General features: G+C 34.9%; 1 pseudogene; it reads right to left on the bottom strand.

The window, feature by feature from the left end:
• Positions 1-38,648: 38,648 nt before the first annotated feature.
• LOC124898850 lies at positions 38,649-45,862 on the bottom strand (annotated as a pseudogene).
• Between the last annotated feature and the right edge of the window lie 26,227 nt (positions 45,863-72,089).

Here is a 72,089-nt window from a genome sequence, read left to right as displayed (position 1 = left end):
GTGTGTTGGTACAAGAGCTAAGTATCTAGTAGAGTCATATGGATCGATATGGAGATGTTTGTACCGTATCTTGGGGAGGCAATAGGTCATTCTTAGAAAATTCTATTCTTGACTCCTTATCATGTATCCATATTTCTTAAACCTCTAGTACTCTTTGACTCCATTCTTTCCCAGGTTGATGCCATGAGGTTATTAATAGATGTAGATAAAACTTTTACACGTGTTTTTAGAGTTTAAGCTCAGCATCAAGCTTTGGTGTTAGAGATTAATGTTAATGATCTTCAGTGTCATCCAAAGAATTTTGGGCTTGCCTAGGCTCCGATAGAGTTTGTGACCACCTCAGTTGTTCAGGATCAAACATTAGAGATTTTGAGTATTTTAGATACTTCACCACAAGAAATGATGCATAGCACATCAAGTAGTTATTAGATTAAAGTTGGGTTTTTAGGTGTTCAGTAAGGTTCTTTGTCTATTTTAGTGTTAGATTGGATTTATTGAGTGGCTTAGACATAGCCCTATACTATATACTTTAGAGCATGAGTTGGTGTTTGGATTTTCTAGAGAATTGACTTTACTACTCTGCTTGGCTTTAGAGCATTTGATAGTAGCTGGGTTATCTTTTCTTTAGGTTTTTTATCACGTGAGGACTGCAAAAAGGGTATATATTAAGACATATAGAAGTGGTGGTAAAAGGTCATAACATTAGTACAGTGTTATTATTATTCTATTCAGGAGTAGGGATCCTTCCAGTAGAGATCAGTATCACTTGCTACCTATTAGGCGCATACCTATAGCACCTTAACTTTTGGGTAGCTCTTAAGTAGATTATGGTGGTTGTAGTGGACTAGGAGATATGAGTTATTCAATCTAAGTATTCAGGCTGTGGAAACTATATTAGATCAGCAGGTATAATGTATCAGAGAGTCCCAGAGACATGTTTTGACTTTGGAGAGATTGTTCATTAGTGTAGGGAGTGCCTCAAGAGTGAGTTGGTTTTTCATACAGAGTCAACATATAGTCCTCACCTACGTATAGATCTAAAGGTATGGTATGATTACAGGGAGGATGATCACTTTAGTAAAGAGTGTCCCAGGCACCAGTTGGTTAGCTAGTTAGGGATGACTCTATTTTTCTCTAGGTTAGAGCTTCAGGGGTGTGGTACAACTATAGAGAGATCGGTCGTTAGTTTGGAGAGTGTCCACAATGTAGGATTATTAGTCATTTAGCTCATTCATAGCAGTCTCATAGATTTGTGGCACCTTCAGTTAGAGGTAGTGCACTAAGGGCCTCGATTTGTGATTTGGATGCTTAGTTTAGATTTGGACACACTCAGAGTCATACTTCTTACAGGAACATTAGGACTATCACTTCAAATTCCACGACATAGGCCCAATTCAACTTATTATCTTTTACTTCCAGTTTGAGTTGAGTTGGAGTTGCATACTCATCGGTGATTCTATGCCTTGATGTTATGATATTGGTTGTTTTAGCCTTGGTGTAGATTTTTATACTTATGTGGATACCCCCATAGATTATTTCTTTTAGTATGGATTGAGTGGATCAGTATTGTGATTCCTTGTGGGTAGCATTTGGGTTAAGGCCCCTTTTTTTGGCATTATTGCCTTATTATGACCTAGAGTGGTATGGGTTGTATTTTTCATTTTTGGTTCCTCTATTACCTTATAATATTGTTTCTATTATTATTATTTTGGTTTATATCGATCTTTACTTAGTAGATGGATGGACTAGCATTATTTTTAGAAACCCTTTCCTTGTGATTCTTATTTATTTGCCTCAATGGCTAACTCGTTTGGTTGGTTCTCTCTCTTTTAGTAAACTGAGGTTGGTCTTTTCCTTCTCTATTAGCAAAGTTAGATCATTTATTGTGAGGGAGTGATGGTAGGTTGGCCTTCTATGGTTTTGTTATGGTTCTAAAGTTGGTAATTCAGTTATATTTTACATTTTTGATGTTGAAAAGTCTAAGGATTGTTTTTGTGGTGTGTTGGGTTCATCTCTTGGTGATAGTATTGATATTAGTAATGGTGTTAAGTTTGGTACTCTATTCTTACTAAGATGTGGGTCTATGATTCAGTTGAATCGAGGTTTATTTTCATGGGCGAATTAAAAAATTCTTATTTCGATAGTTGTTTAGCCTAGTATAACTTCATGAGATGCTTCTACTTAGTAGTAAGTGCTTGTACATCAGTTGTTTGTTGCCAAAGTGGATATCTTTAGAAGTGAGTGTTAGTCTTTATGGATTGGGTATTGTAGACCATATTCCGGCAAAGGTTGTGTTTATTTTTTCTTTTTTAAATTGCTCAAGTTTTGGCTACCATTCCTATTCTTTATAGACTCAACGTGCTCTTGATTATGCCTTGATGCATTATTCCCTTCAACAGATATGGAGTTGATTGCATATGTCTTTAGCAGGTGGTTTCTCTTTGTTGTAATTATGTTCTTCGACAACTTTTTAGTTTTATCTCTTTTAAGGGTCATTGGGTAAATGTTAGAATGCTGATAGTGAGATTGGTTTATGTATTTGATGTCCATTTAGACTTTTGAGCTTCAGTTTTGGGTTTGGCACTTTTGAATGGTGGCTTGAAAATACGATCGATTTTGGGTTATCTAGGGAGTCTTTCTTGGAGTATACGGGCCTAGCACCTCATTTTTTCAATCTTTTGGGATCTTCCTATCCATTCACTTTTGTGGATGAAAGTTCTTTTAGTAGTGGATATTGTAATGAACCTCCTGGTCATTTTCTAAATTTTTACGCATTTTTGGCATTTTGAGCATTCCTATCATGGCAAGATGTCATTTTTGACTTACCAAAATTATCGATTTAGTTGCTGGACAATTCATTTAGATTCTAGGCTTATTCCCTAGTTTGGAGCTTTCATTGTTCAAGAATTGGTATTGGACAAAAACTTCTAGTAAACTATTTCAGATGGGAACTCCAATAGCTCCCATCAGCTCCGGAACATTGAGTTTAGGCTATAGGAACCCTTGGTTTAGGTCCTGACACTTCCAGACTCATTTTGCACTATTAGGTGAATTTAATGAATGGTGAACTAGATATGGGACCCACATTCAATCAAAAACATTTGGATGAAAATTTTGATGGTTTTCCTGAGTCTAGAATGTCAAATTTGGTATGTTGGCATAGTTCATTTGTTCGTACGGGGATTCAAATGAATCTCGAGCACCCGATCAGAGTCCTTTAAGACTTAGTAGTTTTAGTGGTTTCCTGCATCTGGTGTAGACTTCAGCGGTTCTTTCCAATCGTAGGGTTCAAGCTACATTTGTGGAGGGCCAACCTTTAGACAGTCACAATTGTGAGCCTTTTTTGTTGTGTTCGCGTAGATAGGATAAAATGACCCGATTCCTCTACCTCTTCCCATTCATGACATTTCCCATGGTGTTCGCGATAGTCTATCTTTCTAAACCTTTGTGTTCGCAACATGTTCTTTAAGTATATGATGAATATTTATTTTGGATATAGTTATCACAACAAGGGTCCTTGTGATTGCGATGAGTAAACCTGGGCCTATTTGTTGTTGTCTTCCTAATTTTCCCTTATTGTTTGACCCTAAATTTGCCATAAATTCTCTTTTGAGCTTAAAAACTTGCGAAAAATCATTGATTAGAGCTAGAGATGTGTAGAGAATGATGAAGTAACCATTACCCACTAATATCTTTTTGAGTTTTTGGAATAAATTCTTTGTTTAATTCTTATTTTTCCCTCTTTTTCTATTATCTATTGGGGTTGATTTGAGCCCCAATTTGTACTCCATTTTTACTCAACTTTTGAGCACACGTTCCTTGTCCTTCGAGGGACCTTGTGATGGATTAAATTTTGTGATTCCATTAGCAGTCCCTATGAGCCTGTTTGACTCGATTTTAGGCTTGGAGTTTTAAATTTCAATATGAGTATCATTTTATTTGTATTAATGTTTAGATGATGATTTTGATAGTTCGGCGTTATTTTGAGTTGTGGCTCAGGGATGAGCAATTTGTGGGTGATTCAAGATTGAGGTTCTTCATCGAGGTAGGATTCGGTCTACTTTTCTCTACAAGATTTTGTATTGTATAGATCACATTCTAGGTAGGGATTTTAGGATGGAATTATGACTAGTGCACCATGATTTAACCTATTTAGGGAATTAATGATAGAAATGTGATCTGAACATTAGCCTTGAATACTTGATATGACCTTAGAATCATATTATCCTAGTTTATGGACTTGTTTAGGAATGGATTGACATTACCAATCCTTTAATATTAGACTTACCATACAACTTAGTGATTTGGATGGTATTTCCCCTATTAGAGTTTTATAGAAATTTTGTGCCCTTGTATACTATAGTTTCCCAATTTATGAGGCTTTATTATGTTAATTATATATCGTTGGGATTGAGGTTCTGGTTATGATGCAGTTGGACTCCAAGTGAATATTCTATCTCTAAATAATGTGGTTCTATTTTGTAAATGCTTAGGTACTTATGGTTGTATTGTTTGGATACTGGTTATCACATGCATACTTTTAGGTTCATTCATGCTCACTTAGGGGTACGATTCAAATCAATACCTTGGTTTTGTTACTACATTCTAAAAAAAAGAATTATTCCCACTTTTGACTTTTAAAAAGGATTCTTTTACAATGGGAATCACACCACCTTAATTAATGATTTCTGAGTGTTTGAACTAAATGTCCTAGTTTAAAAATATGACTGAGGATAATTCAGTCAATTATTAATCCACTACTTTACCACTACTATTTACTTTGATCGAAGAAAATTTTGATCCTTTCTATGCTATTATGCCGATTTAGTCGTGAACTTGATCATGGGCAACAGATTTATACATTTACTCTGTTTTAGTCTCAGTTCAAGTCCAATCATTTATTATATATTTATATATCTCTGGTACTACATGTTGTAGATTGGTTATGATTATTATTAAAGTGTTAGTTCAGAACAGATAGTGTATACGGATATACCGAGTCCCATATGGGCTCCATCATCAGCGAGCCATAGTGTTAAAGAAGGATGTTTGTAGTAGGTCCTTCCTTTGTGAGGTACTGATCTGGAGGATATGTATACACTAGATATATTATGGCACTTGGTTTCGACATGGTATTATCAGTTTATGCTGCATTTGTTCATTCATATGCACTGCCTATCACCAGTATATTGTTTGGTGCTTATTTATATCGACCTTATGGGGTTTGTATAGGTATAAGATATGATTTTTATTTGTTGAGTACTTGGATGAGCCTTTCGTGCTATAGGGGATCGGTTAGGTTACTGTTTGTCCGAACTAGCCAATTATATTATCGTTGGTTATTATGGTTAGTTTGTGGCAAGATAATTATGGATTGGTTTCTAAGGTTGTTAGTATGTTTATAAACCTTTACTAGGTAAAATTTATCATTGCTAGGTTACTTTATGATTATTCACTTTGGTTAGAGGCCTTAAGTATGCTAGTATTAGCTTTCTTAAGTTCCTCGAGATGCTAGGTTGGTTCCCTTAGGTTATTACCATTGAGTTTAGCTATATATTTATATACGGTAATATTGTATATCTCCTTTTTTTGCTTATTTTTTTGCATTGTATATGTATCCTTTGGACTTGTATTACTGCTATATATCCTTCTTCCACCCTTCATTTGTATATTGGCTAGTGATATACGGTGGTGCACTTTAGTTCATGAATGTTGTTAGAATTGGCTAGTTTATCCTTATTGTTTCATTAGTATTAATATGCTTAGTTTCTTGGATAGTTGTATGCAGTTTGTATTCCTGTTTTACTTGTTACTTTTATACTTGCATTATCATTGAGGCTCAGTCGTTCGATGCCTACTGAGTACCATGTGTTTGTACTCATACTACACTTCTATAGCCTATAGATCATATTATGAATTCTCACCATTGACTTGTTCATTGTGCGGAGCAGCTATGGATTAGAAACTTGGGGTGAGTTCCTGATGTTTGTAGTATTCCTGTTCTCACTCATATTAATTAGACTTATCTCTGTTTTGTATTTTGGAGATGGTTTGTACATTTATATTTATTCCGTCTTTCACTTTGTATCCAGATTATGTTAGAAGTTGTTGTACTGACTTCCCTAGCTTTTGGGAATTTCATTTTTATATTAGCTTATTATTAGACTCCTTTCTGTGGCATTCGTCATTTCTCCTGAAAGCCCATTACTAGTTGTTCCGGATCATGGGTTGTCTTATTTGCTAGTGGATTATAGTAGGTGCCATGATGATCTAATAAATTTGGTCATGATAGTCCTCTAGTTAGAGAATCTCCTTGTTCCCAACCTCTACCCCTAGCTCGGCCATGAATCCTACCCCGTCCCCCTACTGGGGCTCCAATAGTGAGTGCGGTCTCAACATCCTCGACATCTTTGGATCTACTTTCACCATCTGTGCATAAAATACTGGAATAAAAATTTTGGAATATTGGGTATGAAATACCCATATTTTAAGGAATAAATCAGAGATGTTTTTCCTAAATAAATCATATAACCTCTCAAAGATAGATACATATATCTATGTATCGATCTGCAATACTCTACTTGAAATTTTGGTCTTTCACTTATGAGATTGGTGAACCAAGAATTATGATACCAATTTATCACGACCCAAAAATTTAGGTCATGTGGCACCTACCCCAACCCCAGCCTTGGTAAGTAAGCCAAAAACCCACAACTGAAAAGAAATTTGAGGAAAGAATAAATGAAATGATTTTGAGACTTCTAGAACGAAGTCAGACCATTATGATCATAATCCAAAGTATGAATGAAAATACAACCAAATATCAAATCTTATATCATAAGTGCAAAGAACATCTTATACATAACAACATCTTTAATACATAAGCCATTGTCTAAATATAAGTGAGTAAAGACAAGATAGAATACAGAGAGAATCAAAAGCTGACCCAAACTCTAAAGCTTTCTCGTAGCTCAAATATCACTCTTATAATGCAAAATCAGTTGCTTCAACTCATACTTGAACTAGGATCTGCATCAAAAGGGGGCAGTAGGAGTGAGTCTGGTCCATTTGTACTCAGTAGGCATCATAAGATGACTAATCAAAGTAGAAAACAAGAACAAGAAAAAGATACCATGAGCACGTCATCTTTAAGCAAAAAGGTTCCTTAATGGTAACTCACACTATCTCCGCTAACAGTTCCAAAATATAAAGACAATAAAGGAAACTAAACATAGAATATATCTAAAGAAGCTAACTACACAAGAACAACACATAAAGGAGAATACAACAATGTAATGCAATGCAATGATGATATGATGATGATGAATGTAAGTCATTGCATGATTATTTGTATACATCTTCCAAGCCTCAATGCTTTAAGACAAGACCCATAGGGGGTTCACAACCTGCATACTTTCACATATCGCAATTAACTCTTCATCTAATGTTCATGAATTAAGGATCTTACAAGGTGTCTTGTTTTCTTTCAAAAATCAGTATTTATCAGTAGTACCAATATCTCATGAAGTGTATGTATGAAATAAGGATGAAATACTCACATTCAATCAGTATGAAGGTAATGATCAATTCAATATAGGAAAAGGTGAGCCCAAAATTAACTCAACATATCAATGATTCATTATATAACCCCTCCATAAGCACGACCAAGTTAAAAAGTCATGTATACATCAAAATAACATTTGAAAAAGACCTCTCTTGGGTATTAGTTTCATATATACAAATAATGTTCAAAATGGCCTATAATATCTCTCTAAGCCCCTGCACGGGCAATAAATTAATAATAACATCATTTAATGCAGAAATAAGGTCTACAAGTGTCAAACAAAGAACCCACTCGAGCATCACCATAAATATATTCTCTCAAGTCAACAACAATATGCAAATAACACCATACAACACATAATAATAATAATAATAACAAATCTGAAATTACTACTCCTATGACAAAATTGCTTAACTTATAGGATGCTTTACATGATTGTGAAGTACCTAGCCCAGTCAAAAATAAGTTGTCATAACCTATATCGAAATGCTAAAATCTAAGTCTAGATCTTTAATGTGTAGCCTTTCCTTCATGAAGGGTCTCAAAACAACCTAAAGCTACAAAAAAACATATCCTACTATCACAACCCAAACCAGGGCCTAGTCGTGACGGGTATCTCAAGTCCACTGAGGACCAGAGACCACCCCCTTGCACCTAACCAAACAAAATGATATCCCCAATGTTAGATGAATTATGAACATATAACAAGATAGCACAAGTTAAGATTAAAGAATAAAATATAAGTATAACCGATAACCAGTAACCGACAAAAAAACAAACCAACATCACCCAAGTCCCAGTAATCCGACAAAGCCTTTAAATAAGAGAAGCATAAACACCAATCTTGGTCAGGACATGTCCCCGACTCAAACAGATGACAATGATAATGATAATGAAAACTCTTAATTCTAATCTATGATAATAACAGAAGAAATATCTAAGTCTTTCGGAGAATGAAAGATCACTACTGCACCATAACGAACCGAGCTGATCTACCTAGCTCTGCGCATGAAAAGTAGAGGTATCTTCAGTACCTGCATTGCATGGGGATATAAAGTCCAGAGATAGTTAGCGGTTGGAGTACTAGAATGTAACTTAGGGATAGGGGATAAATTAATTCCATGAATATCAATTCAAAACTAGTCCAAAATACAATACACATAATCACATGCAAATACATGTATATACTTCACATGCAGGGGTAGGGAACAAGGCTTAGCATGCACTCTAAAACTTTAGCCTCAATTGTGTAACTCAACCATCATAACATATGAAGTCACCCACGGGCTATATGGTCCCATCTCTCCCCTAGCTGGTAAGGCCCCAATATGTATGGGCTGCATGAACCTGAGGGTATACATATGCACTATGGGGGACTTGAACCTCCCGGAATATCAAGGTAACACATGCACCAAATTATGTAAGATAATGTGGGTGACTTAAACCTCCTATCATTTGATAACAATAAGGGGGACTTAAACCACCTGGTCATATAGACCCTCGCGTCGGCAAGCGTGGTTTCCAGTATCAGTCCCTTGGGACCTCAACTTTCACGACTCAGCTACACAACTCTCATTAAAGCCCAATTAAAAAAAATGATAACAGATTCCCATTTATTGAACCGTGATAAACATTTAGGCATACATTGTTGGCATCATCATACCAACTAAACTTGCAAGGTAATATCAACATGCCAAAATAATTTCATAAATTTGGGAATTCATAGTCTCTTTGGTTCAATTATGCATATGCTTGGGGAAACACACAACCCCATAAGGTTCAATTTCAAAATCATTATGCTTCATTGACTTTTAACTTTATGCAATAGTTCAAGAGTAGTTCAATATGCATACTTTTCATATTTAAAAACCAATTTCACAATATGGGGCTGAGGTCATAACGACTTCAAAAATCACAAGTTCAGGGAAATCATAATCCCTTAATTTATTCACTACACACATGCATCAAATTGACTTTAAAACCATCATTTTAACATAACCCATGCAGGGACAAACATGAGACATCACATAAACAACATTTATTCAAGAACCTCAACCCATGTTTCAAAACCAACATCAATACCATACAAACAATGCTTTAAAAAATATGCTTTTAACAAATTAGCAATTAGGAAAGAGTAACCCCTTCTAAGTGCTTTACGAATGTGGAGTTATTATTGGGTAAGGAGGGAATTGACCAAAGTTCCCTCAATTTTAAAGATGAAATTTAGTCATCAGTGACTATGGGTCACTATACGACTCGTAAGGTCTCATTACGTCTCGCTATCACGAGTTGTATCGAAGATAGTTTCCAGGGCACCCACACATTGTTGACCGTACGACTAAATTTCTATGACTCATAATGGGACCCTACGACTCATAGGGTCCAATCGTAGTCAACAAAGAATAAGTTTAGGGTAAACTCTAGATATACTACGATTTGCATTCAATGACTCATAACGCGTCCTTACGACTCTTAGTGAGCCACTTATACTAATTGTAGAACTTAGTCACACACTTATTATTTAGGTTACAATTTGAGTCAGCATCTCATCAAGTCTCCCTATAACTCATAGGGTAAGTCATAGTCAAGGCAATGAAGATAAAATTTTAGAAATCTTCAAGGACCACAAACTTGAGGTGGTACATACTCCCCCTCTTAGGATCATTCATCCTCGAATAATAGGACAAAGCATTTATTAGCATAATTTGACTCCAAACACAACCACACTTACCTTTAACAATGACCAAAAACAAAGATGCCAAGGCAATTACAATTTCCTTTAACAAAGTCAGAAAACAAAATATTAAGGAATACACATACATCAAGCACAATTATTTAGAACGAGAAAGAAGAATGGATACTTGGACTTCATGTCATCCTCGGCTTCCCAAGTAGCTTCCACAACCTTTTGGTTCCTGCAAATAACCTTTATCAAAGCCACATCGTTGGTGCACAACGGACGGACTTACCGATCCAAAATCTCAATCGGGACTTCCCTACAGAACAAGGAATTTGAAATGCCCACTCTTTCCAAAGGAACAACCATCAAAAGATCATGCATGCACTTCCTCAACATCGAAACATGAAACACCAGATGAATGGAGCTCAAACTAGAAGGAAACTCCAATTCACATGAAACATTACTAACTCTTTTAAAAACTAAGTATGGACTAACATAACAAAGATTGAGCTTCCCCTTCTTACAAAACCGCATCACTCCCTTTATGGGAGATACCTTCAAAAACACCCAATCACCAACACTGAACTCCAACTTATTTCACCTCACATTCACGTAGGACTTTTTGCGACTTTGGGTAGCCGTAAGTCTATCTCAAATCACCTTCACCTTCTCCATGGATTGGTAAACCAAACCAAGGACAAATAGATTATTTTCACCAAACTCAAACAACTCAATAGAAGACCTACACCTCCTACCATATAAGGCCTCAAATGGGGCCATACTAATGCTAAAGTGATAACAATTGTTGTAAGAAATTCTAGAAGAGGAAATTGGTCAACCCAACTTCCACAAAAATTAAATACACAAGCCCAAAGCATATCTTCCAAGGCCTAAATTTCCCTTTCTTCTTGCCTATTAGTTTGTTGGTGGAAAGCGGTACTAAAGGTTACCTTAGTCCCTAAACCTCTCTAAAATGACCTCCAAAAATGAGATGAGATCTGAGTACCTCGATCAGATATGATGGAAAATATAGCACCATGTAACTTCATGATCTCCTCAATGAATAACTTGGGATACTCTTCAAAAGAGAAACTTGTCTGCACTGGCAAGAAGTGAGAAACCTTAGTCATCCTATCCATGATGACCCAAATAAAATCAAATTACTGGTGAGACTGCGGAAGATCGATAACATAATCTATATTAATTATTTCCCATTTCCATACCTATAACCCAATCTCTTTAGTCAACCTATCAGGCCTTAAGTGTTCCACTTTCACTTGCTGACACACCATGTACTTAGCTACAAAATTGACCACATCCCACTTCATTTTATTCCACTGATAAATCTCCTTAAAATCATGATATTTCTTTATCAAACCAGGATAAACCATATAACGTAGCTCATGAGCTTCGGCCAAAATATTTTCTCGCAACCCATCAACATCGGGAACACATAATTTGCCTTAGTATCTCAAGATACCATCACCACCAATCTCGAAAATCATTACCTTTATTGTACCCACATCATTCATGATTTGCATCAAGAGAAAATCTAACACTTGCTCTTCTTTAACCCCGCTCTAAGAGATGACTTCGCTACCTCTTAAACAATCATACCACCATCCTTGGAATCCAAGAGACGGACTCCAAAATTAGCTAAACGGTGAATATCCTTCACCAAATCCCACTTCTCCTCTTTTACATAAGCTAAGCTTTCCATGGACAACCTGTTCAGAGCATCAGCAACCATATTATTTTTGCTTGAATGATAGTTAAGACTCGTGTCATTGTCCTTAAGTAACTCAAGCTATCTTTTTTGCCTATGATTTAGCTCCATCTGAGTGAACACATATTACAAGCTCTTATGGTCAGAATAAATATCAATATGGACCCTATACATGTAATGCCCCAATTATCTGAACCGGAATACTACACGGTGCTCATGACCCCGAAGGACCACAAGCTAACCCATGACTGATATATGTACTTGTACATTGCATAATATGACACGACAATGCAGAAAAATACACTGAGAGGCCGTAAGGTTCAATACTGAACATAACTTAATAGTAACAATAACGTCTGACATAGAGTGGTATCTCGATACGAAAACAAAACTAAAATACTGAAGTCTAATAAACATGAAAAATACTGTAGCCGTCTGAGAGTCTCTAACTGTCTGACTAAGGAGTTGATGGGACATGTCCCCAACTAACTCCATTAATTGAAAACTGAACTGATATGATAAAATAAGCTCATGTCCTCAGAGATTGAGGACTCACTACTAAAACTCCGAACCCTGGAATGCTACTGGTGTTTCTGATCTGGGAGTCGTGTCTCCAAACCTACGGTGTAACATAAAAAAAATACCATAGAACAAATGCGCCAATACAAAAGAATATACTGAGTATACGTGTGAGGTAGGTTGAATACATGGGGCTTATATGCATGAATGATAATAACTGACTGACTAATATGAACGTGAGAGTGCACACATGAATACATAGTAACTGAGATCATGAGAACATGATAACTAAATCTATATAATGATGACATGAATTTACCAATATCTAGCATGACTGATCTGGAGTTTCTATAACCGAAATGACGGATAACATAAGTGACTGTGTTTGATAGTCCTAAATCTAATGGAAATGTCTGAGTTTCGTACTGTGACTGAGTTGACTAAATCTGATAGCCCTGAAATCTGAAGAACTATCTGAGTTCTTTTACTGAGACTGATACTGAAACTGTGGGAATAGTTATTTAATCGACATGCCCTAAATATGCTAGAATAGCTGAGTTGGGGTCCAATATGTGCCCTGATTGAAAGGGTGTTAATACCGCGCCACTAGTAAGGACAACTGTGGGTAGCCTTATCTGATAATATCCATAAAAAAAAATAGTGGGGCCCTCATCTGGCAGTGCTTATCTACCTCATCAACCCTCATCTGACAGTGTTGATGTCTCAACCTATGCTAACTACATAGTTGTGGAATACAAGGATGACTACTAAGAATCACACCCTCATCTGACAGTATGTGTTCCTACCCGTGGGTTCACTAGGTGCTAATTTCTACTCCTATCTGAAGAGACTGAACATGATTGACTGACTGTACATGGACTGAGTTTACCGAATTTCATCGACTGATGGAATACTATTGATATCTGATAACTGACTGAGTTCATGAGATTACTGATCTTACTGAGTACTGAGTTCATTAGATTTCTGAGATTTACTGAGTCACGTGACTGACTGACTTCTATGGAACATAACTTAACTGAGAGTATCGTGAAAACATGAAATGGCTCTAGGCATGCAACTATATTTTTTGGTTACAAGTACCTCCAGGACTCAATAGAAAGAAACTGACAAGGCATGACATTCCTGAGTACCTGACCAACACCAACAATCCATAATACTTCTTGATCATAGGAATAGAGTTCATAATTCATAATGCCATAAATAAGGGATTTCATGCTTCACATGGTTATCATAGTCTTGATCATGGAAGAGAATGCATATAACAGGTAGATACTTGCATGATTTCAATATCATGAATGTTGCATAACACAACAGTCAATACACAACAAGAGCATAGAAATTGTGTTACATCATAGGGGTTAGCATGGACTTGTCATTTAGATACTATTGAGTCATAAGAAACATGATTCTATCATTCTAGGAATTTTATCAAACACCTTACATGCACACTTTATAGCATAGGTGAAATCATAAATTTAAGAATCTAAAACTACCCAAACTCATAGGTTTTCAATCAACATGAACATGATCAAATCACAATAAGCAAACCACAATAGGTTATTTAAAACATGGTTCTTGGACTCCACGAATGAAAGGGATCCGTAGATGAATACTACGCATATCATAGTTCGTGATTTCGTGAAGATTGACGGAGAGATTCTTAAAATTTGATGATGAATTCCCTTGGAATTAAACCTTCTATGAAAACCCTAGGGCTTTTTCTTGAGAGTTTTTGGGAGTAATTGAGTATAAGTTGCTGAATTATGACCAAATCTCATGTTATAAGGCTAATATAGGGTGGGAAAATTGACCCTTTTAACCCGAGGACATATCATTTATTTTTGAGAAAATTTCTCAATTTTCATCCTTGGTGCGACGCGCCACTATCGCGTTAAGTCACTTAAAAATGGCAAATAGGAATTTGCACGGTGGTGCGACGCATAGCTATCCCGTTGCCACCTTGTCTGCAACCTGGAAGTTTGGTGCGATGTGCCAATATCATGAAGAAACACTGGAAATAAACAATTTCTATTTGATCTATCTCTGCGATGCGCTGGAGGCTCAGGTGATACACTGTCTCACTAAAAAGGCTCTAACTCTTTGCCCGGGTATCGGATATAGGCAAATTTTATATCGATGGAAAGCTTATTGAATTTTACACATGAAAAAGTAAAAATCTGGAAAATTACTCATGGAACAATCATCATTAACTTTATAAGCTAATAATAGGCATTCCTGGGATGAAATTAGCTAGAAAGAAAATTCGAGGTACTACAATACAAATAATGCCGACAGATCTTCAATGCAAACACCATAGCTAAAAATTCAAAATCATGAGTTGAGTAATTCATATCATTAACTTTAAACTATCTACAATCATAATAAACCACCTTTCCATGCTGTATCAATACACAGCCCAATTCCACTCGGGACGTATCAGAATAGACAACAAAACCATCAGTTCCCTCAGGCAGAGTCAAGACCAGAGTTGAAGTTAACTTATCCTTCAACTTCTTAAAACTAACCTCTTAAGCATTAGACCATAACAAGTTCAACTTCTTCTTAGTCAACTTAGTTAATAAGGCAGCAATAGAAGAAAAAGTTACCAGAAACCTTCAGTAATAACTGGATAAACCCAAGAACCTTCGAATGTCATTGGAGTCATCGGTCTAGGCCACTTCTTAACCACCGTAACCTTTTATAAATCTACCATGATCCCTTCACTAGAAATAACAAGTATTGGATAAGTCACAATATTCAACAAGAAGTCACACTTAGAGAATTTGACATGCAACTGCTGCTCCTTAAGGGTCTGTAACACCAAGTAGAGGTGATCGCCATGATTTTCCTCTCTCTTAGAATACACAAAAAAATCATCAATATATACAATGATAAACAAGTCCAGAAACTGACAGAAAACCTAATTCATAAGATTTGAAAATACTATCGTGTAACACCCCCTATTTTCCTAGAGTAATCTAAGTCTCTATACATGAGTATTCATATATAAATTTATAAAACACTCATTATTCTTGAGTTTAGAGCCTTTTATTACGTATAAAATTAAATTATCTCTTCAACGATATAAAATTTACCTAAATTTGATAACTAGGTAAGAAGTTAGGGTAATTTTAAGTTTCAGTCGTTAAACACCATTATTTTAACCCTTAGCGTGTCGCGTAGATAGTCCAAATGACAATTTTCAATTTCCAGTGTGACTCTGCAAATATGACGCGACGTGGAGCAAGCTAATTTCCAGTAGGGCTCTACGATCATGGAGCATCACAGAGGTGGCCAAAATGGCACCCACAGGCTTACCGCGATGGTGGTGCATCACACCGTTTGTCCAAGTCCTAGTTGTCCCTTTTCCAATGGCTTGGTGCGATATTGGCGCATCATGCCAAGGCCAAAAATCAGGATAGTCAGTTTTCAACTTCTATTTTTAAATTATTTAAAGGGTATTTGGGTCTTTTTCCACGGCCCTAATCTATCTAAAACATGATATTTAACCTATTAGTGACCTAAGTACTCATCATTATTCAATGCTTCTTCAAAATTGAAGATCCCCTTTTCAAAATCAAGAACCCTAGCTCTCATATTCAAGGCAATTTCTCAAGAACTCTCCATCAATCCCCCCAAATCCATTATCCCAGGTATGTTAAATGTTCATCCATAAGTTCTTTTCACCAATGGAGTCCAAGTATCCAATTTTAATTATAAAGTTATTATCTTTTCAAGATTCATGATATTTAATTGTGATTTTAAACCATGAGTCTCCATGAACTTCCATGAATATTGATATTATGCCTTATTTTAAAGAGATTATCGTTGATATCAATTCCCACATGTCTCAATATTGTTATTCTTTAAATTAACTCCTGATTAAGTGTCATTGGTGTTGAAATCATGCTATTATTTAAATTTTAAGCTATTTTCATGAGTCACTTAAACTATGAACACCAAGTGTTTGATAAAATGCCTACAAGAATGAATATTTGATAAAGGTTTTCATGTTATATCCTCTATGCTTGATATTATTTTACTATTATTACTTTTGAGTCCTAGGGTATTGAATACCCGAAAACCATAGTTGTTTTAATTGTCTAGTCTCAGTACATTACAGAGTAGTCTCCAGATTATACTATGAGCAATACCAGAATAGTCAGATATTAGTCATTAAACTCAGAACAATCTAGTATCTCAGTGTCTTTCAGTTGGGAGTAGGACTTACCACTGAGCGAATGCGGGGATGGTGATTTTCCCATCAAATAGGTAGAGTCGTTAGTAGCATTCCCTATACTCCAAAACTATATAGCCAGCGTAGGATATAAGTAGTAACCCGTCAGATTAAGCTTGACTATCTTGCAGGGGTCACGCGTCAGTTCAGGCTTAACACCCTTAGTCCTTTGGACATTATATCTGTTTACTGGATTCACACAGCTAGCATTAGTACCCGTGGCACGGTATTAACACCCTTCCAACTGGGGTTACAGGTTGGACCCTAATTAGCCCAAGTTGGGGAATGTCGGTTAGATGATACCTCCCACAGTCTCAAATACAATCTCAGTTACAGTCCTAATTTAGTTATTCAGTCTTAGTGTTTTTTGATCAATGCATACAGATATCAATATATTTTTCAATACTTCAAATTACGAATTTTATTCAGTCCATATTATATGCCTGGTCATACATCTTAAGAGTCTATAGACTTTTCATGTATTTTCAGTATTTTACAAACTTTCATACTTGTTCAGTATCTATAGATTTCATGTTCTCTGTCTAGTATTCCATGCTTTACACGTATACTCAGATAGATCATTACTCCTATTAATGAAACCTTGCATGTTAGCCTACCTCATTTAGCATACCAGTACATTCAAAGAACTGATCGCATACCTTTCTTTTGCATTGTGACATCTTATATCATAGGTGCTGACGCTCAGTTCCTGAATCACACTTAGTCACTCAAATTCTCGGCAGTACAGTAGCAGTGGTGAGTCCTCATAACTCGATAGAAGACTATCTTATTTTATGTCTTTATTTTAGTAGTTAGTAGAGTTAGTTGGGGGCTTGTCCCATCAACTCTCAGTCAGTCAGTCTTAGAGGCTTTTGAGACACTACAGTGAGTTAGTTATTTAATTTATCAGTATTTTCTCAAATTCAAACAGATGTATTTCCTTGATTTATATTTCAGTTTAAATTCAGATATTAAAACCTTATGGCATTTCAGTTATTCTTCCAAATTCATGATTATATTATCTAGTGCTCATAGCAGGTATTAGTTCATGAGTTAGCTTATGGTCCCTCAGGACTGTAATTACCGTGTAATAACTAAGGGGTAGTCTCAGTTCATTACAAACTTGGTATCAAAGCATAAGGTTTTAAAGTGTCCTAGAAAGTCTGAAAGTTACGTCGAGTAGAGTCTTGTGCATGGGTCTGTAGCGTGCCACACTTATGGATAAGAGGATGCAAGGCGTTTATGAAAAGTTTTCCTTCTTTCAGTATTCATGTCATGCAAGTGAGCATGAACTCAAGTTAAACTCTCAGTCTAATCTGTTTTCTCTTTCCATTTACACAACAGGCCTTCCAAGAAAAAAGAAAAAAGGATAGAAACTCAGCTAGCCCCTCATCCCACCCAGGCAGATCCTCTGGATAAGTATGTCTCACATGCAGAATTCAGGATTGTGTTCACTACTCTAGCAAACTCTGTAGCAGCATAGAATGAATGACCAGTTGCTGTCCCAGCTAACCCAATGTCCAATACTGCTGCAACTAGAATTTGGGATTTTACCCAGATGAATCCTCCTTCTTTCATGAGGTTCAAGTCTTAAGAGGACCCATAAGAATTCTTAGACATAGTTCAGAAGGTAACAAATATTATGAGGGTGATGTCTAGTCAGAGTGCCGAGTTGGCTGCATATGAATTGCAGGATGTAGCCCATACTTGGTTTAAGTAGTAGAAACTTGATAGAGGTGTTGATGCAGGGCCTATAGAATGGGAAGAGTTTGCCACGACTTTCTTGGACAAATTTTTTCCATTAGAGTTGAGAGAGGCCCAAGTGTTAGAATTTATTAACTTGAGGTAAGGTAGCATGAGTGTGAGAGAGTATTCTCTCAAGTTCACTCAGTTAGCTAGGTATGCTCCTCATGTGGTAGTTGATAGTAGCTCTAAAATGAGTAAGTTTGTGTATGGCATATCTGAATGTATGGTCAAAGAGTGTAGGACCGCAATGCTGATTAATGAGATGGACTTGTCTAGGTTGATGGTCCATGCCCAACAGATAGAGGAGCAAAAGATTAAGTTTAGAGAGAGAGGAAACAAGAGAGCTAGGACAGGTAGTTTTAATTTCAATTAGCCAAGGTCATAAGGTGGTAACCATCCTCAGTTTTATCAGAGGTTTTTAGCCCCAGTACCTTCTTCAGCCAGTGCCCTAGTGCCAAAATTCAAAAAAAATAGGAATAAGGCACCAGGCTCTAAGTCCTGGGTTAGTGTTAGCAGTGCTCGTACCAACCTTCTATGTCAGAAATATGCCTAACACCATCATGGTGAGTGTAGGCAGGTAGTGATGTGTACTTCAGGTGTGGCAAGCCAGGCTATCAGATTCAGGAGTGTCAAGTATTTGCTCAGAAAGGTATGGATGCGCACTAATAGGGAAACAAAATTGGCCACATCCTTCTTTATATTTTTCCACCAATACATGTCCTTAAGGTCATGATACATTTTTGTTGAATCGGGATGAACAACATAGTGCAACTCATGCACCTCGGCTAAGATCTTTTCTCAAAAACTATCAACATTGAAAACACATAACCTCTTTTGGTACAGCAAAGTACCATCATTACTAATCTTGAAGGACATCACCTTCTGCCCACCTACATCACCCTTGATCCTCATTAAAATAGGATCTAACAATTGTTTCTCCTTGATTTCAGCACTAAGAGATGACTGCCACTTTCTGAATGAACATACCACCATTCTTTGAGTCCAAGAGGTGAACTCCCAGGTTAGCCAAATGGTGAATGTCCTTCACCAACTCTCGTTTCTCTTTATCCACATGAGGTAGACTCCCTATGGATAACAGCTAAGAGCATCAACAACCATATTAGCTTTACTTGGGTGGCAGTGAAGACTCATGTCATAATCCTTGAGAAGCTCAAGCCATCTCCTTTGCCTGAGGTTAAGCTCTTTTTGAGTAAACTCATATTGTAGGCTCTTATGATCAGAAAAGATGCCCACATGCACTTTATCTAAATAGTGGTGCCAGATTTTCAACGTAAACACCAAGGCTAACAATTCCAAACCATGAGTCGGATAGTTTTTTTCATACACCTTTAATTTCCTAGAGGCATAAGCTATCACCTAGCTATGCTGCATTATGACACAACTAAGTCCCACACGAGAAGTATCACAGAAGACCACAAATCCATCAGTGCCTTTAGGCAAAGTTAAAACCAGGGTTGCAGTTAGCTTGTCCTTCAGCTTCTAGAAATTCCCCTCATAAGCATCCGACCACAAGAACTTTACCTTTTTCTAGGTCAACTTAGTCAACAGGGCATCTATAATCAAAAACACAGACCAGAAACCTCCTATAGTAGCCAACCAAACCCAAGAAGCTCTGAATATTAGTTGGAGTCAGGGGTCTAGGCTACATCTTAACCACTACAACCTTCTGCAAATCTACTATGATCTCTTCACTAGGAATGATATGCCCTAGAAAAGTGATAGTGTTCAACCAAAATTCATATTTCCTAAACATGGCATAAAACTTCTACTTTTTCAAGGTCTATAATACAATACGGAGGTGATTTCCATGATCCACCTTACTCTTAGAGTACACCAAGATGTCATCTATAAAAACAATGATGAACAGGTCTAAAAAATGACAAAAGAACCTATTTATTAAATCCATAAATGTCGTCAGGGCATTGGTCAACCCAAAAGACATAACCAAAAACTCAAAGTACTCATACCGGGTATGGAAAGTTGTCTTAGGGATATCCACCTCCCTAATCTTTAACTGATGATATTCGAATTAAAGATCTGTTTTGGAGAAAAACTTAGCACCCTGCAACTGATCAAACAAATCATCTATCCTTAGAAGAGGATAGGTATTCTTTATCGTTACCTTATTCAACTACCGATAATCAATACATATCCGAATGTAACCATCCTTATTATGCATGAATAACATCGATGCACCCCATGGGGACACACTAGAATGGATGAAACCCTTATGTAAAAGATCCTTTAATTGCTCCTTCAGCTCAGCTAGAGCCATTATATATGGGGGAATAGAGATTGGATGAGTGCCAAGAATAAGATCAATCCTAAATGCAATCTCCCTATTAAGAGGAACACTAGGAAGGTCATCAGGGAAGGCCTCAGGAAATTCATTCAACACCGAGATGGAATACAAAGAAGGAACATTCGGGTTAGAATCTTTAACCTGAATTATATGATAGAGACACCACCTGGAGATTAATCTCTGAGCTCTAAAATATGAGATGAACCTCCCCTTAGGAGATAGGAACCACCCTCCAAACTCAATAATAGGCTAATTAGGGAGATTAAAGACAACCTCATGGGTCCAATAATGTATAAATACATAGCACAAATGTAACCAATCCATTCCCAATAAAATATCAAAATCCACCAAAGTTTCTTTAGTAACAATAGATACCACACATACCCTATAGACTCTACTGGCAATCATAGAGTCACATGTATACCACCAACCTAGAGATATCCATATCCTTAATCAACAAGGTAACCTTACTTTCTAGTATCAAATCTCTAGACAAACCAAAAGAAAACCTTTTTTTTCTAGACCTTATGCCAGAAACCAACTCTGGAGCATACTAAGACAACTGGTGAAACTTCAAGGCATACTCCTTGATAGATACTTTACCTTGATTTAGATTAAGAAACTCTTCCACTTTCGCTTCCCTCAACTCCCGAGAAAAGAAGAGGTCCAGAAAAGCATTAGAAAAATCCTCCCATAGAGCTAACTCAGCACCATCACCCCTAGTTTGTTTCCATTCTTCATACCATTGGTATGATACATCCTTCAATTGATAGGTATCAAATTCCACACCCTCCACATTCGTGGAATGCATAACATAGAATATCTTTTCCATCTCATCCAGAAAACCTTGAGGATTCTCCTCCACTTTAACACCAGTAAAGGTTAGAGGGTTCAACCTTATGAACTGACCAACCCTTATGGCCTAAGAATATAGAGTAATAGATACACCACGCTCAACCTAAGGAGCTACCAACTGATCCAACATATGGATAGACTAACAAAACTCAGCATTCATTACATCAGCTAAAGGAGGGTTGGAGGAAACCAGTGGAACACCAGGAGAAAAATCAAGAACTAGAACCCTAGACCAGATCTGGACCTCACAAGAGGAATGGGTCCTATCAACATTATCCTCAGGTAGGATAGAGAAGTTTTCATAAGCTTCATATCATTGAGGAGGCATGCTCTTAAAAGAAAACAAATGATAATTAGAGGAGAATTCAGGACCTTAGACTCTACAGCTCAAAATCAGAACACAAGAAAGAGAAATATTCCTAAATAATCGTAGCATCTCCCTAATGAGTGTGGTGTGCTATACACTCTTAAAAGAGACTCTACTCGAAACGGCTTTGTGGACTCTCAATTAACCATGAAAATAGGGCTCTCATACTAATCTGACATGACCTGAACCAGGGCCTAGTTGTACTGGGTACCTCAATCCCAACCGAGATGGATGACCAGCTTAATACCCAACCATAACTGCCCTACACCCTATGTCGGATGAATTCTGAACATATACCAAGATGGAATAATCATAAATCAAATACATTTAAGTAGTGTCATCCTCAATACCAATACCAATGCAAAGGCTGACAACAATACCGACACCGTCCATGCCTATAGTAGTCACACAAAGCCTCTAACCGAAAACAAAAAACATCCAGTCGGAACATGCTCTAACCATAGCCAAAACCATAGTCTAAGAAACAAACAAAAGTATGAAAATATATCCATAGCATGAAATGGAGTCTTTAGGAGTATGCAAGCTCACCACTTCAGTCTGACACAAATGTTGTCCTCAAATCCAATCACTAAGCAGGAGGAGTATGGCTAGTTCCTGCATCACGTGGGGATACAGCGCCCAAAGATAGGTTAGAGGGTGAATGCTAGCATGTGTTGGTACTAAGTACAAAATAATGCTAATATTTAAAACTGAAGTAAATAACTATACACAATCACATACATATATACCATGTCGAAAAAGGAAACTAGGTTTAGCGTAGATTTAACTATGTAGCTTGACTGTCCTAAAACCACCTATGGGTTGTATGGGTCCAGTGTTACCCCCTGAACGGGCTCCAGTGTGTGTAGCCGCATGAACTAAAGATATCATAAGGGCCAGGGATTCCCGTGTACCCTTTTCCCTCCATGATACATATATACAAGTATAGCTTAGGGGATTCCCATGTACCCCACAAGTATATGGTCACCATGACCAACCCTCATGTTGGCAAACATGAGTTTCCAGTGTCCGTCCATTAGACTCACACCTTCATGGTTAGCAATTAAAACCCCACATTATTGCCCAATTAAAACCATTAGCGTATAACTAAACTACCAATTTAAGAGTTCATTACCAAGGCCTTATGAAATGGTATCATTATACCGACTATAGCTTGCAAGCAATGTCATTAGACAACACTTATGGGATTCCCATGTATCTCGTATGTTCCATTATTAAAATCGCTTGAGGGATTCTTGTGTACCCCATAAGGTTTTCAAAACCAATGTCATAGGTTCCAAGGACTTTCTAATTCATTTAAAACCGTTTAAACTAATTTAGGTTCCAAACCATCTTATGCAATGCAAAGTTTCAATAATAGTCAAATTATGCAACAAAATCACACATAGGCATTTTAAAAAACATGTTGAGGGCATATAATTTCTAAAGACAAAACCAAGTACCAATTTACCATTATCATGCAACCACATGTTCAAATCACAATTATATCATGAAAACCATCAGAAAAATATAGGAAAACATTATCCAACCATGAACAACCAAAACTCCCAACATATATTTCAAAACCAAAATAATGCCATAATTATACCATGAAAACCATCTACTAAAACATGATTTTAGTTGAACTAACAATGATGGAGGAGTAACATGCCTTTGATGCCAAAGAGTACAGAGAGGAACCACCCTTGTAAGCCCCGAATTGATTGTATTGAAGAAACCCTAGCCTTTCTTGAACCAAGAGCCTTGAGAGAGATTGAAGAGTGTTTAAAGTGTTTTTTATTGAGAATAATATAGTAAATAAAGCCCTAATAGTGTTTTAAGTCGTGGGATCAAAAGAGGTTAAGAAGGGAAATATCCAAAATACCCCCAACTTAAACTATAAAAATTCTCGCAGGTGGATATGGTTTTGGACCCCTCACTCGTACCCATATCATACGAGTGGTACCTCTCACTCATACCTTGATCAGAATATTAGACACCATATTCTTTCCAACATACGACTGCTTAGCCTAAATTGTACCATCACCATACAACAAGTGCCCTCAAATGGTACCCTAGGCAGAATATTTAAGGTTAGACACTGGACAACATACCATTGACACTATACTTGTCATATCATAAACATACGACCCTTATGATGTCCATTCGTACCTTGGATAAAAAATAACCAAAATCACACTTAGTATCATATGATCAAGACCCCTAAACTGTACCCACATCATACAAAAAGTAAGCATGAGTCGTACTATGATCAGAAAGCTCAAACTCAGGAAATTTCTAAAGATCAAAAGCTAGGGTGTTTCAAACTAATACTCAGAGCAGAAATTAGTCACACACTTACTGTTTAGGTTACAGTTTGAGTCCAATGACTTGTCAAGAATCCCTACGACTCTTAGGGTAGGTCTTAATCAAGGTAGTGAGGATAAAATATCATAAATCTTCAAGGACCATAAATCTGAGGTGTTACACCTACACATCAAATGACAGCTAATGATACCCATAGAGTCTATATTTGAATATCCAAAATTAGTTTTAAAAAAATTTAAACAAAAAGGGTAAAACTAAATTTTTATTTTAGAATGATGTTCTCTATGTAAAATGGTATATATTTGAAAACTCAAGCGAAAATGACTTGAAATTGGTGTCCAAATGATGAAAAATCATTCTAAGAGCTTACCCAAAAAATCCCTAATTTTATGTTTAAAGCAAGACTTGAAATATTTTTTTGGAATATATAATCAATAGGATTTAATAAAAATGAGAGTAGCACGACTGATAAAGAAAACCTTAGAAACACTCTTTCCCGAAGCACCAAGTCAAAAAATGGTAAAAATGCCAAAATAAGCTATTTATACAATTCTGTGAATAGTTCCTCATGAATGTGAGCCCTACCTTATGATTGCAACGGTCAATATTTATTGAAATTTAAGCTAGTCATTACAATTGCATAACTGGGCCTCGTGATCGCGATGATTCAACCCAATTTAGTCCATTGTTGAACTCTTTGCAATCATATTACCCCTCCTCATAATTGCAATAAGTTATTTGATCAATGTCACAATCACGACACATGGCAACATGATCACGATAGGACCCCTAATGTTGAACCAGAAACTACCAACCAACAGTTGAGTTCTTCAAGAAATAGTTCCAAGTGAACCCTTGTGATTTGTTTGGAACCCCACATAAATAAATCAATTATGCTACCAGGCTATTGTCAATGTTCTGAGCTCAATGGAACAATTGAATATTTGCAAAATGGTTGCTAACAACATATTAGCCCCCGAGACACCATAAAAGCTTATTTTAACTAGTTTTTGAAATAAGAGTTGAAATGCAAAATAAAAGCTCGGGATCCAAACTAATTATGATCCTAACCAAAAACAGACATTCTAGATCTAATGAAACTATCTAAATCACCATCTGGTACTTGAAATTCAAAATGTTTACCGAAGTCAAACTAATAGATTTTAAAACCTCTTACAGTCTCAAATTCTCCAAAATTACTCCTTAATGCATCGGAGACCATGACGACCATTCCCATCACTCTCAAGTAGAATGTAGTAACTACTGGAAAGTGCAAAGTGATCAAAATATATTTTAAAAGGGAAAAATCACAACTAAGGTTGTTACAGTAGTTAAAAAGGATGGATTCCCTTAGGGTGGATTCCTTTAGTTTAGCTAGAGTGATTCCTTAGTTGAATGTTAACTTATATTGTTGATTTTTAGTTGAAGATTACTTATTTGTGGATTCAAATCGTGTAATGGCTTCTTGTGATTTTGAGTTATAATATTGGTGCTTTGGCTGAGATCAATTTGAAGTTGTTAGTTACCAGTCTAATGTTACCCATAATCTCACTGGTAATTGTGTCATGCTCCTACTTTCCTTATTTCTTACCATTGTAGAGCTCTAGTTGGTTTCTCCAATTGATATCCCTCTATCTTTCTTCCGTATTTGATCTCAATTGGTTCCCCAGGTTGAAATCTTGTCATTAAACTCCTCGTCCACTTCTTCCACATAGCTCTCATGTTTTCTCAAATTTCTTCAAACTTTCTCTTATAGCTGTCACTTAATACTCAAGGAATATGCTTACACATTGACCGTGTTTTGTTCTTCAAATAAACACCTACAATGTTTCTTAATTACATATAATTAGTGGCTCAAATTACTTTTGAAACGTTTCCTAATTGAAATTTTGTTCAGTGTATTATAACTGACAAAAATGCATTCATTCCCCGTAAGAAGAGTTCAAGAAATGTTTGATCGAGATATTGGCTATGATTCTCTAAAGGATTCCCATCACAGGAAGATTGATCGAAAAAATTTAGTTCTTATTTTTGCTAAAAATTTACCTTTAGATGGAACTTTTTTTATCATGCTATATTTTATCATTTAGGATTCTTTCTTTGATATAAAGCTAGAATGTTGTAAAAAAATTTACTTTTTGCCCATTTTAGAAGTATAATGAATACTTTTCAACCGCGTGATAGGTTTTCCACTTTAAGAAATAATTGACGATTTTTTAAATTATATGGTATAAATCATCTCATAAAGTGAACAAGAAAACTTTTAAATTAAATGATTTCTAAATATAAGAGATGACATTTTTTTGGCAGACTATAAAGAAAAAGAACCCACGTAAAATGCGACTGAGGGAATAAGAAAAATGAAGTTGCCAAAGGATAGAAGGCTTGGCATTCATTTGTGCCCATTTACCGAAGGTATTCAATATTATTCATTATTCAATGCATTTCTCAAAGAATTGAATTTATTATATTCAACGGGTGTTATATTAAAATTATTCTTATTATTTACTGTATCTGAAGGTGTGTATCAAGTCAACAATGAAAAGATAAAAATGAACAGATGAAGTGATAGCTTTCTAGTTAATAAATACATATTCAGAAATAAGGATGACCCCAAATTTCAAAACCTGTAATTCTGTTTTTACTAATCATAGTGACATTAAGATAATTAGAAAAGGATCATTTCTTATAACCATACTAATAAAAAGTTCAGGTACGCATGACATTAGTAAGAAGACCTCAGGTGCCAACTGCAATTTAGCATGTTCACAACTAGCAGAAAGATTACATAAGCAGGACTCAAATCGTCTAATAGAACTTTGGTGGTAACAAATCGTAGTGATACAAGTGAACCACCCCTTAAAGTAACAGTTTTATTGTTAGTAAATATATATTCAGAGAAAAGGATGACCCCACAATCCAATACCTTTACTTTTATTTTTTGCAAATCATGGTCTCTATCCAGATATTGGGCAAAGTCTCTTTTTTACTACATGTGGTGGACAAGATTGTTGTACCAATTCTACACGTATTTTGCGTAATGATTATTAAATAATCAGGTTGAATTTTATGCCTCTCTCACAACAATGGCGACATGAAGATAATTAAAAGAGGGAGGAATTCTTACAACTATTTTAATAAAATGTTGAAGTACACGCGACATTCATATAAAGACTTCAGATGCCAACTGACTTCAACACGACATTCATATAAAGACTTCAGATGCCAACTACATGTCAAGCTAAACAAGTGAATTAATTTTTGTTGCCCTATGAAAGTCAATTTATTTCTTTGGAAGAATATCATAGATTTATGGCGAGCTCATTTTCAACAAAAGAGTACAAAAGTTTTGTGTATTCACTAAGGAGGTTCATAAGTAAACATCCGAACTAATCAAAGGGGGTTCAAAATCTAATATATATACATAAAAAATAATTTTAACTATGCATATATAGCATAATTTTTTGCCAATGGGGGTTCGGATGAACCCCCTCGACAAAGGGTAGCTCTGCCCCTAGTTCTGCCCTTTCTTTTGTTTGTGTTAATTGTTGGGTTCAATTGCTATGAATGAAATATGGAGGGACACAACCCTTCGAGGAAAAGACACACTGTTTTGGAAAAGGGGTGACTATTCAAAAAAGGCATGTTGTTTTGGAATGAATAGACATGACTGTTTTGAAATGATACACCTTTTCGATGAACCATTATCTCTTTTTCGAAGAGGCACTTCGTGGCTATATAAACCTGTATTTTTTTCATGAGGCACTTCATGGCTATATAAACCTGTATTTTTTTCATGAGTTTAGTATGAAAATTTATGCATAGAAAAAACATTTATCTTGCTTCCAAAACTCTGTGTGATCATCTCCCGTTGAGTGAGTTCGAAGAAAACTAGAAAGTTTGAAGTACCACTATATTTTGATTTTGAAGCCATTTTATCCTAGGAGAAAATTACCGCAACCTTGGGTACTTGAGGAAAATTATTTCCTTAACGACACTCCATGAATTTGGAGGACTTGGCTTATTCTGCTTTATATTTTTTCTTTAAAATAAAATAACACACTTCTTTGATAGTTCATATTGAAGTTGTGTTGAAAAACTTCATAAGTGTTATTGATTTAATCTTGTGTTGAAGTTGTTTTGAAATAATACAGATTGTGTACCCTCAACAACAATCTTAAGGAATGAAATGGAAAAACAAAATTTTTTTGCTTGTTTGGTCAATTTTTTTTTCACTAAAGTTTTTTTTAATAATTTGTATTGTTTGGTTTTTGGAAATTAAAGCTTTAAGCTTTCTAATCCGTTTGAACTTAACAAGTGATTTGAAGAAATAAAATCTTTATCACAAATTAAAGGTCATTCAGTTAACGATTGGAAGACATAAAAACTTCAACGTTAAACTAGAAACAAGTTGTGTTTATAAGTTGCTACAAACTTGTAATAAGTATAATTTTGTACTAAAGTTGACTGTCTTTTCGTGACAGGAAAAATCACTACACACGGCCATGTTGAAGGTGTGACAAGTGTGGCAGTAATAAATATTGCCACAACCAGTCGTACAAATGCGCCACCCGCTATGGCACTAGCGAAAAAGCCCAGAAAATTTTCTAAAGTTGATTTCAAGAGGTGGAAACAAAAGATGTTCTATGTAACAACCTTATGTCTTCAAAGATTTATTTTAGAAGATGCTCCAAAAGTACCCGAAGGAACTTCAAAACAGGAGCGATTCGTTGTAATAGAGGCTTGGAAACATCCTAATTTCCTATGTAGGAATTACATCCTAAGTGGCTCCAAGATGACTTATACAACGTCTACATCGTAATGAAGACATCAAAAGAATTATGGAATACGCTGGAAAAGAAATATAAGACTGAGGATGTAAGAACCAAGAAGTTCTATGTTGCACGATTCCTTGAGTACATAATAATCGATAGCAAGACTGTCATTTCTCAAGTATAGGAGTTGCAAGTTATCATCCACGATCTCCTTGCATAAGGTATAAATTTAATGAATACCTTATTTGAACATGTTAAAAATATTCTTAATGTTCACATAAACTTTTATGTAGGTTTTGTTGCAAACGAGGAATTTCAAGTAGCTACGATAATTGATAAGTTGCCACCTTTGCGAAAGGACTTCAAGAATTACTTGAAATACAAACGAAAAGATATAATAGTTGATGACCTTATTGTGAGGCTGAGCATTGAAGAAGACAATAAATACGTGGAGAGAAGGTCTAAAGGAAATTATACAATAAATGAAGCTAATATTGTAAATCAAAGATGACCCTAATACATCAAAGAAGCGGAAGAAAGCTGGACAACAAAGCAATCAGCCTAAAGAGAAATTCAAAGGGAAATGCTTTAATTGTGGCAAGATTGGTCACAAGTCTACAGATTGTCGTGCCCTAAAGAAAGGAAAAATAAGGATCAAGCAAATATCGTTGAATCAAAAAACGAAATTGATGATTTATGTGTCACGCTTTTAGAATGTGACTTGGTTGGGAATCCTCGAGAATGATGGATGCATTCTGGTGCCGCCCACTATATTTGTGCAAATAAAGAGTAATTTGTTACATTTGCTCCGGCTCAAGGCGAAAGAAGATTTACATGGCAAACTCCTCATCCTTAAATGTTGAAGGAACAGGAAAAGTCTGCCTGAAAATGACATCAGGCAAGTATTGACTCTTAACAATGTCCTATATGTACTAGAGCTAATGAAGAACTTGATTTCTGTATCACTTCTTGATAAAAACGGATTCAAATGTGTATTTGTTTTCAAAAAGTTGTACTTATTAAAGGAGAAGTGTATGTAAGGAAAAGGCTACCTCACTGAGGGCCTATTTAAGATGAATGTAATGAATGTTGAAATCAATAAAAGTTTTGTTTCTTCTTACTTGCTTGAGTCTAATAATTTGTTGCATAAACGATTAGGACATTTCAATTATAAAACTTTGCGAAAGTTGATTAACTTAGAAGTTTTGTCAAAGTTTGAGTGCAATAAATCTAAATGTCAAACGAGTGTGGAATCAAAGTACGTTAAGCATCTGTATAAGTCCATTGCAAGAAATTCTAATCCCTTAGACTTAATCCACACTGACATTTATGATATGAAGTCAACACCATCTCATGGTGGGAAAATATATGTTATAACTTTTATTGACGATTGCACTAGGTATTGTTATGTCTATTTGCTAAATAGTAAGGATAAAGCAATAGATGCGTTTAGGCAATATAAAAAAGAAGTTAAAATCAGTTAGAGAAAAAAAATTAAAATGATAAGAAGTGACAGGGGTGGAGAATATGAATCTCCCTTTGCAAAAATATATGTAGAGAATGAAATTGTCCATCAAACTATAATCCCCTATTAACCTCAATCTAATGGAATTGCAAAAAGGAAAAATTGAACCTTAAAGGAAATTATGAATGTCTTACTAATAAGTTCAGATTTACCACCAAACTTGTGGGGGAAGCTATTCTTATAGCTAACCGAATACTTAATAGAGTGCCCCACAGTAAGACACTATCAATTTCATATGAAAAATAGAAACGAAGGAAACCCAACGTGACATATTTCAAAGTGTGGGAGTGTCTAGCGAAAGTCCAAGTTCTTATGCCTAAAAGGGTGAAAATAAGACCTAAGACAGTGGACTGCATGTTTATAGCATATGAAAAAAGCAGTAAAGCATGTTGGTTTTTTGTTCATAAATTCGAACATCCAGATATCAATGAAATACGGTAATTAAGTCAGATAATGTTGAATTTTTTAAACATATTTATCCGTATAAAATTAGACATGAATAGTCTAGTAGGGGGTCTAAACGGCCTCGAGATAAACCAAGTACGTATGTACATAATGATGAGAATCCAAGATCTAGTACATGTCAAAGAACGTCAACTTCGTTTGGATTAGATTTTGTAACATTTTTCTTCGAAAATGAGCCTAAAATATTTAAAGAAGCATTGTCTTCTTCAGACTAATCCTTTTGGAAAGAGACAGTAAATAGTTAGATTGATTCAATCTTAAGCAACCATACGTGGGAGTTGGTTGATCTTCCTCTAGGAAATAAATCTTTAGGTTCTAAATGGATCTTCAAAACAAGAATGAAAGAAGATGGTACTATTGACAAATACAAGGCAAGACTTGTAGTAAAAGACTTTAAATAGAAAGAGGTCCTTGATTACTTTGATACATACTCGTCAGTAACAAGGATAACATCAATTCGGATGTTAATTGACTTGGCGGCAGTATATGGTCTTGAAATCCATCAAATGGATATGAAAACAATATTCCTAAATGGAGAATTGGAGAAAGAAATTTATATAGATCAATCCGAGGATTTTGTTGTTCTTGATAAAAAAAGAAGGTGTGCAAACTGGTGAAGTCATTCTATAGATTAAAACAAGCACCTAAACAGTGACATGCGAAGTTTGACCAAACCATGTTGGCAAACGGGTTCAAGATAAATGAATGTGATAAATGTGTTTACATTAAAGACACTCCAAATTACAAGGTCATTGTTTGTTTGTATGTGGATGATATGTTAATCATCAGTAAAGACATTTTTGACATAAATTCTATAAAATGAATGCTTGAGAACAAGTTTGATATAAAAGACCTTGGAGTTGTGGATGGGATCTTAGGAATAAGAATCCATAGAACTTCACAAGGGTTGGCATTGTCACAGTATCATTACATCGAAAAGGTACTTTCAAATTCAAGTATTAGGAATTTGGTATTGCCAAGACTCCATTGGACGTGACCTTCACACTTTAAAAGAATGAAGGTAAAAGTGACTCATAGTTGGAATACACAAAAGTGTTGATACATGAGTAATCCTAATCAAACCCATTGGATTACAATGAAAAGAGTTTTGGGGTATCTTAATACACTCAAGACTATGCTTTGCATTATAGTAAATATCCAGCGGTACTTGAAGGATATAGTGACGCAAATTGAATCACCAGATCGAATGAAGTAAAATCCATGAGTGAATACGTATGTACTATAGGTGGAGGAGCAGTCTCTTTAAAATCATCCAAACAGACATGTATTGCTCACTCTATAATAGAATCAGAATTTATCGCATTAGATAAAGTTAGTGAAGAAGAAGAATGGCTTTGAAACTTCTTGGAAGATATTCCTTATTGGCCCAAACCATTGGCACCAGTATATATACATTGTGATAGTCAAATGACAATAGGCAGAGCAGGGATCACGATGTACAACGATATATCTCGTCACATAAGATGGAGACATAATATCATTAGAGAACTTTTCTTTAGTAGAATTATCATTATTGACTATGTGAAATCAAAGGATAATGTGTTGGATCTACTTACAACAGGCCTATCTAGAGAGGGAGTTAAGAGAACATCCAAGGAAATGAGTTTACAGCCTAAGATAAGTCAGCATGGTGGTAACTCTACCTAGAAGATTGGATATCCCAAGAGGTAGGTTCAAGGAGATCAAACAAAGTTGAGTCTGACAGGTTCAACATTGTTACTATACCCAATCCATTCTCATGATGTAGACAATTTTTAGTAAATAAGGATAAGACATGGTGTGAAGTCTTTTAATGATTATCTAAATTTGGCAGATTTGATCAAATAGTTTAACTATAGGATTGAACATTTAGAAATCACCTATGTAAGGGCGAAGTAGAAGCTGCTTCAAGGAGAATGTTGGTAAAAGCCCATCCTCAAAGCTCTCATGAAATCAGAACGTGTTCATGGCTGAAATAAATAAAACCATAAGAATCATAAACGGTAAAAGGTTGTGTATGACATGTATTTTCTAGGTATACATTAAAGTTTGATGGCTCAAGGATATCAAATCTACCGATTGACCGAGTGCATCCGGTGAATATTCACTACGAAAAGTTCAAATAAAAAAAACATTTATCCAGATCCAATCAATCTTTACTTGATGAGCACATACTTAAGTTTTACAAAGAATAGTCATTCCCTATTCATGTGGGGGATTGTTGGGTTTAATTGGTGTGAATAAAAAATGGAGGGACACAACCCCTCGAGGAAAAGGCACACTGTTTCAAAAAATGGGTAACTGTTCGGTCAGTTTTGACTGTTCAAAAAAGACATGTTGTTTCGAAATGGATAGACATGACTATTCCAAAATGATACACCTTTCCGATGATCCATTTCTTTCTTTCAGAAGAGGCACTTCATGGCTATATAAACCTGCATTTTTTCCACAGGTTTAGTATGAAAATTTTTTCATAGAAAAAACATTTCTCTTTCTTCTAGAAACTCTGTGTGATCATGTGCCATTGAGTAAGTTCGAAGAAAACCAAAAAGTTTGAGGTACCACTACATTCTGGTTGTAAAGTCATTTTATCCTGGGAGGAAAATTCCGCAACCTCGGGTACTTGAGAGAAATTATTTCCTTAAGGACACTCCATGAATCTGCAGGACTTGGCTTATTCTGCTTCATCTTTTTTCTTTAAAATAAAACAACACACTTCTTTGATAGTTCATATTGAACTTGTGTTGAAGGTGCTGAAAAACTTCATAAATGTTCTTGATTTAATCTTGAACTTGTGTTGAAGTTGTTTTGACATAATACAGATTGTGTACCCGAAACAATATTAATAACATAGGTCAACTGAAACAAGCCCTTAGTCATATTATTTGAAATGTCATTTTTGAAAAATGTATTAAAACATTAACTTTTATAGTATGAAAAAACAACTGAAGCATGAGGAGACGATCTTGGAATGCTAAGGAGCTTTTGTTCCATTTGAATATTATCTTGAGCCACGACATTCCTCTTGCACTTGATCATGAACTTTTCTAGCACGGTTGCATGCTTGAGCAAATATTTTACAGACGACAATACTAATTTGTTTTTAAATATTGTTTCATAAAAAGATGTGATCTTGATGGTCTTCAGACGTAGAAATGAGCGATTAAAATTCTGTGTCTCAACCTCCAACTACGTTCATCCTTTATTGTGTACTTTGACAGCATGTTCTACAAGAAAGAATTTGCTATATTAACTATTTGTTCTCCTAGGATGAAAGTAAAAAAGCCATGAAGTTGATTGTCGATAAAGAATAGAGGTGATGAGCTTTTTGATTCAATGAATATATGAAGTACTTAATAAATGTTTCAAATTCGTACATAAACAACAACAAACTGATGTAGGTTTAAGAAATATAGTTGTACATACAAACAACATCAAATATGATCCATTCAAACAACAAAAAAAAGCTGTAAATATTTTTCTAGTGATAGTGGTCAAAAACATTATATAACTTTTTTTGAGAGTTTCATATCTAAACTGTAAAGTCTTTGCATTTCCATTTGAAACTGCCACAAACTACTAACTCAAACACACCTCAAAATTTAGAAAGTATGTGTGTGTATGTATATGTATATGTGTGTGTATATATAACTGGTTCATCAATGGTTCATCAAGTACTTTAATCTTCTCACCAGTTAAATCTCCCTCCTTGAATACCAGTAAAAAGATTTTTAATTTAGCTTTGTACTTTCTTTCCTAGTGTACTAGATATGACAAATGTATGGGTGTATATATCATCTTCGTCCTCTAATAACTTTTTTGTATTGATAACATGAAGCAATAAAATAAAGGTCTGTGTTGACATTAGGACTATTATGTAATTATGTATTTCTGGTAGGGGTGACAAAGAACTATTTGTATCTATATATACCCGTTTTAATAGATGAATAAAAACAACCGTACATAACCTAAATCTCTACATGGTATCAGAGCAACCTCGTAGATTATTGTTTTTTCCAATTTTTCCAAGATGGGAGATTCTACGCCTTCTTTTGGCAGCATTACCAAACCCATGAACTCAACCGTAACAAACCCTACCTCAATTATAGTTCAATAAGACAACTCACCTTTTCCAACGGGAGTTATTCTTGACGAAAAGAAGTTCTCACATGGTCTCAATTGATGGAGAGACGTATCGGAGCTCGGAACAAGGTTGGCTACCTAACTGGCGAAACAAAGAAACCCGAACAAATTGACTTGAATTATGCAATATGGATTATGGAGAATTATAAGGTGAAGAGCTGGTTGATTGACTTGATGAGTCCCACCCTAATGCAGCAGTTTATCAAACTTTTAATGGCAAAGGAAATCTGGGAAGCTGTAGCCAAAATATTCTATGATGGTTCGGATGATACTCGATTGTTTGAACTTAATTAGAAATCCTTCACCACTATGTAGAATGGAAGGCCCCTGTCTACGTACTATAATGAATTGGTTGAAATTTTTTAGGAAATTGATCACCGAACAAATATGCAGGGTGAATCGGTTCAGAGTATTCTTCAGATGAACTCTATGATGGCAAGGCTGCGAGTTCACATATTTCTCAATGGACTTAATGCATAATTTGATCAAGTTCGTGGAGAGATTCTATGAAAAGACCCAAAGCTTGATATTGAAAGTACATATGCTTATGTCAGAAGAGAAGCTCAACAGAGGCAGACTATGGGAAGTGCTCGGCTGATTCATGAGATTTCTATCATGGTTGTCCATCGTAGTAGTCATATTAAAGGTCGAACTAATCAACCATCTGGTAATCTGAATAATCTTACTTGTAGCCATTATGGTGAATCAGGACACTCAAAATAACGATGCTACGAGATCATTGGCTTTCCGGATTGGTGGGATTTCTTGAAGAAACCATGCAAAGTCATTCCAAACAGAGCTTCAGCCACAACTACATCAGGAATTAGTCAGCTAAGAAATGATAGTAAAATAGAAACTCGTGTTAATATGACATAATAAGGTATTACCAGTAATAACAATGTTAATATTACTGCACCTTCTACGAGTAGTACTTGGATTATTGATAGTGGAGCATCTGATCATATGAACAAGGATCGAGATGAATTACAATCATTAAAACCATCTTCTCTACCTTTTATTTCTACTGCTAATAGAGGTACTTCTCTGGTTATAGGAGAAGGACCAGTTGTCACAACAGATACTTTAAAACTTAACACAGTTTTAGTTGTACCTTCTCTTGATCATAATCTTTTATCTGTTCGACAAATTACCTCCTCTCTCAATTGTACTGTAACCTTTTGGCCTCTTTTTGTATCTTTCAGGACATTTTGACCCGGGGGAATCTTGGTTATGGTGTTAATCAAGGAAATCTCTACTTTCTGGAATTGACTAAATATGGAGAGAAGAAATTTAGTCATTCATTCCGCACATATGGGGTTGAGAAGGGACGCGACCATATATGGTTATTGCATCAGAGGCTCGGACATATCTCGTTTGGTTATCTTCAGAAACTCAAACCAAATTTGTTTTAGGTTTAGATAGCTCAGCTTTTCATTGTGACATTTGTGAATTAGCAAAAAATTATCATGTTCCATATTTATCAAGTTTGAAGAAATGTTCTGAGCCTTTTACTGTTATACATTCTGATATTTGGGGCCCTGCAAAAGTTGAATCTCTATCTGAAGCTCGTTATTTTATTACTATTATAGATGAATGTACTAGAATGACATGGATATCATTACTTCGGAAGAAGAGTGATGCGTATATTATGTTCAAAGATTTTTATAATATGGTACATACTCAATATCAATGACAGATTCGTGTTTGGAAATCTAACAACGCAATGGAATCTATGCAATCTATCATTGATGAATACCTTCGGCAATAAGGTGTACGTCATCAAATATCTTGCACATACACACCACAACAAAATGATCTAGCAGAAAGAAAGAAAAGACAGATTATGGAGATTATTCATCCATTTCTCTTTGGCATGAATATACCAAACATTTATTGGGGGGAAGCGGTTAAGTCTGCGGCTTATCTTATTAATCGAGTTCTATCTTGACTCATTAATTTTGAGACTCCGTAGAAAAAGCTCTATTCTCTTTGTTCTCTTCCACATCTGCTGAACTTAGAGCCAAAGGTATTTGGTTGCACGGTTTACACTCACATTCCCAAAGCTCTGCGAGGAAAGTTAGATCCATGTGCAAGACGGTGTGTGTTTGTTGGCTATTCAAAATTTCAAAAAGGATACATATGTTATGACCCACGAAATAAGAAATTATATGTTACTCTTGATGCATCTTTCCGTGAGTCAGAACCTTATTTGAAGGCGCAATAACACCCTCATCTCTTCTGGGGGAGAGTGACAGAGAAAATACTAGAATGAATGTAGCTTTAAGGGGAGAAACAGAGTTCCTAGAAGTAGAATCTTATGAGGAAAGATTAAATGCATGTACTGGTATCTTGGAACAAGATGTAGTCTCACACGAAGACAACGAAGGAACCAGGAAAGAAGGAAATAAAATTCGCGAATCCACAATTGAAAAAAATGAAGAGATTATTCCAGAAAGAACAACAACCACGCCATTAACCAATGAGTCCTCTCAGAATGTTCTACAAGATCATATACCTCAGGTACCTCTGTCTAATGACCCTTATCTTCTTCCTTCCCGTTTTCCATCAAGAAAAAATAAGGGTTTCCCAAGAATAAAATATGAACCTAATCTTAATGCCAATTCAAAGTATCCCATTAGTAATTATACCTCCACCAAAAGATTATCAACATCATATGCTCTAACTATTAATCAATTATCCAAAGTGTCTATTCCTAGTGGTGTACAGAAAGCATTAGCAGAATCATAATAGAGGAAGGCAATGAACGAAGAAATTGAGGCCTTGCAGAAAAATCAAACTTGGGAACTAGTCTTACTACCTGAAGAAAAGAGGACCGTCGGGTGTAAATAGGTGTATTTTGTAAAGCTTAAAGCAGATGGAAGTATCGATAGGTATAAGGCGAGGTTGGTAGCAAAAGGATACACACAAAAGTATGGAGTGGACTAACAGGAAACATTTGCACCAATGGCTAAACTCAATACTATTCGTATCCTCATATCAGTTGCAGCAAATAGAGATTGGCCGTTGTGACAATTTGACGTAAAAAAATGCATTCTTAAATAGTGACTTAGAGGAAGAAGTTTATATGGATCTACCACCCGAAACTGTGTAGGAGCACACTTACAGAAAAAAGGTATGCAGATTAAAAAAAGCATTATACAGCTTAAAACAATCACCACAGGCATGGTTTGGACGTCTCACTTCTGCAATGACATTAGTGGGTTATGAACAGAGTAACTCTGATCACACTCTCTTTATAAAACACAACTAAGGGAAGGTAACTGCATTAATTATATATGTTGATGATATGGTCCTGACAGGAAATAATTCTAATGAAATGGATCAACTTCAGAAGTTCTTGGCATCAAAATTTAAAAAGAAAGACCTAGGACAATTGCAATATTTCCTATGCATTGAAGTATCAAGGTCGAGACAAGGAATTTCACTTTCTCAAAGAAAATATGTACTAGACTTGTTGATGGAGACATGGATGCTAGCGTGCAAGCCAATTGAAACACCTATGGAGATAAACCACAAACTCGAGAACTATTCGGTAGAGAAAATAAAAGATGTAGGCAGATATCAACGTCTAGTAGGGAAGTTAATCTATCTGACTCATACAAGACTAGACATTGCATATGCTGTAAGTGTTGTCAGTCAGTTCCTGTAGAATCCAACAGAAGATCATATGAAAGCTGTCTATAGAATTTTGCGATACTTGAAAAGAGCAAGACATAAATTGACTAGAAAATCAACAGCGGGGTATCTCACTTTAGTCGAAAGCAATCTTGTCACGTGGAGAAGTAAGAAGCAAAAGGTTTTCGCAAGGTCTAGTGCAGAAGCAAAATTTCGAGGGATGGCCAATGGCCTGTGTGAGCTATTATGAATTAAATATGTTCTGAAGGATCTTGGAATTGAATACACAGGGTCTATGAACTTGTTCTGTGATAACAAGGCCGCAATTCAAATAGCACAGAACCCCATTCAACATGATCGCACTAAGCATGTTGAAATAGATCGACACTTCATTAAGGAGAATTTAGATCAAAAGATTATACATTTTCCATTTTGTCAAGTCTGGAAGTCAGCTAGCAGATATACTCACCAAGGATGTATCAGGAAAGGTCTTCCACGCGATGATTGGCAAGTTGGACATGACAGACATCTATGCACCGCCTTGAGGGGGAGTGTTGACATTAGGACTATTATGTAATTATGTATTTCTAGTAGGAGTGACAAAGAACTATTTGTATCTATATATATCCGTTTTAATAGATGAATAAAAACAACCGTACATAACCTAAATTTCTACAGTCTGAAGAGAACTTACTCTTGATCTATAGTTGCAGTCGTCAATTACAAAAGTCTCAAGATCCGATGAACTTTGTAGAAATTTGCAAATTCTAGGGAAAACCAATTCTTCCAAGGTTGTGTTAAGTTGTACAAATTTCCAACTTGACAATGGAGGCTGCCACGCTTCCAATTCGAGTATGGCCAGGAACTTATAAACCGAATAGATACACCAAAATATGTCAAAATAAGAAAATTCCACATACTTAAAAAATGACATGCAAATTGTTAAACAATATTCCAAATTTGATTTGAAGTTCCAAAAGTCGACTTTTAATAAATATCTTAAAGATTATGGCCAATAATAATAAATTTAAATTTTACAAAGTATTTTTTTCCTAGTGTTGTAGAATGCATGTCATTTTTAAAAACATTCAGGTGGAAGTTGATTCTTTAGTTCCACCTTTCAACTAGATTGATGTAAGAATGTACTTATCTAAGACCTACCAAATTGGATATCAAATTATCATTTATATATATATATATATATATATATATATATATATATATATATATATATATATATATATATAACGTTTAACACGTGTAACGTTTGATTATTTAAAATTAAATGATATTATCTATTGCGGAGATTGTTAATGGAATGCAAAAAGTTCAAATCACTTTTCAAAGATCATTAATTAACACTTTAATATAATAATGTAAACATAAACATATATTTTAGTGTAAGCACATATATATTTTATCATCAAAAGTTTTAAGTGGTTGAAGTATCATCACTTTTGTGTTTGTCATACAGTACCTCTTTCCCTTGCTGCTAGAGGCTAAAAAGAGGCGCATCAATTTGAACCATATTTGTATTACAATTATTTTTCTCTTTTTTTCTATATTTAAAATCTTTACTAAATCAAACATACTACTTAAAACTTTTAAAAATTTGGCACTTCTTAAATTTTTCTTATTCTAACGTTTTTATATTTATTTCTAGATTTTTCAAATCTTCTTAAAATCAAATTTAATTGATTTAGAATTCTTAAACTAATGAAAAAAGTATTTAGTTGTCATTAATTTGGATGACTTCTAACAAGGAAATATTTTACCATGAATATATTTAATTAATTTTCAACTTTTAAATATTAGCAAAATAGATAAAAGATAATTTTGTCTAAAGGAAAGACTTTTAATGAAGAGCAAAAAGTTCAAACAACATTTCTAAGGTACTTTACACTTTTAATATAGTATAGATATAGATATCGATATAGATAGATATGCGTGCGTTGAACGTGTGTCATGTTAGTATATAATATTACAATTAGTGTTATAATGTGTGCAATATTATATTCACGAAAAAGAATTATATTGACCCTATACTCTTAGAAAAAGATTATATTTGGTAATATCATACTTTTTCAATAAAATTGTCCTGATCATACAACTTATGGTTCAACCCTCTAGAAGAAATATGACTTTTTTTAACATTTTCATAGGAACTTTGATGACTTCTTTACTTCCTTGATGACATCCATATGTGATTTATGAAACTTTTCATATCGCAGACTTGTTTACAAGAAAGTTTAAGGTAAACGATAGAGAGAATGTTTTTGATAAATCCTCGGCACAAGAAGATATTCTCATATAAGAAAGCTAATTATAAGACTTTGCAAAAAGGTGACTAAAAAATATATTTCAAGCCACATGAGCTATACATGTTTGAAAGTTAATGATTTATCAAACCTGCCATCAAATATTTATTAAATGTGATGATTCCAATGAAAATTTAATTTCTATATTTGTAACTGAAACAGTAAAAATAACAATAAAAGTGAGCAACCATCAATGTCTGAAATTATAAAGGATTAACAAACCAAAATGGATTTAGCAGGGTTTAACATAATCCAACTTGATGCCAAACTAAAAATAAAAACTTACAAGACAAATTCATGTGGTGTATCACACATCTAATCATAATGTAAGATTAACTTGCAAAATATTTTCGAATAAAGTGGTTAACAAAAACTCAATGCTTACCGCATTACGTATGGTAATTGAGACAATATAAATTTATATGTTGGGAGCAGCAATCTATTAGATGAAGTAATAAAAAACTTACAAAATAAGGCAAAGATGTTTGTAACACACAAATTTCAATTGAAATTTAAAAGAACAATCGTAAAGTTTCTATGTCTTGTACCAAAAGAATCAACAATTTTAAATAAAAGTGTATGAACTATAGGTCATGATCTATAATTTTGAAAAAATAACCATTAAAGTTTCTATGTCTTGTACCAAAAGAATCAACAATTTTAAACAAAAGCGTATGAACTATAGGTCATGATCTATAATTTTGGAGAAATAACCAAATAATAATAATAAAAAATCCAAAATAATGATACCAAAAATATTATGCACCTGTCCAACTCGATAGAGAAGGCATTTGTTCACCATCGTTCATCATCTACAAAATTAACCAAATAACGACTAAAAGTTAAATTTGTTAAACAATGATAAGAACTTTCAAAAATGGAATAAGTAAAATTTGTAAGTAAATTACTACTTAGGAATAGTTAAGCTTCAGACATTTAGTCGTATTTTTGATAACTTGGAGCCTCAACAAATTCTTATATATAGAGAGATAAAACATTACCTTTTAAAATCCTAATAGAAGAATTCCTACATTAGGTTAATTAATTCTTTAATGTTATTCTAACCCAAGTAAGTAATAAGTAGCTACCAATCCCTATTTAGTCACAAACTTCCCCCAAATATTTTTTTCGCCACTTTAATTTTTTTTTTTTTGATTTAAATTTGTTTATTATAGTTTTCATATTTGTGTATTATTTAAGAAGTAAAATTTAAGTCCCTCTCATATATTTTAAAATTAAATATTATAGTCAATATTATATATATAATTAAATAATAATTATAGTAAAAGAAGTGAAAAGACGATTTTATTTAAAACAGAGTGTTTTAATGAAGGGTAAAAAGTTCAAACAATATTTCTAAGAACTTTCACACTTTTAATATATATATATATAAATAGGTAGATAGATAGATAGATAGATATTGATAGTGAACAGTATGAACTAACCTCAGCACCATGGACCTAGCTAATTGAAGATTCTTGACATGGCCTTGTGAAGAAGTTCCTTCAAACAACTAAACTCCTTCCTCTGCAATTTGTCTCAATCTTCAAAATGAAAATCAAAATAAAGTATTGTGGTGATAAGTGAAGCCACACTTCTCAAGAATATCCCATGGCATGACCCAAAAAGTTGCAAAGTTTGAATATTGGGGGCTAATAGGCAGAATACATAGAGCCCATTTGGATATAATTAAAAGAATAATTTTTTAGCTTAAGTGATTAAACGCTTAAAATAAATACTTATAAATTAAGTAGAAAAGTGCTTCGATAGAAGTGGTGAAACTAGAAAAAAATTATTGATGTGTTTGGTAAACAAGTGATGTTAAACACTTTTTTGTTGTTAAAATGACTTAAATGTCCTTAAAATTGTTAACACCATAAATAAGGTAAATTATTTATAAGTTTTAATTTTAAAATAAAATTTTTGAGCAAAACTCGAATGTAACTATGGATTCGGTGAAAATAAAGGAGAAAGATTAAAAAAAAAATTGAAGGGAGGAGATGAAGCGAAGCGCCAAAAGAAAAAGAAAGGAAAAATATAGATTTAAGGGCTACAAGTTAGGAATATTATTGGAATTGAAGGAAAATATAAAGGATAAAAAAAGTAAATATTTTGGTCAAATCTAAAAGAATTTTAATCTAAAAGGCAAAAAACTGAAGGTACCCAACTTCTCACTTTTTGCCCTTTTTAATCTATTTTTAGCTTTTTTTAAGTACTTTTTAATTTTACCAAACACCTAAAAAGCTAAAAAAAAAAAAGATTAAAAGATGGTTTGACCAAATTTTAATCCTATCCAAACGGGCTCATATAAAAGCCCCTCAACTATTCGATCTTTTTCGTATATGCACCTCAATTAAGTCATATGCCTATTGAACTCTTTACTCCTTCACAAAACGTGTCAATTGAGCTTAATCGCTGACATGACGTGACATGTATAATACACTCTTCATTAGGAGAGTGAGAAACCATAATTAATCAAAAAAATTAAATATAAAAAACCCCAACCAATGAAAAAAATACATTAAAGAAATTAAAAAAAAATAGTCATCATCTTCTTCTCCATTAATGGCTTCTTTAAAATTCATTCGTATATAAGTTGGGTGAGAAATCATAATTAATCAAAAAATTAAACATAAAAAACTCCAACCAATATGAAAAATACATTAAAGAAATTAAAAAAAATAATAGCCATCATCTTCTTCTCCATTTAAAAATCATTCATATATAAGTTGAGTGAGAAATCATAATTAATAAAAAAAATTAAACATAAAAAAGTCCGACCAATAAAAAAAAACACATTACATAAATTAAAAAAAAAAATAGTCATCATCTTCTTCTCCATTAATGGCCATTTATAATTTTATTTGGTGTAATAAAAATAAGTTGTTGATACAAGAAGAAGAATAAGATAATTTTTTTTTTTAAATACCATTTTATATCTTTTATATATCTTTTGTCATGTTAGCAAATTGGACTCAATTTATATATTTTATGAAGGAGTAAAAAGTTCACTAGATACATGACTTAATTGAAGTGCCTATAAAAAAAAAATCAAATAATTGAGAGACATGTACGTGTAATCTTCCGGGCTAATATTTCAAGCCATACATCACATTCATCATTTTTTGAGTTTTCTATGGTCAATTTTATCAACTTCACGTTGTTAATTTCGAGACGATGAAATCCTCTAAAATGACACAATTCCAAGCACTCCAAGTTAGGACAACCAGATAGTTCCTTTTCCGTTACACCCTCCATCAAATTGATGTACCTCAATAAAAGAGAAATAAGACCACTTCCATTTACATTATTAATGGAAGGGTTCAATGTGCAGTACTGTAAACCCATATTTCTCAAGGATGTACTCTTAGGGGTTGTTTGGTAGAGTGTATTAGTTTAATGTGTATTATTAATATATTATTTGATTTATTTTTTATTCTACGTATAACTAATGCAATCATTAGTTATACACTTTATTGTGTATTGTGAAGTGCATTATTAATGTCATCCCTTTGTTATGTATTAGTAATACAAATGAATTCAATGCATGCATTAGTTTGATTAATGACGTAACTACCCGTCTAATTCTTTTAAAATATTTTTTAGTTTTTTCTCTTTCTTTACCGATGCAATAACACAGGTATTTGAGATGGAAAAATTCAACTCAAAAGTAATCTTATCTATGTGCTTGGTGAAGAGTTCAACTACTCATACTATTGCCTTGTTCCTATTTTCAAATTTAAACACAAACTTAATATCTGGGTGCATCTAGGAATAGTTTTTTTTTTTTTTTTTTAAAATAACATGTTGTAACCCAAAAGATGGCTCTAATCCATGGAAAACATTACGATGACAATTTTCCTCGAGAAACTTGAACAATGCTAATAGGCAACAATTATTTACATCCATTTTGGGAAAAAGAGAAAAAAGAAGTTTTCAATAAGAAGTATACAAGGTTAAAGAATATAAAGAATATTTTTATAAATAAATAATTTTTAATAGAAATTATATAAGATATATTCTTTTTAATACATTAAACCAAACATTGTATAACAAATGATGTCAGCATAACTAATGCAAGCATAACTAATATCAGCATTACTAATATAATTATTATTAATACACCATATTCAACATTATTTTTATACACTCTACCAAACGACCCCTTATATGCAAATTGAGGAAATTAATATGTATCTCCAAATAAAATCTCCAAATCAAATTCTTCAGCATTAGCAAGTTTTGTTGCGAAATATACCCATAAATCGACATCTTTAATAAATCTCTCCTGGCGAATATCAAAAACCAAATTGAATTTCTGAATTTTCTGACAAGACCTCCAATAATGAAGCTCTCTATGGGTGGAAATCACAAAATCAAGTATCTTGTTTTTTAGCTCATCGGGGGAACAAAATAGGAGAAGTCGAAATTAAGTGATACCGGAACAGACATCCAAGGAAATCTCCATCTTGTAGATAATACATTAGTTCTCACAACTTGTTTTCTGTCAGGTAACATAGAGAGGATATGGAATAGGATCGACTCTGGCAAATTACTGAGTCGATCTCCACCCACCATAATTTTTCTTTGCATTTCCATAGAGTAAAACCTTCAATTGTAGTTTGGTAAAGTTGACGGCTTCTTTTGTCTTTATAAGGATAATCTAGGTCAATTCAGTTAAGACCGACTTGGAAAAGGTATTAACCTCCCTAATAGATTTGATTGAGATGGTTTGAGCACGTGATGAGGAGGGGCATAGATGTCTAGGTTCGTAGATGTGAGAAGCTTGCTTTGGATGATTTCAGACGGGGTAGGAGTAGGTCAAAAAAATACTAAGAGAAGTGATCAAGCGGGACATGGAGCAGTTACAGCTCACTGAGCTCATGACCCTAGAAAGGAAGATATGGAGGTCGCGGATTAGGATAGAAGGCTAGTGCCAGTTTGAGTCGTTGGAGGAGGACATTACTTGGCAGATGTATTATTCTTGCTAGGACATTTCGTTGTATGCTTTATTACTAATGTGTTTACTATTCTTTATTTATTATTCCTTATGAGTGACGTATTTTTATCTCGACATTCTATTCCATGCTCTATTAAGTATCTATTTATTATTCCTTGTCTTGAGTCGGGGATCTATCGAAAACAACCTTTGTACTTCTTCTAAAGTAGTGGTATGAATTACGTACATCTTACCCCCAGACCCCACTATATGAGAATACACTGAATTTGTTGTTATTATAGAACTTTAAAATCAACTAAATCTTTGTTCTCTAAATACTTCTTTATTTAAAATAATTATGAAATAGATATAATAGTAATTTATTTATTTTTCCTTATATAGAGCTTCAAAATAAAGTAAATAGTTGTTCGCTAAATACTTCAAATTTAAAATAATTAAGAAATCTTACTATTAAATTATATGCATTATCTTATTTAAAAAAGGAAAAAGGTATCGTTTCCATTCTAAACTATACTCAAAAAATTGAAACCACACCTAAACTATACTAGTGACCTATTACACACCTAAACTATAAAAAAGTGAAACTATTTATACCCTGTTAGGCTACCACCACTTGCATGTGGTGTAGTGTTTTACACGCGCTGCCACGTCAGTAAGAAGTATCACTTTTTTACAGTTAAGGTGTGTAATAGGTCACTTATATAATTTATGTGTGGATTTGACTTTTCGACTATAGTTTGGGGTGGAAACGATGCTTTTTCCCTTAATGTTTTTAGACGTTTACTTTTGTTATTTAATAGGCTGGACGCGCCTAAAATAAGTGTAACACACGCGACTTAGAATGGGGGTCGCGGGGAGGTAATAATATCACTTTTTTATAGTTAAAGTGTGTAGTAAGTCACTAGTATAGTTTAGGTGTGTCTTAGACTTTTCGGGTATAGTTTAAGGTGGAAACGATGTCCTTTTCCTTTAAAAAATTTAAAACGCGGTAACATAGGGTGTAGCATATAACTATATTACCTTTAGTGATAATTTTTGTGATATTTAGAACTTGCAAATAGACTAAAATTTTATCTTTTTAATTATTTTCTTATCTTTTAGTTGTAATTTTTTTTCTATAGGTATACAAATTGGGTGCATATACTTTTACTCATTGAATATGATACTTATTAGAACTTTGAATGAAATACATGGCTCAATGATAATAGAAGATCCAAAGATACCTAACTTGTTCCATAATAGCTCAATTAAAAGATTGCAATATTATGAATAAAACTTGAATTCCAGAGGCTACCTTACCAAAAGTGATGGAGTAAACGGATGAAGTTATCCGGTGACAAAGTATAAGTGAATAACATGATTTAAATTTTGTATCAAGGAAGCCTACAAGAATCCAGATCGATGACAGGAACATACTTGATTTTACCCCATGGTGTGCATCCAGTTATGCAATGGCAAATAGAAAATATTTGATAATCGGATGAAAGGACACAATTGCCATGCGTGAAAACTAATTTTACTCTTGAGGAAGAGGAGGAAATCAGATATGCATTTGGGTAACAATATACGAATTTTGTGGAGTATTTAATTTATTTACGTACTCACAGAAAATCTAAACAGGCCTCAAAAATATAAAAGACCTTCATTATTAAAAAAAGATTAATACCCTCGGCAATTTTTTACAATTATTATATAAACATAACTAGCATGTTTAAACCCTAAGCCTTTGTTTGGATGGTGGTTTGTCATGATTTCACATTGTACGGTACAATATAGTATCGTATGGTACAGTACAGTATGGTACAATATAATATTTGGATGGACTGTATCGTTCACTGCGGTTTAATAATAATTTTTTTGTTTGATTTGATGGTATGGTACTATATCACAACACGTAAATTTACTAAAATGCTCCTAATTATTAAAAATTTTAAATTTATTAAAAATTATTAATAAAAGGAAACCTGATTGGCCAAAGAAAGAATTGAAATTAAAGATGTTCATGTGCAATACAGCCCTGATCTACCAAAGAGTTCTAAAAGGTATAAACTGCACCTTTCTTTTACTAGTTATATCATGCGTAGAGACTTTAGACAAGGGAACAAACTGATAATCTAGCTAAACTAATTGTTCTATAATGATATGTATTTGCTTATAATTATTTTACATTGTAATAGCTGCAACTTGCAATTTACAAGTATTGTACTACCAAGTGCCTTAGTAGATCAGAATTTGGTCATGAGAGGATTTCACCAAGACATAATTGTTTCTTCTGGCAGAATAATCATCAATTTCTTAATCACAATTCACGAATAACCAAGAAAATTCAACTGTGATAGAAATTAACCTTATGGCAATAGTCTACACAATTTTACAAACCTCAACTCTAGTAATATGATTCATAGTGAGGATATATATTGATAACATAAACTAAATGTTCACATCTGTCTAACATTAAGATACACTTGTGATTCTGGAGCAAAACATTAAACATCCACGACTGTTCAAGAAACAATTAACCATAAATATTACATTTTACATTGAGAAACCTATCAGCAGTATCTATTATCAAGCTACAAAGAGAAGAGCATACATTTGGCAAGTGAATTAAATTTCTCAACAATAACCTACAGAACCAAAATAGTCTATCTTTGAATTGGCTATCTGCACGCTCTTTTGGTGCTCTATCTTGGGACAGTCACTGATACGATTACCAAGCCCACCACCTGCATTCATGATTGCCTCAATGTTGTTCATGCTGTATTCGGATACCTGTACGTATTAATAAGATAATCTTATTGCTGGAACTAAAGTTGCTTGTTTCTATTGAACAACAGTTTTTTGCCTGGTGTGTTATACTTGAGAGAACGAGGGTAGAAAGATACAATGATGAGAAGAAAAGAGTGATAGAGTAACAAGAAGCAGTTGCAGCAGTGCAGAGAAATTGAAAATCAATTACTACTGTGCAGTTACAAAATTAGTTACTACTGTTCTGTTCACAAAGTTAGTTACCTAGTTGTTAGACAGTTAGTTGTTAAGCTGTTAAGTGTAACTGATCTTAGCTAAGTGAGCACTATAAATAGTTGATGTATTCATTTGTAACATTCATTCAGATAATACAATTCATTCAATTTCTCCCTAAATTCTTCTTCTCTGATTTTTCTCGGCTGATGCCCTAATTTCAGCTTCATCTTCTTAGAGTATTTTATTCCTAGATTAACAAGTTCTACTTCAATTACTTGCTATACCAATTGGTATCAAAGCCACTGATTCTTGGCTCAATCAATCATGGTAGTTCGCGATAAAAATCCAGATAAATCGAATGAAGAAATGGAAGGCAAGTTTTCTATGATCCAGGATCAATTGCAGAAGTTAATGGAGGGAATGTCGAGCATTCATGAGAGAAACATCCAAGATGATAAGGAGCTTTTAGGGATCAAGGAAACCCTTGGATCTATGGTATCGAAGGAAAAAGATAAGGATCAAGGAAGAGCTGAATCTTCAACTATCAGAAGTTGCCCAGTAGGTATGCAGCCTGAAGGAAAGAATAAGGAATTCCATGGAACTGGCAATGTAATTGGAGGTAATGGACAATTCTTCATTCGATATTCTAAGCTGGAATTTCAGTATTTTTCTGGTTATGATTTGCGTACTTGGTTGTACAAAGTTGATCAAGTTTTTTCTATGGAAAAGATTCCCTTTGCACAAAGGATTAAAGTAGCCTAAATTCATTTAGATGGTGATGCTATTGCTTGGCATAGAGCATATATGAATTCTCGACCCTCCTCTAATGATATCTCATGGACTGAGTATGTTTTAGCCTTGAATGAGAGGTTTGGGGATGGATTTGAGGATCCAATAGAAGCATTGAAAAACCTCAGGCAAACAGGTAGTGTTAAGGCTTATAAGGCTGAACTTGATAGATTGTTGACTGCAGTTAATCTTTCAAATGAGAATGCTATAAGTTGTTATCTGGGTGGGTTGAAACCTGAGTTAAATAGGGCAATTAAGATTCAAGCACCAAGAACATTATCACAGGTCTATAAAATTTCTAGGTTGCAGGAAGAGGTATTTGAAGCATAAGCTAGTTCTTGGGGATTAAAGGCAATACAAAAAAGGGGTACTGCCATTCTACCCAATCTACCTTCTTTTAAAACTAATAACCATCAGAAAAATACATATCAGCCTGCTATATCCAAACCAAATAAACTCAAAAGATTGACTACTGTAGAAATAGATGCTAAAAGGGCTAAAGGCTTGTGTTTATTTTGTGATGACAAGTATGTTGTTGGCCACAATTGTAAAGCCAATAATCAATTATTCATGCTGGAGTTAGTAAATGCGAATGCAACCTTAGAATGGGAAGGTGATGAGGTGCTGGAAGAAGGTATTCAGTGTACCCAAGATGTTGATGAACTTATGGCTATTTCATTACAGGATTTCACAGGTGTCAATGGTTATCAAACTATTAGGGTAACTGGCTATCATTATAAGTGGTCATTGCAGGTCTTAATTGACACTGGGAGCACCCACAACTTCATTGATCAGGAAATGGCTAAGAAGCTAGGGTGCAAGGCTTGTGATATTTCTGTGCAGTCTGTTAGTGTAGCTGATGGCAGGCAGGTGCAAACTACTTCTGTTTGTAAGAACTTGCAGTGGTTACTTCAGGGTACTACTTTTGCATATGACTTTCTGTTGTTGTCATTGGGTAATATGGATATTGTATTAGGTATGCAGTGGCTAAGCACTCTTGGTAGAATTCTTTTTTACTTCAAAAATAGGACTATAGAGTTCAAATACCAAGGGAAGAAGCATATGTTGAGAGGAGCAACTAGTCAGCTCAAATTTTCAAAAGCCAGTTCCTTACTCAAAGGTGGAGAATCTGAGGCTCAATTCTATATAATGGATATCATGATGTTGCAATTTCTGATACTTATTGCTACAGCATTTAGGCTACATAAGATGCCAGTGGTAAAGGTATTGGAGCTGTGTTGATGCAAGAAGGGCATCCACTTGCTTACATTAGCAAATCTCTAGCATCTAAACATCAAGCTATGGGTGTTTATGATAGAGAGCTATTTGCTTTGCTATTTGCTGTCTGTAAATGGTCTCACCATTTGTTAGGCAGAAAGTTTATTGTCAAAACTGATCAGAAAACACTCAAATACTTACTGAATCAGTCTATTCACACTGACTTTCAAGTGGCTTGCATATCCAAGCTAATGGCATTTGATTCCTGTATTGAGTATAAGAAAGCGATGGAAAATAAAGTTGTTGATGATTTATCCAGGAAGCTTGATGCTAAGCTGTTAGTATTCTCTGTGTTAGGTCCTCAAGGTGATTTATTGGATAGAATTAGTCATTCTTGGACCACTGCTCAACACTTACAGGATATCATTTCTAGAGTTCAGCTTTTACCTTATAAATCTTTCACTTTTCTTAACAATAAGTTGAGGCGGAAGGAAAGGTTAGTGGTTGGTAATGATGAGCAGCTCAAGAAGGATATTATCTCCCTATGGCATGACTCTACTCAAGGGGGCATTCTGGCATGGATGCCACTATTAAAAGGCTCCAATCTTTGTTCTATTGGAAAGACTTGATACATAACACCAGGAACTTTGTTAATAGATGTGATATTTTCCAGAGGCACAACTATGATATGGCTGCAAATCCAGGTCTGCTGCAACCTTTACCTGTTCCTGATGGTGTTTGGACAGATATCTGTTTTGATTTTGTTGAAGGGTTGCCTAAATCCAAAGGGAAGGAGGTGATTTTAGTGGTAGTAGATAGACTGAGCAAGTATGGTCATGTTTTGCCCTTAGCACATCCATACACAGCTCAGTCAATTGCTCAATGTTTCCTTGACAATATCTTCAAACTGCATGGTATGTTCAACACACTAACAATTGATAGAGATCCTATCTTCCTTAGTGAATTTTGGGAAGAATTATTCAGTTTACAAGGGGTTCAGTTGCAGAGATCTACTGCATACCATCCTCAAACTGATGGTCAAACAGAGGTGTTGAATAGAACCATGGAGACATACCTAAGGTGATTTTTCTCTGACAATCCTAAGGATTGATGCTCTTACTTTCCATTGGCTAAATGGTGGTATAACACAACCTATCACACTACTATAAAGTGCACATCTTATGAAGCTTTATATGGTCAAAAACCTCTCATTCATCTTCCCTACTTGGCTGGTGAGGCTTCCACTAAGATGGTTGATAGATTATTGGCTGCTAGAGAAGCTATTATAGAGTTTTTAAGGTTCCACATGTATAGGGCTCAGCAAAAGATGAAATACATTACTGATAAACATAGGTCAGAGAGATTATTTGCGATTGGTGACTGGGTCTACTTGAAACTTCAACCCTATAGACAGGTGTCCTTGGCTGTGAGAACCTTTCCTAAGCTAGCTGCTAAGTATTATGGCCCCTATGTTGTTGATGCCAAGGTTGGTGCAGTACCTTATAGGTTATTGCTTCTCTCTGATGTTCTCATTCACCCAGTCTTTTATGTTTCTCAATTAAATAGGTATCATGAAGTTCCTTCTAGCATCTACCACCCTCTTGTTATTCAGCTATCAAGTCCATACTGTCCTCAACCTAAAGCTACTCTAGATAAAAGGTTGGTTAAGAGAGGTAATAGAGTTATTGGTCAAGTTCCGGTGAAGTGGTCAGACATTGAAGATACATAAGCTACTTGGGAACTTGAGTCTGAATTGATGCATAGGTTCCCTACATTTCATCCTTGAGGTCAAGGATCTACTTTAGAAGGGGGTATTGATACAATGATAAGAAGAAAAGAGTGATAGAGTAACAAAAAACAGTTGCATCAGTGCAGAGAAATTGAAAACCAGTTACTACTGTGTAGTTAGAAAATTAGTTACTACTGTTCTGTTCACAAAGTTAGTTACCTAGTTGTTAAGTTGTTAAGTGTAACTGATCTTAGCTAAGTGAGCACTATAAATAGTTGATGTATTCATTTGTAACATTTATTCAGATAATACAATTCATTCAATTTCTCCCTAAATTCTTCTTCTCTGAATTTTCTCAGCTAATGCCCTGATTTCAGCTTCATCTTCTTTGAGTATTTTATTCCTAGATTAACAAGTTCCACATCAATTACTTATTATTGTACCATAGAAGAAGAAGAAGAAGAAGAAGAAAATGGAAGAATATAGAAGAGAAGAGAGATTGTGAGTAGAAAAACGTGAAAATAAATATATAATAGGGTTAAAATTAATATAGGGTAAAAAGGGTAAAAAAGGATTAGACAATATTCTAAAGGGTATAACTCGAAAAAGAATAACTAAACCATGGGATACCACCAAATTGGTGGTTCAAAAAAGTGAGGGTTTTCATGGTACCCTAACCATGGAATTAAATCATACCATACCATATATTTTGACAAACAATTAAAACAAACATGGTACTGTTACTAACCATACATACCATACCATACCATGAGAAACCACAATCCAAACATACTACTGATTGAGCAATATGGTAGAAGACAAAAAATCTCAAAACCCTAAACCCCAGATAGAGAAAACTAGCACTGACCTCGACCAACAAGGCTGGAACCACCACCGGATGAATTCCCTCCCCTACCATGTAAGAACAATTGCAATACTGATAACCCAAACACAACACCACTCCTTGAACAAAATCAATATGCTAATATCCTCAAACCAAAATCCCCACCAATACCTTGTGTACCACCAAAACCTGTCATTATGCTACATGGTGAATCTAATATCAGTTGGAAGAAATTTGAAGTTAGAGCGCTCATTATTCATGAGAATCTACAATATGTTATTGAAGGAAAATTTTCGTATGGCAAGACGGACATTAATGAATTAAGAAAAATTATTCCAGGCTAATGAGAAATTAGAATGAATATTGTATAGGTGTCTTAGATTCAAGGCATATTCTACTGAGACTTACTAGTTTGGAGGATTATGTGCACATGCTTTCCACAATAGCATTCTATGTAAATTCTAAGGAGATGTATTGGTAGATGAGGGCACTCAAATGGGATCCATAGAATGAATTAGATGTAGAAATAGAAATTAGAGTAGCGTGGATATCATTTTTGGACTTACCATCAAATTTCTTTTCAAATGAGGCAATTTTCGTTAATGCATCTATAGTATGGAAACAACTTACAGTAGATATGGCTACGAGGAATCAAACGAGGCCTAGTTGTGCTAAACTCTAAATAGAAGTTGACCTGGTGACAAAATTAACTCAAAGAGTGAGGATCAATGGGGAAGATGATATAATAGGAATGATCAAGTCAAAGTAGATAAAGATTCAATATGACTATATGACAAAATATTACAAGGAGTATTGCTTACAAGGTTCATGATGAGGAGAGTTGTTGGACTATTCATCCAGAACTGTTAGAGATAAAGCAAAAGGGAGGGCATAAGGTGAAAGATTTGAAAGATAAAATAAAAATAACCACTGGGACGATAGCTAACCAAAGAAAAGTTCTACCAAGTGGTTGTATGGTAGGAAATAATCAATACAAATAGGAATGGTTTCCCCAAAAAATAAATATAAGAAGGACAAGAATGGACATATCCAAGGAGAAATTAGATACAAAGCTGAGAATCCATTTAATGTACTAAAAAAATGGAGAAGAAGTAATGCAGAACAATGAGAAGGAACATATGGATTCTACAAGAGAAAAGCACAAAGGAATAGGTGACTCAGACTTTTGGCAAAGCAAGGCAGAAATCATCAGAAGATAACAAGGTCAAAGAGTATGCAGAAGTAAATAGTGTGGAAAGAAAAGATGAGGAAAAACCTGTACAAACTGTAAAACATGTATTGGAAATTGTGGATCAACATATTCAGATAATAGATAAGCACATAACAACTAAGGACGGGTTAAATCAAGAAAAAACCAGTGGTAGAACAAGTGCAAATATAGAAACAAGGTGACAAAATAAAGAAACAAGTTGATAAAATGGAGGAAGGTACAATAGTAGTGTCAGAAGTGGATAACAAAAGGGTTTTACCTCTAGCTTTTAAATCTAAAGTTCAAGATAAAAGTTGTATGAACATAAAGGGATGTTAGTGTCATGACCTAATTCCTGAGTCATGATGGCTCCTAATTTATCCCACCAGTAGGTAAGATGAACCATAACCCAAAGCTATAAGAAATAAGCTAATTTGGCAGAAAACGGCATAAATATCAAAACTATGTAAATAAAAGCTTACAACAACAAATCACGAAACAACAATAATACAAAAGATAAATAAGATAATTGTACCATCTTATAGCCTAGTATTATCAATACAAGATCCAATAAACCAAGAGAATATGATATTATAATAGTCAAATGTACATCAATCTTAAAATGGAAAGACTAAGCAAAAATAGAAGAAGAAGAAAAGGTCAACTTTGACTTTGAGAGATCACCCTATCTCCGAACTCTAGTCAGCACGATTGCAGCGTCAACGACAATAATTAATATCTGGATCTACACAAAAAAGGTACAAATGTATAGTATGAGTACCAAAACCATAGGTACTCAACAGGCATCATCGACCGACTGAGCTAAATCATAATATATATATATAATAACAATGCTAGACAAATTAGCTTAGTCCAGGTAATAGGGTAAACCTAGAGTAATGCTTCAAATAATGTAAATAAATAAATAATTTAAAATAATAACATAAAATAATACACAACTATCACTACAAATTAGCCACTATAAGCCAATGAGTGTAAAAAAATAAATAACCCAATGCGGGTCCCCATAAGACCGAAGATTGCAATCAAAGAAAAAAGTAATTGAAATTATACTAATTAACTATATCCCAACTGTGAATCCTTTAATACCACAAACACCAAACTCGAACCGGTTCCATAACCGTCATAATTGGCCTCTCATTATCGGATACAAACCGAAACTTATATAATCATTGCCAGAATTAAACTGGAATTCATATCATCATTTATCGGAGTTGACCTAGAACTCATATCATTATTTTCCAGACTTAAATCGAAACTCATATCATCATTTGTCGGACTTGTATCAAAATTCATATCATGGAAAATGTTGGAATCGAACCATTCTTAAGATTATAAATCGTCGGACTTGAATTAGTACTAGTGTCAACTCCTAAGTACCAATCTAGCATAAGCATCATGTTTCTAGTCTCTTCAAACTCTAACATATACATTTAAAAAATATAACACGCCTTTAAATTTTACAAGAAGCTAATGATAGTCTTGACCTAAAATGGACCGAAGGGTCTACTTCTAATCTCTGAAAATCCATTCTAAGATAAATTCTACCCATATTATGCTTTGGTATCTAATTTTAGTACTGGATATTATATAAGCCACATTTAGTCCTAAGGTAGTAATTCTACCTAAAACATTAGTAACTAAGTCAATTATGTTTAATTTGTGATTCCTTAAAAGGCTAAATAATCCAAATTATACTATTTACTCTCCAAGACCTAATTTTCAACCCATATCTATCACATTATCAAAAATACACTATAATTAAGCCCAATCTAAAAGAAAGGTAAACCTAGCCTACCTGAATGCCGAATAAAGCCCAACAAAATCTGCTAAATCTTTGATTTTTCCTTTTAAGAAGCTTTTGCATGATGCCACACTATCAAAATGATAGTCTACTCATCAAAACGTGAACAACAACATCCATATTGTATTTTTGTGTTATGGGTCCAAAATTACGTTAAAAAATCCCATGTGGTGCCTACTTGCGGATCACACTTTCAAATCCATCAACACGTCTCTCTATGCTCAAGAAACATTTACCTTAAGAATGAATAAACTTCAAGCTCAAATCGTGCTAAAATCAATCCACAAATAATCTAGGGATTTTGAAAAATAATTGAAAAATTAACCATGAATTTAATAAAATCTTACCAAGAATTCAAAGAAGAAATGAGTAATCCAAGCTCCCAAACACCCCCAAAATCACCTATTAATATTTCTCCCTAGTTTCCACACTTTCTCGGGTTCTTCACTCTTGAAATGTAATACTTGAGTTCTGTGAATTTTTTAATGTGATTCGACCATTTGATCTCTCTCCATGATTTTTTACGTGATGTTTTTGAGGTGTCTAAATAATTGGCATAATTCTCAATGCATTATAGTACAATTTGTATGAGTTTGTAATTTTGAAGGTTAAAAAGGCTTCATAGTTGACTTTAGTCAATATTTATTGCTCTGTATGTCAAATGATAAAACACATTGCGCCAGCAGATTGGAACGTTAATTTTGGATTGGTAGCATGGTTGGTCTAATTTTATGACTTTTGTATCTCATTTTAACTCTCAGTTTGAAAAATTGTGAAATTAGGTCTTGGGGGTCAATTCTGTGAAAACAGTCTCTTTTCAAAAATCTAATATTGCCTTTGAGTTTGAAGCATCAAATTTGGTAGTATAGCATATTTTATTTGTGTTATCGGGATTCTGAATAAATCCCAAGGGGTTGTTTGAGACTTGAAAAATTTTCAAGTCCAGCTGGTGCAGCCACTAAAGCGCTATTTTGGCCACTTTAGCGGTGGACGCTTGCTGCTTTATCAACTAGATCTCAGCTGAGAAGGGTGCTTTAATGGAGGCAAGTCTGCTTTATTTAACTGGAATGGGTGTGGATGCCGCTGAAGCGGTACTTGATCGCTTTAGCGGTCAGTACTGGTACAGTATATAAGTACTTTTTGCTCAATTGTCCACCATTGTTGAGGTTTTGAGGTTTGAATTTTAGAGTTTTTAGGTGATTTCTTTCATTTTCGAGCTTGGGTAAGCTCTAAATCCTTATTTCAATTATTTTACTATAATTATTATCATCTAAAGCTTGTTAAAACATGATTTCAAAAGTGAAATTGGGGAATTTCGGTCTAGAAGGCCTAAGATAGTTTTCTTCAAATTTAAACCTTGTCTTTAACCCATTTTCACTTGGGTTTTCTTCTATGGCTTCCTTTAATCATATGTAATGTATTTATGAAAAAAAATTCTAATTTTATCCTTTTTTTTGAAAACCCATTTTGAGGGTGGGCAATATGGATATCATTGACTTTATTTTGACACTAGATTCTATACTTATATGCTTTAGTTAATTTTGAGATTGTTTTAGAGGGGAAGGCTCTGTGTTGAGGGTTGTTGGATTGAGTTTTCTTCATTTGAGGTAGGTTCTGACTTAACTTTCTTTAGTTCGGGCTGGGTAGTTAATACTAATATTAAAGCATGTTACGGATATGGATATTAATTATAAAAATTGTGTTATTACTTTTATGTGCCTGTGTGGGGGGCTATGTTGTTGTTGGTGGTGGTTTGAGACATTATTTGCTATATGTGACCATCTGGGGTCTTATATGATGTTGTTGGACTGGTGTATACATATTTTGTTGTTTCTTATTTGTGGAAATTGCTTAAGCTGGGGGTTTATGTGGTATTAATTACATATTATTTGCATACCTTACTCTAATGAGATATGGACTATGTTGGATCATGGATGATTAGCCTATTGAGTGGATTCTAGCTCACGTGCTTGTGTATTGGCTGGATTTAAAATTCTTATTTTAGTTTGATTGTGAGCATTACATCATCATAACATATATACATTTATGAAGCATTGGTACCACTATAGGCATATTAGTTTTTCTGATGAAAATGCAACATCCTTAAAAACCTTCTATCGAAGACGTGCTGGAGAGGATTTATAGATATTGGATTAGTATTGGTATGGATTATGGATTGTATATAGATTTTGAACCCCCCCATAGGTCCTACATCAGGAAGAGTTCTTGGTAGGTGTATATGGAGGTTGTGCAACAACCTCAAACATATCACATCATCATCATTATTATCATTTTCATTGCATTTCATACATTGTGCACATGTTGTATTGTTCCTTTGTGTTGATTTGATGTCTACCTATTTTTGTGCTTCTTTTTTTTACTTGTACTTGATATATGTGTTATAAATAGAACTATTAGTGGAGCAGTGTAGGCTATGGTTTGGGACTTTTTCTTATTGCAGGTGACGTGTCCATAGTGTGTATTTATATACTTTACTTTCGACTTTGCTCAGTCGGCCTATGATACCTACTAAGTACTAGTGGACTATACTCATCCCTACTATGCCTTTTTGATACAGATCTAGGTATGAGTGAGCAGTGCAGTAGCTGATTTCAGGTGGTTCTTAGAGTATTTTCGAGGTAGTTGTAATACCCTGATCGTTTCTTAAGCCTAAATCCATCTTTTGAGTGAATATGGATGACTTGCAAATTGATTGTTGGTTATCTCATGTTGTATTTTCCTAAATTATACTTTCTATCATGTGGAGAATTGGATAAGCTTTCAATCGACATAAGATTCACCCGAATCGAACACCCGGTAAGGAAGTTAGAGACATTTTGTAATTCTCCGAGACTCTAACCAATAGTGCAACCATGAATCAAGATCTTAAGAAATAAATTATAGTTCTTTGGTTGTTTTCTAATCAAGTATGGTGTGTATTAAGGCCTTAAAGATGTCCTAACGATTGGGCGAATCAAAACATTCCTTACCGATTGAATACTTAGGAAGGATATTGGTATAGTCAACTTCAAACGAGTATATCTCTCATTATACTTAGAATTTTTGAGCTCATATCAACAGATATATAGTTTAATTATTTTCCAACGATACCAATTTCTCCAAAATCCGATATCTGAGCAAATAGTTATTCCCATTTTACTCCAGCATGTCAAGCAGGAAAACGGTGACGACGGTTCTGACGGGCTGTCACATTTCTAACGCCATTTTTGACGATGTCGTCACATTCTGATAACATTTCAGATGATGTCGTCAGCCCTGGGTAAAAAATCAAGAATTGGACCCCTTTTTGTGACGACCATTCGTGACTGCCTATCATGGACCTGAAGGCCTATCACGGACCTGACGGCCTATCACGGATGGCGTCAAGTATATTTTTCCAGCAACTCAAGGACATTTTAAAAAGGGTATTTTGGTCCTTTTCACTCATTTTTAGCCTCTATGTATATACTAGTAGTGGAGAAAACCTTCACTATCTCTCATTCTCTTCCAAGGAAAAGATCAAGAAACTAGGGTTTTCTTCTAAAATCCTAAATCAAATCTTCTCCAAGAAATTTAAGAATCATCCAAAGATTTCACCAAGTTGTCCAAGAATCAAAATTTTCAAGTCAAACACATCAAGAAACTTAGCTCAAAAGTGTGAAGAAGAGTTCCCAATCAAGCTTGTTTATCTTAAATCCATAATTCAAGGTATGTGGGGTTTGAACAAGAACACTTCTTTCGTTCTTGTGCCCAAAGATTCTATTTCTACTATTGAACTTCATGATTTTTCAAGGTGGGTTTACACCCAAATTACTTTATTAATGATTTATGATAGTTGAGCTATTCAAGATTGATACACATGACTATTTCATCATTTTATTTCTTAAATTGAGAACTTAAGCCATGAGTTGAATATTGTTATTATGAGTTGATGATTTCCGAATGATTTTAGACAAGAGTCATGATTAAAGCTTTTCCATGAGAAGTTTGATTATTGAATATATATATTAATATTTGAGCTTGAGAGTCAAAAATGAGTTCTATGATGTTTTCTTGAAGTTTTTGATACATGACTATTTTATAATTTCCAAATTATGACTTGATATTTAATATTGTGAATTTCATGTTCTACCATGAGTTGGTAATTCAAGTGCTTTCAAGACATGTATCAAGCTTTAAGCTTCCTTATGGAAAATTAGATTGTTGAGTATATTGAGTCATAAGAATGAGTTGTTATAATGAGTCTTGATATTTTCTCAAAATTATTGATGTTGCCATGACTGAATGAATTGATACATCTTGATGTTGGGAAAGATTGTTTGATTTTGAGTCGAGTTAGGAATCCATAGTTGTATATGATTTACTGATGAGATATATTATTGTTTTGGTCTTTATGATAGACCCATGAAATGATATTGATTAAGCTGGATTTCCTAACGCATTCTGAGCTGAGTTTGGGAGGAGTATTTAACACTGAGTGAGAAATTTGGTATTTCCCTGAAACTACATGCCACCGTGGGATTGATGTTGATAATTGTGGGCCAAAGGTCGAGTGTGGGATTGTGATTGTGAAATTAAGGTTGTACTCCCTGGCAAGAGTACGAAACTTCCACCAATGTGGGGTTCTCTTCTTAGGAGGGAAATACATTGGACTCCATACGGTTCACATGGTGTAGTTATGTCGGTTATAAGAAACTCCCAAGTCCATAATAGTCCAAGTTTTCATGAGTTACCGAGTCACTCTAAGTCATGATTTAAAGAGTTTGAGTTGAGTATAATGATTTATGAGATTTATAATGTGTGTACTACTATTGATGATTTACAAGGAATATATTTCAGTTAATTAAAGCGAAGAAAGTTGTTATCGTCAGCATGCATGATTTTCATAATCATTTATGATATTATTGATAACGTTGCATTGCAACCCCCACATACTCAGTACATTCCTTAAAGTACTGACCCCCATATATTTCTATATGCTACAGTGTCTTATAATGTAGGTGCAAGTTGTAGCGCAAATACCGCATTTAGTCAGTCCGTCACTCCCATTCAGCAGGTGATGAGTCTTTTTGATTCGAGGGATTAAGTTGGTTATACATTTCGAGAAGTATTGTATTTTTCTTATTTTAGTCGTATTGAGCTTAGATAGTTGGTAGTCATGACCCGGCTATCTAAGGTCAGTACCAGTAGAGGCTTCATAGACAGTCAGTAGAAGTTGATGTATTCAATTTCAGTTTCATTTGGTAAAAGTAGAGTTGTAATCTTGTAAAGTTCATATTTATATTGATCAAGTTTAGAGAAGTTCTATATTTTCGCTGATTTTATATAGATTTAAGCATTTTATCTAGTAAATTACCAATTAAGCCAGTAAGAGGGTTAGCTTGGGGGTCACTTGTGCCCCTAAGAATCGAGTGACATCTCGGGACCCAAATTTTGGGGCGTTACAAGCTTGGTACCAGAGCACAGAGTTCAAGTGTCCTAGGGTGTCTATGAAGTCGTGTCTAGTAGAGTCTTCTAGAGCGGTACGAAGACGTCTGTACTTTTCTTCGAGAGGCTACAAGACATTTAGAAAAGGTCTCCATTCCTTCAAGTCTTAGATCATGCTATAGAAAGGTTCTTTCAGAAACTTATGCAGATTCTTATCTTCCTCTATTCAGGGTATCCCCGCCTTATTTTCAGGGTATTAGAGACAGTCAATTTCAACTCTTTGCAGATAGTACTTTCTTAAGCAGTCTCCATAAATATTTATGGAGTTTTAAATGATCTAGAAAGTATCCTATTAGTTTCTTATCATGCCTTTCTTATGAATCTGCAATAAGCCCAAGTTAGTTGCGCTTCCAGATTCCCTCTCAAAATCTATAATGATAATATATACTTCTTTATCCATGTACTGTTCTTGAGGTAACATGATCTGCATGTTTTAATTTTCTTCCCTGACAATGCCCTTAGACTTACAAGAGAGAAATTTCAGAAGTTTCACAAAGCAGCCTGAGAAGAGCTTACCAGCATGTTATGAGCTTTCTAAGTTTAATATTATGCCCCCTTCCTTATGATTCTTTCAGTTGAGACAGAGTAAGATGCGTATTCTTAGATTATCGAATATTTTATGGAGAGTTTCTACCTCTCGTACCCTTGTTATCATCATGATGTTGGAAATAAAAAACTAGTGAAGCCTGGTGAGGCCTATTTTGATTCACTAGTGACTCTTTGTGTATCTGGTTTCCTCATGCTGGTTGGAACTGGGTTTAGAGGTATAGTGGCAAGAAAGGCGGAAGGTGTGATTTATTGGAAGTATGTATAGCCAAGCCTTTTGTATTTGATCGAGTTAGTGATGAAGTGTTATTATTCTTGTGTGTCAGCTTATGGAAGAAAAAGAGAAGGAGTTATTGATGGAGGTGAATAATAGTTTGCTTAAGGTATGAAAAGAGTTGTTAATGGTACGTTGTACAAGGACAAGTGTAGGTTATGAACGAGGATACCTAGTGGATGAGTGTTGTTAACTTAGGTGCTACTGAGATTACAAAGGAAAGTTAAATTGAGGCTTAGAAAGTTATGAACTAAGTTAAGCTGTATATGAAGGATAGATAGTAATGATGATTAGAAGGAGGGTGCGTTGATGGATTATAAATGAGAGAGATCATATGATTATGACCAATTATTATTATTAGGGGGTTTAAGTGGACTAGTGTTTATTGATGTTTTGTTTTATAGTTTCTAAGTGAGAATTGTGTGTGTGAGGTGGAGTTGTAAGTTATGCTGAGCACTAGGCATTAAACTTGGATGATTGGTGGTTATGAAGGTGGATGTGATGATTTCTTAGTTAATAGTACTAGTTACAGGGAAGTGATCTAATAGTCTTGGACAGTGTAGGCAAGAGCTTGCGTCTGGTTGACTTGTAATTAAGTTTAATTCTATGTTCTTGGTGAGAAATTTTGCCTAAGGTTTTATGGGGTTGTTTTTTTTATTTTTTTTCTAGGGTCATTGTATGTGGTGTAATTAGTAAGTGTCGTGGAGTTGCTAGGTGGAGGAAGACTAGTTAGGTAATGAATGATGTTCCTAATAATTGAGTCAAGGAGTGTGATGGCTTTAGTCTAAGGGGTAGATAGTAGAACAGGTAACCAGGTTAGGTTGTTAGGTTCTAGTAGGTATGCCAATTAGTTGTGGAATAGCTGTGAGAAGGGTTACTGCTCGACCCATTCTTATTTCAGTATTTTCAGTCATTCTTGTATTTATTCATGCTTTGCATTTTGATTCCACGATCATGATTTATGTCCAGGTATGCCATAAATAATCCTGCCCTCACTTAATTACCAAAATATGGAGTCTCAGACCTTTCACCGATTGGAATCATATTTCATAGTTACGAATTCCCAATTTAGGTCATGCAATGAATGACTTATGTACTCGAGCTTTGTGATATGTTCAGTTCCAATGTTCAAGTACTATTTTTAATGATCAGAATTTAGATTTATATCGTGCATGTCCTCGTTCCATATTTCTTTGATGGGTTTATGATGTTAAATCCTCTATTCCTCAAGCCTCAGTTGAGTGTCAAGTTATTCATAGCATCTATTCATATGTCATATCCTCATGCTCTAATCTTTTAGTTATCTTTCCTTACCCAAGATAGTGGTGATGAATAGTCGTTTAGTCGGAAGAGAGGAGACATTTCCTTATCAATGATAGAAGGTGGCATGCTTACTTTAGCTAGACAGTAAGGTGAAGTAAGATTGAGGCTAAGTCTTTAATACATGTTATGGTTAGTTGAAGTTTAATGTGTTATGATTGGGAAGATTGTGGTGTATTCATTTTGTGTAATTCATGAGTTGGAAGGAATATTGGAGTGAAGCGTTTGTGTAGGACTTGATTAGCTAGGAGTATGTCAGGTATGCTTGAGGTGAGTGCATGGAAATCTTTCTTGATAAGAGGTGTGTAGGGTATGAAGATAGGCTTAAATGTCGTGTTTGTGTGCATGCGGATGGGTGTCTTTCGCATCAGTAAATGGCTAGTACTAGGTGGATTGAAGTGGTCGAAGTGGTAATGAGAATTACTCTTGAAGTGAGAGGTTGTAAGAATGTAGATTTATAGGAGCTCATGATTCATAATGGGGTTATCTGGTGAATCTTGTGGTTCTAGGTTAGGCATGAAGATGATGAGGGAGTTTGGTTTGAGGGGATATAAGTAGATGGAAGTATCGGTGTCATGTGAGGATTGTAAGTTGAATCGATCAAGTATAGTATCAGAAGGGTATAGTATAGTCGATTGAGTGTTTGAGAAGTGTGGTTAAGTTTGAGAGTAAGGATTTGTCTTGCTTAAAGCTTAGTACTTTTATCCTGACTTATGATTCATACGTTTAGGTTTCCAGTTATGGGATTATGGTAATTTTATGATCTCTGATTCAGATGTCTTGTTTAGATCTTGCCAAAGTTTTTTACTCCTTCAGACTATTAGAATTCCTTGGGAGGGTGTTGAAGAAATCCTCTACTTAAGTATGAGTATCTAGTACAATTCAGTTTGCATAGCTAGCAACCCAGTTTTTAAAATTTGGCAGATAGGTTTCTATGGCCTTCTATTTTTTTTTGAACTAGTCTGGTCTTACCACTCAAAGTTTCATAAGTACGGGCAATCCGGTAAGTAGTTGCTCGTACCCAAAAATCTACGAATTCAGTTCAGTATATGTATCAGGCATCAGTTTCAGATTTGGATATATAATTGTGATTCAGTCTGTAAGCATTCATTTAACAATCTTTGTTTTCCAAGTATTCTAGTCCAGACAATGTAATACCCATTCTGTAGTCTTATCCTTGTTTCTCATGACCTATGCCTGCATAAATTATCTCTTCGCCGTCTATAAGTATGATTGCACCCTTGTAACATCAAGTGAAATCTAAACTCTTAGTATGAGCCCACTCTTTAATATAGGGAGAAGGCAAATCAGCTCAGATTCAGTCGAGAATTACAGTTGTCCTCTATCTATTCTTTTCTAGTCTCGGATCCAACTGTATAGCTACTCTCATCATAAGTTTATACATTCAACGAAGTACTTCAAAATTTAGAAAGATATAGATTTAAATTAGCAAGTTTTTTCAGCTGTGTGTCTTCAGTTTTCTCTATATTCTTGGTCAAAAAGCAATATTCGAGGACGAATGTTTCCAAGGGGGAGATATTGTAATACTCCGATCATTTATTAAGCCTAAATCCATATTTTGAGGGAATATGGATGACTTCCAAATTGATTGTTGGTTATCTCATGTTGTATTTCCCTAAATTGTACTTTCTATCATGTGGAGAATTGGATAAGTTTTTGATGGACATAAGATTCACCCGAATCGGACACCCAATGAGGAAGTTAGAGCCAATTTGTAATTCCCCGAGACTCTACCCAATAGTGCAACCATGAATCAAGATCTTGAGAAATAAATTATAGTGGTTTGGTTGTTTTCTAATCAAGGATGGTGTGTATTAAGGCCTTAAAGATGTCCTAACGATTGGGCGAATCAAAACATTCCTTACCGATTGAATTCTTGGGAAGGATATTGGTATAGTCAACTTCAAATAAGCATATCTCTCATTATACTTGGAACTTTTGAGCTAATGACCTATAATTAGATATATAATTTAATTAGCTTTCCAACGATACCAATATCGCCAAAATCCAATATCGGAGGAAAGAGTTATGCCCATTTTACTCCAGCATATCAAACTGGAAAACGGTGACGATGGTTCTGATGGGCTGTCACGTTTCTGACACCATTTTTGACGACGTCATCACATTCTGACAATATTTCTGATGATGTCATCAGCCCTGGGCAGAAAATCATGAATTGGACCCCTTTTTGTGACAACCATTCGTGACGGCCTATCACGGACCTGACGGCCTGTCACGGATGGCGTCAAGTATATTTTTCCAGCAACTCAAGGACATTTTTAAAAGGGTATTTTGATCTTTTCTACTCATTTTTAGCCTCTATATATATACTAGTAGTGGAGAAAACCTTCATTATCTCTCATTCTCTTCCAAGGAAAAGATCAAGAAACTAGGGTTTTCTTCTAAAATCCTAAATCAAATCTTCTCCAAGAAATTAAAGAATCTTCCAAAGATTTCACCAAGTTGTCCAAAAATCAAATTTTTCAAGTCAAACGCATCAATAAACTTAGCTCAAAAGTATGAAGAAGAGTTCCCAATCAAGCTTGTTTATCATAAATCCATAATTCAAGGTATGTGGGGTTTGAACAAGAACACTTCTTTCGTTCTTGTGCCCCAAGATTCAATTTCTACTATTGAAATCCATGACCACCAAATTACTTTATTAATGATTTATGATAGTTGAGCTATTCAAGATTGATACACATGACTATTTCATCATTTTATTTCTTAAATTGAGAACTTATGCCATGAGTTGAATATTGTTATTATGAGTTGATGATTTCCAGTTAAGAGTCATGATTTAAGCTTTTCCATGAGAAGTTTGATTATTGAATATATAGATTAATATTTGAGCTTAAGAGTCAATAATGAGTTCTATGATATTTTCTTGAAGTTTTGGATACATGACTATTTTACAATTTCCAAATTATGACTTGATATTTAATATTGTGAATTTCATGTTCTACCATGAGTTGGTATTTCAAGTGCTTTCAAGACATGTGTCAAGATTTAAGGTTCCTTATTACAAATTGGATTATTGAGTATATTGATTCGTAAGATTGAGTTGTTATAATGAGTCTTGATATTTCCTCAAAGTTATTGATGTTGCCATGACTGAATGAATTAATACATCTTGATGTTGGGAAAGATTGTTTGATTTTGAGTCGAGTAAGGAATCCACAGTTGTATATGATTTACCGATGAGATATATTATTTTTTTGGTCATCATGATAGACCCATGAATTGATATTGATTAAGGTAGATTTTCTAACGCATTATGAGCTGAGACTGGGAGGAGTATTTAGCACCGAGCGGAAAATTTGGTATTTCCCCAAAACTACGTGCCACCATAGAATTAATGTTGATAATTGTGGGCCAAAGGCCGAGTGTGGGATTGTGATTGTGAAATTAAGGTTGTACTCCCTGGAAAGAGTACGACGCTCCCACCAATGTGGGGTTCTCTCCTTAGGAGGGTAATAAGTTAGACTTCATGCGGCTCACATGGTGTAGTTATGTCGGTTATAAGAAACTCCCAAGTCCATAATAGTCCAAGTTTTCATGAGTTACCGAGTCACTCTAAGTCATGATTTAAAGAGTTTGAGTTGAGTATAATGAGTTATGAGATTTATAATGTGTGTACTATTATTGATGATTTACAAGGAATATATTTCAGTTAATTCAAGCGAAGAAAGTTGTTATCGTCAGCATGCATGATTTTCATAATCATTTATGATATTATTGATAACGTTGCATTGCAACCCCCACATACTCAGTACATTCCTTAAAGTACTGAACCCCATATATTTCTATATGCTACAGTGTCTTATAATGTAGGTGCAAGTTGTAGCGCAAATACCGCATTTAGTCAGTCCGCCGCTCCCATTCAGCAGGTGAAGAGTCCTTTTGGTTCGAGGGCTTGAGTTGGTTATATAGTTCGAAAAGTATTGTATTTTTCTTATTTTAGTCATATTGAGCTTAGATAGTTGGTAGTCATGATCCGGCTATCTAAAGTCAGTACCAGTAGAGGCTTCATAGACACTCAGTAGAAGTTGATGTATTCAATTTCAGTTTCGTTTGGTAAAAGTATAGTTGTAATCTTATAAAGTTCATGTTTATATTGATCAAGTTTAGAGAAGTTCTATATTTTCGCTGATTTTATATAGTTTTAAGCATTTTATCAAGTTGTTTACGAATTAAGCTAGTAGGAGGGTTAGCTTGGGGTCACTTGTGCCCTTAAGCACCGTGTGACATCTTGGGACCCAAATGTCGGGGCGTTACAATAGTGGTTGCTCAACACTTCCAGAGTCAATCTTCTACCCAATTTTATCTAGTTTATGTATTGTTTTGTTTTCATAGACAGACTTATGTTTCTTCTTGGATTATTAGTTGTATTCTTAGACTTTAAGTTGTATGTAGATTGTTTCTACATTGAGATACGAGGTTTTTGGGGTGATTTCTGGTATCATTGCTATGTATGTTTCTGCTATTTTTGTATATATATGGCTTGACTTTGTTCTAGAAGTCTTGTCTTGAGGTTTGGTGTTGTTTTCTAATTTCATATCAGTTTGGGTAATTGTCTTACTTGTGAAGGCTTGTCCGAACAAGTGCCATCATGGCCCTTAGCTTTTGGATTGTGACATGAACTTGTGTGAAAAATGGAAGAAAATCAGGAAAATGAGCATTTAATGCCGCCCAAGTGCCGCTTAAGCGGACAATTGTCCGCTTCAGCGGTCACCGCTTTCGCGGCCAAGTACCTCTTTTGCGATGCCTGCCCAATTTGCACATGTCATGTACATGACCTATCGCCGCTTAAGAGGCATTCGCTTAAGTGGACTAGGCCAGCTTACGCGACCCACCAGATGACCCAGTTTAGGAGCTCCGCTTAAGTGACCGAAGTGCGCTTCAGCGGAAGCACCAGCTAGGGACTTAGAAAATTCCAGCTCTCTACCGACCCCTCAGGATTCATTCAAAATCTCGTAAATTCATAATGAACAATGCTACCCTTTTAAATTTGACATTCTAGACTGGATGGCTCAGTTAAAATTTCCATCTAAGGTCGTTTAGATGAAAAATAGGTCCCACAACTAAGTGTCATTTTTCTTAATTTCCAATCAGTATCCTGGAATGAGTTTGAAAGCCTTGGGGGCTGAAACAAAGGTACCCCTGGCCTAAAATCAACATTTTGAGCTTCTGGAACTATCGAAATTGGCATATGAGGTTGTTTGACTGATGTTTTTTATCAGTAGACAATTCTTACCAACGAAGAATTCAAAGCAGGGAATTGGCTCTAAAAAATAAAGGAATTGCCCGGTAATTGAACTGTCAGCACCAGCAAGTCATAAATGACTTGGAGCAGTTATAGGAAAGTTCTAAATAGTGAAAATATAAGGAAATTCAAAAAATGACCTGGAGGGTCATTATAATATCCACTACTAAAAAAACTTTTGTCCGCAAAAGTAAAAGGTGAGAATGTACCTGAAGACTCAAACTGGTGAGGATACTAGGCCTACATCTCGCTCTTGATCTCCTAAGTAGCCTCCTCTACTTGACGATGTTTCCAATAAATCTTTACCATTGGAATCTCTCTTGAGTGTAACTGCCTGACATTCCTGGCTAATATGCCTACATCTCGCTCTTGATCTCCTAAGTAGCCTCCTCTACTTGACGATGTTTCCAATAAATCTTTACCATTGGAATCTCTCTTGAGTGTAACTGCCTGACATTCCTGGCTAATATGAACACTGAATCCTCAACAAAGGTTAATCTATTGTCCAGCTGAATAGATTCCCCCTGATGTACATATGACTCATCAGGAATGTACCACCGCAACATAGAAATATGGCAAACGGATGAACATCAACAAAATTAGGGGGTAATACTAACTCATAAGCCACATCTCCAACTATGTGAAGGATCTCAAAAAGTCCAATGTATCTGGGGTTGAGCTTTCCCTTCCTCCCAAACCTCATCAAACCCCCATATGCGATACTCGAAGGAATACCCAGTCACAAAATCCAAATCTAAAGGCATGAAGTCTACAATCTGCATAAGCTATTTGCCTAATCTAAGTTGCCCTCAGCCTATCCTGAATTCCTTGTCTCTATCCAATGACTCCTGAAGCAAGTCAGTACCATGAGGTCTTATCTCAGAGGTCTCATACTATCCAATCAGAGATCAACAATGTCTATTATAAAATGCCTCAAATGGTTTCATCTCAATACTTCAATGGTAGCTATTATTATATGAAAACTCTACCAAAGACAAGTGTTTCTCCCAATGACCTCTTAAATCTATAACACAGGTTCAGAGCATATATTCAAGAAAGTAAATAGTTTTCTCCTAATGAAGTCTATGGTGATTCGCTCCCACTTCCACTCAGGAATGGGCAATTTCTAAATTAAGCTACCAGGTATCCGATACTCAGTCTTCGCCTACTAACAACATAGGCAATGAGCTACAAAGTCCACCACATCTCTAGTCATGCCAGTTTATCAATAGTGTTGTCTCAAATCTCTATACATCTTAGCCATACCAATTAGAATATCTGGAGCAGTGAGCCTCTATAATATAGATTGAATGAAGTCACCAACTCTTTGAACACAAATGCGACCATCATATCTCAAAACACCCATGGAATCTATGGTAGCTCTCTTGGACTCACCACTTAACACCTAATCACGGTTGATGCCAAGTCTCATATCCTTAAACTGATGGCTCTAAATTTACTTAAATAAGGTAGTCCATGCCTCAATACTAGAAAAAATCCTCCAAGTATTATAAATATCCAGTCGTACCATTTCGTTGGATAAGGATTGGATGTCCTACGCCAACAACCTCTAAGAAACTAAGATAGAAACCAAACTTATCATGCTTACCTCTTTTGAGTTCAAGTCGTCCGCTACTATGTTTTCCCTTGCCCGGATGATATAAGATAGAGATTTCATAATCCTTATGCAAATCCATCTATCTACCCTGCTTAGAATTATGCTCTTTTTGGGTCATAAGATAATGGAGGCTATGAAGATCAGTGCAGCATGACATAAAGATAATTCCTTCAAATCTTAAGCACGAAAACTAATGTGGGTAACTCCGAATCATGAGTTGGGTAGTTGGGCTTATAGACCTTTAGCTGCTTCGATTAATAAGTAATAACTACACCCTGCTGCATCAATACACAACCTAAGAAAACACCAAAAGCATCACAATACATGATGAATCCCTCACCCTCAATCGAAAGAGCCAGTATAGGAGCTGAGGTGACAAATCCCTTAAGCTTCCAAAATCTTGACTCATACTCCTTGAACTAATGGAAAGAAACCTCCTTCCAGGATAATTTGGTCATCGACATTGCAACTGTAGCAAAACCCTTAATAAACCACCTATACTAACAAGCCAAACTAATAAAACTGCGAACCTCAAACAGAGATGTAGGCCTGCCCAATCATAAATATCTTTAATATTCATCGAGGACACCATAATTCCATCCTTAAATGACACTTATCATAGGAATGTCATCGACTCGAGCCAGAACTCGCACTTTGAGAATTTGGAAAAAAGCCTATTATCTCTCAAAATCAGGAGCACAATCCTCAAAAGCTGCATATGCTTATCTCTACTCCTCGAATACACAAAGATGTCATTGATAAACACAATCACTAAGAAATCCAAATA

The sequence above is a fragment of the Capsicum annuum genome, chromosome 1 (assembly GCF_002878395.1).
Source record: "Capsicum annuum cultivar UCD-10X-F1 chromosome 1, UCD10Xv1.1, whole genome shotgun sequence".
NCBI lineage: Eukaryota > Viridiplantae > Streptophyta > Magnoliopsida > Solanales > Solanaceae > Capsicum > Capsicum annuum.
This window is presented reverse-complemented; position numbering and strand designations above follow the sequence as displayed.